General features: G+C 39.7%; 3 protein-coding genes across 5 annotated transcripts; 2 read left to right on the plus strand and 1 right to left on the minus strand.

Moving 5' to 3' along the window:
* The first annotated feature begins 5,109 nt into the window (after positions 1-5,109).
* Positions 5,110-10,201, plus strand: LOC135584227 (transcription factor BHLH089-like). Of its 2 annotated transcripts, XM_065146523.1 has the most exons (6): positions 5,110-5,566; positions 8,114-8,317; positions 8,614-8,679; positions 8,824-8,892; positions 8,975-9,046; positions 9,843-10,201. In XM_065146523.1, exons 1-6 carry the CDS (start codon positions 5,318-5,320, stop codon positions 9,972-9,974), a joined length of 792 nt encoding a protein of 263 aa, XP_065002595.1. In that variant the 5' UTR covers positions 5,110-5,317; the 3' UTR covers positions 9,975-10,201. The 2 variants fall into 2 exon arrangements, with proteins under 2 accessions (XP_065002595.1, XP_009396940.1); XM_009398665.3 differs by lacking the exon at positions 8,975-9,046 and having other exon boundaries at positions 5,157-5,566.
* A 4,222-nt stretch (positions 10,202-14,423) lies between these two features.
* On the plus strand, positions 14,424-34,670 carry LOC103981907 (DDT domain-containing protein DDR4). The gene is made up of 12 exons (XM_009398666.3): positions 14,424-14,944; positions 15,046-15,156; positions 21,065-21,151; positions 21,241-21,278; positions 21,358-21,439; positions 23,600-23,706; positions 23,843-23,999; positions 26,984-27,076; positions 27,200-27,323; positions 33,002-33,044; positions 33,165-33,350; positions 33,434-34,670. The coding sequence occupies exons 1-12, from the start codon at positions 14,609-14,611 to the stop codon at positions 34,167-34,169; spliced, it is 2,100 nt and encodes a 699-aa protein (XP_009396941.2). The 5' UTR covers positions 14,424-14,608; the 3' UTR covers positions 34,170-34,670.
* An 845-nt stretch (positions 34,671-35,515) lies between these two features.
* LOC135636678 (protein EARLY FLOWERING 5-like) lies at positions 35,516-48,129 on the minus strand. 2 transcript variants are annotated; one of them, XM_065148563.1, is made up of 9 exons: positions 47,922-48,129; positions 45,189-45,282; positions 41,740-41,825; positions 38,591-38,640; positions 38,430-38,499; positions 38,279-38,360; positions 37,839-38,200; positions 37,094-37,621; positions 35,516-36,046 (listed from the first exon to the last, which is right to left on the minus strand). In XM_065148563.1, the coding sequence occupies exons 1-9, from the start codon at positions 48,000-48,002 to the stop codon at positions 35,825-35,827; spliced, it is 1,575 nt and encodes a 524-aa protein (XP_065004635.1). In that variant the 5' UTR covers positions 48,003-48,129; the 3' UTR covers positions 35,516-35,824. The 2 variants fall into 2 exon arrangements, with proteins under 2 accessions (XP_065004635.1, XP_065004636.1); XM_065148564.1 differs by lacking the exons at positions 41,740-41,825; positions 45,189-45,282; positions 47,922-48,129 and adding an exon at positions 39,341-41,558.
* Positions 48,130-72,089: the final 23,960 nt, after the last annotated feature.

The raw sequence follows: 72,089 nt of genomic DNA on the forward strand, positions 1-72,089 counted from the left end.
TTGAACAAGTGTTTGTTAAATATGATTATAGTCAAGATGATGATGATGTTTTGTTAAATACATTAGTTCCTTTCACTGAAGATAATAATCTTTTTTTTTAAGTCAGGTATGATATTTGAATGTTGTTAAAATTATTTTATTATATATATTACTTTGTAACCCCAAATAATATCTTTGTACTGATATTTCGAGATAGGGATGAATTTTAAAAAACTTAAAAAAACTTTAACATCAAATATGTTGCGACTATAAGTTATAAGATAAAACTAAAATGTATAGTTTCGAATTGGTAATGAGTGATAATAGCTACTGGTGAAATTGATAGTTTTAGAATTATAAAATTTCATAAATGGAATTTGTCAAGATTATATAAAGAATGCAATAGTTCTTTCATTCATTGTAGATAAAATCAAATATCAAGTTATAACAAATATTGATTATATTTCCAAAAATGATTATTGTTAATATTTAAAAAAGATTTAGAATTGTTGTATTATATAAAAAACTTATCTTACATAGAGACTTTGACTGGTCATATACATTGATATAATTTTATTTCTAAGAGAGTCAAAATGGTATGATTATTATAATTTTATTAGAAAATTATTTTGATAGAATATTTTGGGCTTTAACCAATAGAATAAGTCTCTTTTTGCTTAAATCTCTAGATTCTCTCTCCAACTACTAGAATCTTCTCATAAATAAAAAAAAATAAACTGGTATTGCCCAATTAAACTTATTTAAAATTTTCAAAGGTGTCAACAGTTGATACTAATGACTATGATAATCTATAATAATCTATAGTTGCTTTGATAAAATAATATATACACAAATATATATATATATATATATATATATATATATATATATATATATATATATATATATATATATATATATATATATATATAACACATACATCCAGATTAAAGAATCAGTATGTGAAAAGGGATGTGAAATGGTTAACACAATAGCTTTGAACTAGCTTCATGATTATTATAAAAATTTCATGAAAATTTTAAATGATTTGGATTTCTCCTTGTATGTGATACATTATTTTTTATTGATCATAAAATTAGTATATCTTATATCAATACTTATGTTTTCTGGATCAAATTTTTATCATAAGTTGTCCATTTATTTAGAAGCTCAAATGTCAGAAAATAGTACATAGACCTATCATATATTGGTAAAATTAAAATAAAAAATGACACATTATTCAAATGCTGAATAAATAAAAAAAATAAAAAATAAAATAGAAAAAGTACCACAGATGTCCATCTAGATATAATTCAAAGCTTTCATAAAATTTTAAATGATTAGGACTAATATTTTACGTGATATACTATTTTTTATTTGACCTCAGAAACTACATGTCGTATAATAATATAATAATAGGAGTTGAGTTTTACTAAATTTTTACCACCTATTTAGAAGTTTAAATGTTAAAAAATATTACATGGATCCATCATATTTTGACATAAATAAAAAGAAAGAAAATAAGAAAATAATACACTGTTCAAATGTTGAATAAGTCAGAAAGATAATAAAAAATCTTTAAATTAGAAAAATTATGATAGATATCCATCATAGTTTTCTTTAAAATTTTAAAGTACTTTGATACATTATTTTTAATTTGAGGACTTGTGTTTTCTAGACCAAATTTTTACTATAAGTTGTCATCTCTTTAAAAGTTTTCTTGATAAAATTTTTACCGTCCATCTATTTAGGAGCTTAAAATATTAAAAAATATGATACGAATCTATCATGCTTTAATAAAAACAAAATAAATATGAAAAAATAACAAAAAATGATAGTAAATTATTTTAATCGATTCTCAAGCCTCAATCGATACAAGTTGTTATTAACCCTTGATAGAGTTGTATGGCAGAAGCATCTCCAACTTTCCGAATCTGATATTTGAAACTACACATTTTCTTCTTCTTTTGTTATTCTATCAAGATTGAAGCAAGAAAAATAGTTGTCAACCTCCCAAGTATGTCTATTAGGTTAGCTAAGTTCCATTGTAACTAGGAAACTTTGTAGAAACAATGTACGACTTGAAACTAGAAAAGGACCATCAGCTTTAAGATTCAACTAATATAAGTTGAGATCAAGGAGGAATTAAAAATAATAAAAACAATCTAATATGAATTTAAATGTTCCTCCAAGTACTTACTCTCAAACAATTAGTGTCTCTGATATAGGCTCTCCACCTCTATGTCAAATGTTTAAGTTTAGACAGAAATTTGGGAAACTCATCTAAGGTAGATCCTTCCAGTTTCATTGACAGTGTTTTCTTAGTTCAACACTGATTCTTTTTTTCTTTTTTCTCCAAAAATGCACACTTTCTATGTGTGTACATTTTCTTTACTGGTGGATCAGTCTTATTAGTCTTTTGTAGTTACAATTGATTAAGTTATTTTAGTCACATAACTCAGTGTGACTATTCGAGAGTAGTGTATTTGAGAAAATCATACAACTAAAATTATATATGACTATTTTGATAGTAAGTAATTATGGAGATTGAGTGATAGACTGAAAACTTTATTTGCATAAATGGAGAGATACTAGATTGTTGATGGCTTGGAAGGAACCCCACAGCAGAGAAGTTTGTAGTGCAGATGGATACTTTGACGATAATGCATTGAAACCCTACACGTCTCCTTACTGGAACTCAATGTTCCAAGTGAGAATATGGAATTTGACGGTGACAATATACTGAAACCCTACCAGCCTACTTGATGCTATTGGCAAGAATAGGAAACCTTCGTCACGATAACTCACTCGATATTGCTAGGCGATTTTCGACTAGAAAAAAGATCGAATACAGTGATAGAATAGAAAATAAAAATTCAGAAATAAAATGTCATGCACCGATCACATCTATTTGAAATAGAAAAGGTGAAAGCATACGATAAGAAATTACTTCGAGTAAAGCTGTTTTTTTCTTATGTTTAAGCCTATGTGAACTTAGTCGATTTTACAAGGATAATTTTATTTTATTTTTTAAATAAGGATTTTCTGTAGAAAAATTTAATGTAAAAAATGCTTTGTGAGAAATTCTTAAGAGTAAAGATTTTTCATGAAAATTCACCCAAAGAAAGAGTGATAATAGGAAAAAAAAGTAACAGGAAAGCGATGACTGTGATCTCTACGTGCATGTTAATGCATGCAACGTATGTAGATGTGACGTGGCCTCAGGGAAAGATCTATTCATCTACGGTCACTTGTAAGTAAATTGCACATTAATATACTTCATATGATGAGAAGGTCTACAGTCACTAATGACCAAATATGGAACATCAAAATCATTACTAAAATCAATTTAATTCTCTTTAAATATTAGAAAAAAAAAGATAGATGAGAGAATTACATCATATTGAACTTGTAACATTCAGTTCACTAGAGAGAGAGAGAGACAGGTGCTCAAATTGTAAATTTTTTTGAAGGAAATTCTATTTGGATGTTAAATATCCAAAATGAAAGTGTTAAATTTGTATCTTATGGTGATTCAACCACTACATTTGGTCAATACAGCTTATAATATTCATCAACATTTTTAGAATAATTAGTGTTGTTCATTAATGGTATGCTAGATTTCTAAGAAACAGTAATTTTTTTCCTTTTGTTTTTCTTTTTCTGTTGATCAGACTATGACTACGTTTTGTTGCAAAGTCCTTTATAGAATTAATTTTCGAATATAAAAAAATTGATTTTAGGATACTATATTTAAATGACTAAAATATTCAAAAATTCTACATCTAGGATCACGTTCTACAAAAATTATTCATGGCTCAATTTTTTTTTTTTGTCATAAATCATATTTTCTCTCTGATTAAATTATTTTTACCAAAAATCATAAGAGTTTTAACTTGTTAAACAGTCTTGTACTCAGGCTACATTTGAAATTATATTTATAACTTTTATGTATATTCAGAGAGAGGGATTTGAATGAATGTGTAGTTGTCAAATATTTTGAGTGTTTGATAAATAATAAATAAAAACTGTATTTTAAATGTGCATTGACATAAGTGTTACTTGGTAAAATTATATTTAAAAATATATTAATTATTATATGATAAATCTATCTTTCTAATTAAACATATTTTTAATTTAAATTAATAAGTAAATAAATAAAATATATAATCTTACAAAAAAATTTATATGGTTTAGATATACAATAAATATAAATTATAATCATATAAATAAATATAAAATAATTTTTAGAAATAAATAAATAAAATTTTATCTTATAGAAGATATAAATTGTTTTGGTTTCTCACCAAATCACATAGCTAGTCTTATGATTTTATAATCATATGATATTTTAAAATAAAAAAAATTATATTATCATTTCATGAATTCTGAAATACTAATACAATAAATATATATATATATATATTAAACATCAATTCATATTTGAAATATGCATTGGACCTTAATACACATTTCATTTTCAAACATACCCTTACTATCACTTATATCCTCATTTAATTATTTGGTCCCTTACATCCACTCTCATCAGTTGCTTCTGCGGTCTGACCTGACCCAAGTCAATTTCACCTAATTGCAACCCTTATTACATTTACACGAACCCAAATCTAACTCAACGATTGGGTCTATTTGCGAACCCAAATCTCGCCTCGGATACCACCCGTTTTAATCTTTCGCTATGTTAAGAACACTCCTAATTGAAGCACAAAAGTATACAGCATTTACGCTACCAAGTGTGCCCCCTCCCCACCCTTGACGTTGTTTTCCTGTCATTTTCAAGACAGGAAACTTATTTCCTACAAATCACATGGATACAGTTCGACGTAGTTCTTGGGTCGGGAACATCTATTTGACGGAAAAATCGTGTTTCCTACTCTTCGAGAAACAGCACATCTATAACCCCCTTTTTATCGCTCGACTGCTTCCCTGGACGATTTTCCTGTATTTCTCGACCCAGAGAAAAGAGATTTCATCCAATCAGATAGATAGAACCCGACCGAAATAGTGGGGTCCATCTGCTCTTCGCGTAGAGCATGAGTGTTTCCTACAATAGAAGATGCAGGCAATCTGAAACTAGTGGTCGCTCGTTCGCCTCTTCACCCACCACTCTCGCGGGGCCACATATTTAATGCGCTTCCCCCTTCTCGCTTTATAAACAATTGTAAGAAAAAGGCAAGAAGGAACGCGAAAGCGAGAAGCAAACGCAGTCACTCAGCCCCCATCCTCCCCCAAAACACAAAATCCACACTGCCTACAGATTCGATCCCTTCGCTCCGGAGTCGGGATCCGTCGTCATTGTCGTCGATGTGAGCTCCCTCATATGGATCCGCCGCCATTGATGCCGCAGCTGCCGGAGATGTGGCGGTTCCCGATGGTCGCGGCGCCGCCGCCCTCGGCATCGGGGCCCAGGGCTGGGCGGACGGGCGGCGACGCCTCTGTGGCGGGGTCCACGGTCACGGAGCAGAGCGGGCGGAGTAGGGGGCGGCGGCGACGGGGGGACCCTCCCCCCGGTCGCGCCGCCGAGGACGAGTCCTCCAAGCTTGAGTCTACCAGCAGCGGGGACGACCTGGTAGTTTCTTGGGAACCTTGTTGATGTGGTTATCTTTTCGTGATTGGTAGCTCAATGCGGTCGTGATCTGTGCTTTAACGGTTCGAATTGTGGCCTGGATTTACGTGACATTATGACGCGATGGGTCAAAGTCGTGACTTTTAGTTGTTAGTTGTTTCGAAAAGTTGATATTTTGATTGTGTTAGTTGGTATTTCCATAAGGCAGGTCTATTTGGTTGTATTTGATGCTGATGGCGTCATAATTGTTGTATTTGGTTTTTCTTGTTTGCTTAAATTAGCTATTAGGAGCTTTCCCGTCTTTCAAGTCCTTATTTCATTTTTGTTTATCACCTGCTGCTATTCTAACCATTGAAATAGCAAAAAACACTAAGGTGACAAATTCTTTTACTCACTTCAAGTAAATGAGGTTGTTTCTGAGTACAGCGCAGTAAGCTTTTAAATTAAGCTTGTAAATCAAGCTTTTAAAGACTATAGAATTACATGAAGGATTCACTTGTAAGTCCTTTATCTTTTCACAATTGTAATAAATGACCTGATGGGCATATTCACAATACACTTGCTTGATTTTTGTTATGCGCTAATGATATCGTTTAAATGAGGATAGTTCAATTGAAGCTAATTGTAATCTTGTGATGATGTCAAAATTGGAAGCTAAAACTGAATATACGAAGTGCATTTTAGCAATAATAAGAGAAGAATAGAGGATATGCTGACATTGATGGATAAGAAGTTCTAAGAACATGAATATACCGGACACGAAACTAAACAGGATGATATCAAATGGAGATGGATCCTGACTTTTGTGTGGTCGTTATGTGCTTTTTAAGTTAAAAGGAATATTTTCATATTGTGGAGATAAAGATGTTGAGATGGATATGTGGTGTTACTAGGAGAGAAAACAAGAAATGTCTACATTCATGATCAATTGAGTGTACTTTTCATAGAAGATAAGATGAGTAAAATCCATTTACAAGTGTATGAACATTTCCAAAGGAGACTTAATATGTATTGGTCATATAGTGTATATTAATTATGATCACCGGTGTGAGAAAAGGTATAGGAGTAACTAAGAAAAAATTATCATAAACCATAAAGATGGTCTGACTGTCCTTAGTAATTGCAAAAAAGAAAAAAAAAACCCATATAGTTGGCCCAAATAGGATGGACACTATGGCTTGTCACTGTTGTTATGTACTAGATGTGTTTATAAAAGTACAGAAAGTCATAGTAATCATATTTGTTTTGATATGTTATGAAAAATGACATGGTTTCTTGAAACCATATTTCAACCCACTTTATTGACTAAAAATTACAAGTTTTATAAGTTAGAGGATGTCTTTTGTAACTTGTAGTCATTTTTGGGGCTCAACATGCAATTTTAATTATTCCATTTTCACATAAATGTTTTATGCCAACTGTAATTTTCTAGAAAATCACTGATATCAATGTTTATAAAAATTATCCCTGTTTGTAGAATCTTATTTTGTAAAGCTTTTAGATAGGTTTTTCTTCTAGCAACAACTCAATTGAAAATGTCATAGGTTCCTTTATAATGTTAGTTATATTAGGCTATAATCATATAGATTGAGGATGTCCTGCACGTAGATTCTGTTGATGGGCAAGATCATTATATTGAGCAATTAGAGATGTTAATGCATAGTTATGCTTGTCAATTATTACCCTCGTAAAATCTTTTACTGTTTACTCGATTCCTTTTATAGGCAGCTTGTAGTCTCCTTACAACCCGAAGTATGTTAAGTTTGAGCTACTGAGCTGATTGTTAGCATTTTTTTTCTCTTAAGACATAGCTGGAATTTTGACTATAGTTAGCCTTTCTAACTGCTCCAGTTTTAGTTTGAAGTAGACAACTTACCTCACATGCTGTAGTTACATTAAAAAGAGAGCTGCCAAAATCAGACATAACACCTTTCACTACTAGCTCAACAACAATAGGAGAATGTCAAAAAGCATCTGAAACAATCTCTTTGATGGATGTCCCATCTTTAATGAGTATCCATACCAATATTCTTTTATGTAAACATGGGTTACCATTTTGAAGCATCTGTTCATGGTACACTTACTGCTGCAAACAACTAAGTTATTTATACATGTATTTTTCAACATTGCCTTGTCCTTTATTGTTTCTTTCCTTTTGAAGGATTTATTGCATAAGTATGCCATGCAAACACCCCATGTCAATCTGCTGCACCTTAGCTGCTAAATTATTCTGCTCATATTTCTATATTGTGACCTTTTTTGTACTTGCACCTGCCAAATTCTTTTTCTCTAGTCAACTTTTGCCCCCCTTAAAAAGTTTATCAGTTTTAGATGGTTCTTTTTGTATGGCAAGTCAAAATATTATGCAGTACCTGTTTTCAAGATTAAATGTATCATGCCTTTTTACTTCAATTTACCAATTGGAGAGATATTTATGAGAAAGTATCAGCATGAATATGATTATACATATTCCAAGATAATTTTTTAAAAATAATATTATTAATTTGTTCGGATTTTCTTTATATTTGATTGGTTTGTATATTTGTCCAGACTGATACTGAGGCTAAACGTCTAAAGACCTTTAAGTCTACTGATGAAAATGACGATATAAAAACTGAGGCTGAGGCAAGTTTGGGCATCTCTAGCAAGCTAGCTGACCAAAATCCTCAACCTCCTGAGGCACCAAAGCAAGATTATATCCATGTGAGAGCCAGAAGAGGTCAAGCGACGGATAGTCACAGCCTGGCAGAAAGAGTAAGCATGATTGCTATTTGCATGATCGTAACCAATACATTGGTATCACCAATTTTTTATCAAAGTTTTCAACATGAACATTAAATGCCATTTTTGAGTTAAACTTTGATATTTTGGAAATAGTAAAATTCATGGATGATAAAACATGGAAGCATTGCATAGACAAAAAGTAATAAAACATGCTTAAGCACTTTCTGGATTATTGGTTGCTGAAACTATAGACCAAAAATTCGTTGGTATTATTTTCCATCATGAAACATTGAGCCATTATAATGATGTGTATGATTTATCTGTAGGCAAGGAGAGAAAAGATAAGCGAGAGAATGAAGATTCTCCAGGATCTGGTGCCTGGTTGTAACAAGGTACATAGCTAATTCTTCAGTTCGCGTTATTCTTCTGCAGAATATATGAAGGGAAATATTTTTTATGATTTATTTACTTATGATAGTTATGTTAGTCAGGTTTATGTTTGGTTGAGCATTTCTAACAGTATTCTTTCTGATCAGGTAATTGGTAAAGCATCGGTTCTTGATGAGATAATAAACTATATTCAGGCTCTACAGCGTCAGGTTGAGGTATGTGATTTTCAAGCATTTCACATTATTTTTTCCTATACCTCAATGATTCTGCAGTTAATTGGCAATCTTGATGTTGTAGTTTTTATCTATGAAGCTAGAAGCTGTTAATTCCCATATGGACACTGCCATTGAGGCATTTCCTCCCAAAGATGTAAGTCTAACATCACACAAACACCAAATGTTCACTTTATTCATGTGCCTAAATATTGATTAAGTAACCTTAAACTCTTTATTGACACTTTATTTGGTCTGAAGTAACATTAAATATGCACTTTTTATGGTCTGTCAATAGGGTGTTGGAATTTTTTTTTTAATCTCAAACACCTATGTTTATTGATTCTAACGAGTATTATTCTATTTCAGTTGCATCTAGCTGGCCAAATATGCTTCTTGAATAATTTGTCACTGAAGCAATGATTGCTATTATATTTCGTACCACTCCTAGCCTGAATGCTTCATATTTGTGAACATTTGCTCTGTAGCTATAAATGTATACGTGATTTAGTCAAGCACATTTCCACATGGTAGTGAGGCTTGACCTGACTCAACTTTTTTCCTCTAGAAGATTATTGAAATGCCACTTAGACCTTTAAATCCTTCCAGTAACAACCAAAGTTTCCTGACCGCTTGTTATGCAGGTAGGTTTTAGATTAGGGAACCTTTACCTGCATCTGGGTGTAGGTCAAGTTCAGATTGTACTGATCTTGTGAAGTATACTCAGATCACGTCATTCAAGATGGTTTTGTGCTGCACATTTACAATTGCATGTCTGTATTGTACATTCACCCACCATGTGGGTTAAACTAACCAAGATATATAAAGCAAAATTGTTGAACTGGTGATGTATGCTTCTTTGACTCAATGGGCCATAGCTTTTTCTACAATTTGTGTGCTTTTTTAAATTTAGTTTACAAAAATCAGCCTAATGTTTCTTTTTGTTTTTTCAGTTTAATGCTCAGCCATATGATACTACCTCTAGTTTGGCATTCAGCTCGCAAGCAACAAGGGAATATGAGCAAGTTTCAGGAACAGAATGGCTTCATATGCAGGTCGGGAGTGCCTTCAAAAGGGTGACATGATTGCAACAGACTACTCTCTCATGGATAATAAGGGCATGTAGAAGGATGAGGTTTAGGTTACTTGTCTTCTCTTTCCTAGGTTAATTATCTTCATGATTTGATTATGCTTAAAGATGTTATGCGGTAATGTCTTGCCATAAAAGAAACATCAAGTAGATCCACTTTGTAGAACTGGATAAGCTAATTTTTGACTTATTTCCATCAATTCTACATGATTTCCTTATTCAGTGGAGTAGCACCCAGATATTAGAAACTTTGGAATAATGTAAATTAGCCAATGGATCAATCCAATATCAAGCTCCTCCAGGTACTCCTTGCAGCCACTTTCTCTAATTTCATATCAGGTACACAATTATGGACATGAGTCCTCAGTGCAGTGCACTAGTGCTTTGCTGGTACCTAGAACTGCTAGTTTTGAATTAAAAGTACTGTTGTTTTTTCCTTTTTTCCTTATCTTTCTTGTCTCGTTGATTTTATTTATGAGCAATATTCTATTCTTGGTTTGATGCTATGGCACTATTAGTTAAGATGTGTGCATTACATTCTTGCCTATGTGGATCTTATGAGCGTAAATTTATCATATTAGTATGATTTGGAATTGTTACATTAACTATCCAGTTATAACCAGTGATTTAAAAGTGCTAAGCACCAAAAGACGCCAAGGTCAAAAAATACTTGAGGCGCTAGACGCTCGCCCGATCGAAGTGAGATGCTAAAATATAAAAATATATAATATAATTAATAAATATAATTATTTAAATAAAAATATGATATTAAATTAAGAAAATCTTATAAAATCACAATATCACATTAACAAAAAGTCTCAAAATTCAAAACAATAACAATAATATCAAATAAATAAAAATTAATAGTATTAAAATCAAAATAATATATTATTAATCTAATAAATAAAAATACTATTACTAGTATACAGTTAGTAGGATACTGTTAATATACTGTTAACAGTATACTATCGAAGTGAGAAGAGTGTGAGTAAGAGGAAGATCGAGGTTGTTGACTAAGAGCAGTGGCAGCGACAGCGGCGAGCGACGATAGTGGTAGCGACAGCGGTAAGAGTGAGCAGCGACAACAACGAACAGCGGGAGCGGTGAGCGACAACAGTGGCAGTGGGAGCCGGAGTATCGTGCAGGGTTAGGGTTGGGAAGTCACGAGAAGAAGGCTGATATCAATACTTTAGTTGGTTCGATTGAACCAACTAAAGTACCGAAGACCGAATCAGACCCAAAATGTTGGTTCGGTCGCTTGGTTTAACCCAGGCGCTCGCCCGAAGCACCCGACGCCTAGGCTTGGGCGAGTGCCTAGACGGCGCCTCTTTGAAGTGTCACCGCCTGGAAACGAAGCGAGGCACTTGGGCCTCGCCTCGCCCGAGCGCCTAGACGAGCGCCCAAGCACCTATTGAAATCACTGGTTATAAGTTCTCTTTCTATACACTTTGGCTCACTAGCCTAAGATTCCTTATCCAAGTTAACTTGAGATAAAACACCAACAGCAATAGTTCTTTATTTTTTTCTCTCCACATAGTTTGATCTGCTGTGATATTATGCTGTTTTTCTTGCTAAAGATCTTCTGCTTATGGTGGAGGCCTGAAGACTGTAAGTCCTTTTAGTGCGAGTCCTTTTTGCTTCTAGCGACAGTGTATGGAGAGTTAACTGGATAATAACTTGGACCTTCGTGAAACCTGTGGTACCATTTATCATTCATTGTCTGACAAATTGTACGTACCTCAATATGTTTCTTGTACATGCTAAATTAGGTTACTAAAGCTCTTCGATATCCAATAGTTTTCTTTTAATAATCTGTTATGACATGTATAATATCTATCCTAGGAGCACTTTAAAATCTCTCGCCAATTATGAGCTCCATATTTAGATTTAAACCATGTAGTGTTTTCATAAATATGTGCTTGATGTTGAAACTAGATAATAGTCTATTTTTTAGCTTAGTCGGTGCATAGTAGTACTTCATAAATATGTGCTTAATGTTGAAACTCGATAATAGTTTATTTTATTGGAACAGTAATTACATTACCAAACTGGGCTTGAAAGTAGTTTCTTTTCCTCAAATCCATAATAAGATTGCTACAAGGGTTAGAACTTGTTAGGAATCATGAGGAAATTTTGAAGATGAATTTCATAGGAAATTTACCTTAGAAGAAAGTAAATTTCCTATGAAATTCGTCTTTAGATCCATCCCCAGTGTTTCTAGCATTTACTTTCATTCTGTTGTTCGCTGCTAATGGTTAGCACAGCCAGAAGAACAGCAACTATTAGAGACTACAGTTATTTTTGAAGGTACCAAAGACTCCCTGTTAGTTATTGAAAATAATATTTTGCATGAGGTGGGCAATATTTTTTGCTCATATTTTGAGACCCAAAAGCTTCTTAAAACAAACTCTGGATTCATAGAATTCTTTCCTTTCCATCAAACTCTTCGTGCCACTACTGAAAATATACACAAATTGAGTTCTGGGATGCTTCTACTCGTGCTATTGTTATGCTTTTTTCTCTTTCTTTTTTGTTTTCTGATCAGAAAACTTGTAATATAAATTGTACGTGCTGGGATTAAGTTTGATGGAGAAATATTCATCTATTAATCGTTCTCTCAACCCACTTTTCATTTAAATCTTTGCATGGACATATAGGCTAATGGATCTGCTCAATTTAGTAGAGTTGATAACATTCATTGGTATGTTTGGGTGCTATTAAACAAAAAAATACATTACACAACAGTAATAATGGAATGTGCATTTTTTTTGGTTTTTCTGATAGGGGAATGCATAACCAAAAAGTAGTGCGTTCGGTGTAGATAAGCTAATTTATGACTTACATTAGTCGAATGTTGAGCAGTCGATATTTGATTTGTACTATCACTAGAAAGCTAGTGCATAAGGTGAATGAGGGTAATATAATGTGGTGAGAGCATCGGAGCATGAGTTTTTTTTTTTCTTCGCCAGTGAAATAAATTTTGTGATGCTTTGATCCAATTCAAAGGTTACCTAAGAAGGGTTCTCATGAATCTTGACCATTTTTTTGCATGATTTCTATGCTTTAGATGATTTTTTTGGTTACACAAGATGTTTTCACATGGTAAATGTGGTTTCATATTTGAAATCCATCCTATATAATTAATCAAATATCACAGGACTATTTATCAAAAAAAAATTAAGTTTTAGAATTTTAATTCGTAGCATCTTTTTGGAATTTTTTTTTTGAACTTTTGGATCGGTAGTTATTAAATTAGGTAAAAAAATGCTAATAAAGATTAATGAAATTTATAAATTAAGAAAATACATCTACTATTTAAAATATTAAATAAAGATAATGTTTTGGATAAATTGACTAGATTTATTGATAAAGATTTTGGCTGTTGTTTGAAACTTGTTGCTTAGAGGACATTGCAAGAAATAGTGAAACAACTTTTAATATTGAAAAAATATAACCTGTGGTACATTTGTTGTTTATATGAATGTTGAATTCTCGTTATAGAGAGAAAAACAAAGGCTTATATTTTACTGTTAAAACTGCTATTATATTTTTATTGCTACCTTGTCATATTTCATACTTATTTAATTATAAAAAATATTGGTTTATTATTGTCATGTCATCCAATGTCATAGATTTTGTGGATTTAGTTATATTTTCTATTAACATTAATTATTATCAAATATATAAAGTATTTAGTTACCTTAAACCAGTCCAAGAAATACCCCAAAAGAAATATGAACGTCTAAATTGGTGAAAGTAGAAAAACTAAGTCACTGTAAAAAGAAGGAATATCTTTTAAACGTATTTTAGGTATTTGGAAAAGGGTTAAATATTCTCCGTTGATTGATATCTTATTCCCAATATATATATATATATATATATATATATATATATATATATATATATTATCAACATCACTCGTAATTTATGTTATTCGATCTCACTCATTGTATCCTTGATTTCATCCAACAAGGATTAAGGGAAGAAAAAAAAGCTAAGGAAGAAGAAGTTGAGGAGGGAGAAAAGAAAAATATTTATATATATTTTATAAAAGTAAATTTATAAATATTAATAAAAAAAAATGGACTATAAATAGAAATATTTAAAAAATAAAAATTACGTTCTAATATCCCCATAATTACCACTTGTGACCTCATAAAAAATGAGAGTAAGAGATAAAATAAATATAAAAAAGATTAGTTTAATAGATCTGAAATCCTCTGATGCCCTCTTCTCATCCTCCCTCCCCTGATAACAACGAGAAAAAGATCAAATTTATAGGAAATTACCATAATACCGTCAACTACCTCCTAAAGAATAAATAATGAAAAAAGAGAGAAGTACTCGAGGAAAAAAGAGTAAAATGTCTATATTACCCTCCGGCGTCGTCCAAAATGAGAGAGGAAGAAAAACAGAAGTTAAATTGATCCGAAATCCCCATAATACCCTCCTCCAAGCTCGCCCCAATGCCTCTTCCCTCCCCTCTCTTATGGCCTCCGCTTCTTCCCCATGCCGTCGCTTCCTCCCCGCCTGCTCTTCCTCCTCACTCGAACCCTTTCCCGCCTCCGCACCCGCTTCCTCGCTGCTCCCGCTTTCCCGATCTCTACCCTTTAACCCCTCCCTTCCCCTATGTCCGACGATTCCCCTACCGCGCCGGCCCCGCCAGCGGACGGATCCTCCCAACCCGAGGACGACTTGCGGCCCCTTCCGCCTGAGCCTTCCCCACCCGCCGAACCCTCCCCCCGCAAGACCCGCTTCCCTCGTGCCTGCAACACCCGCCCCGCCGCTGCCGCCGCGCTGCCGCCGCTGCCGGAGCGCCGTCCCGTCACCCGGAGGGAGAAGGAGGAGCGGCAGAAGGCTGGGAGGGTGATCACCCCGCTTGTCCGGCCTCCGCCGCCGTCGCAGCTGCTCCGGTGGGAGCTCCGCTCGATGTGGGAGCTCGCCGCCGTCCTCGACTTCTTCCATGTGAGCGCCTCCTGTCGTAAAGGTGTCTCCCTTTTCAGGGATCTTTCTTTGTTCCCTAGGGTTTCTGAGGGTTGCTCCTGTTCTCGTTTTTGCTTCCCTAGACTTTCAGGCCACTGTTGAACATCGCGGTGGAGTTCTCAGCGGAGGAGCTTGAGACGGCGTTGATCACGCCCAACAATACGCTGGATGATGTGCACATGCCTCTGCTAAAGGTTCGTTCTTTTTTTGTTTGGATTTAAAGGTTGTAGCTTTTTCGTCACAGCTGCTTGTCCTGCTCTCAGTTACATTGCATATTGGCTTTCAAGAACTGTGAAGTTTTTGGCTAGGAAAATAGTTGCAAGTTCTGATAGGTTTTGCCTTTCTGAGAAATCGTTCTGTTCGAGTAGAATTGTAGCATGAGTTATCCTAAAAAAGCATTCAACTTCTTTTCTTTAATTTCACCTGGTGATTCTTAGCTAACAAAAATATTCTTTGATGCAACTTAGCTAGCTTACTCGGTCAATGCTTGTTCTTACAACCATAAGCATGATCTTTATATCATTCAGTCAGTGATATTTTGATTCGTTAACATGTTATTCTTGTTTCACTAGATTGCATATGTTCCATCCATCCATAGATTGCATCTCTTTTTATGTGGAGAACTGCACTTAATTGTGCTTTCTTTAAGTACCAGGTTTTGGCTTTTAGTATTTTGTTCTAGGACATTGGTTGTGAGATAGAGTGTCAGTAATATGACATTGCAGATTTAAGTAAGTAATATGTTTTTCTTGCTATCAGTTTAACGGAATTGCATATATTGATTGTTTTATTAATGATTTTTGGGTTGTTTACAGGATCCAATGGCTTGAAATGTGACATGATTCTCACTTATTAGTATGACTAGTCTATAGTCCTGCTCTCTATTGTGTCTGATGTTAATTGTTTACACAATTTTCTCCCTCATTGGATATTGTGCCTATTTGATGGAAGGAGCAACATCATATATGTATGATTCATACTTAGAATTGATGGTCATGATACTTAGAATTGATGGTCATGATACTAGGTTCCAGAATCGAGCCCTGGTCAAGTGCAAAGCTATTGATATAGGTCCGTGTAGAAGATACAAAGATATATGCATGTGAACCTGCTCAAAAGCATAAACATTGAATATAATAAAATGGCAGTGAGATGAATTTAGTTGCTCTAGTATTATTTGCGTTCATAATCATTCTATTCTTGTGAAACTTCTAGGAAATATTATAAGTCAAAATTGGCATATTAGTGTACTCCTTGAAGTTTTGCAAATTTAAAAGGTCCTGTCTTTCCAAGGACATGAAGTTTATAACCAAGTGGGTCACCATGCCATGTTAATTAACATGTCATAGTACTAGGCCCATGTTTAAACCCACCATTATTTTTTTGCTTCCTACCTCTCTTACCTAGTCAGTTTTTGGTGTCCGAGCATCCTTACAGAACTTATAATAACATTATCTGACAAATGTTTCTGCACTGTAAAAAATGTTGAAAATGGGTAGCTAGTTTTGTATAATTACATTGATGTCAATACCAGGAGTGTCTGTTTTCAAATGTTGCAATTAATGCTGAATTGCAAAGACGACTAATGGGTTTGACATATCATGTCAATGGTTTTGATGCTTTATTAATCATTAGTTGGTTTGTGGATTCAACCATGGCCAAGAAAGTTTGTCCTGCTTTCTGCTTATTTGGGCCAAAAGTTCCATTTTGATTGGCATTAGACTGTTTTCTGCAATTCAATTTCACGATTGGAGATGCTACTAAGAATCCATGGAAGATCTATGTAAAAAGAAAATGACAGTAGTTGAATAATTTATGCAGATATGTGCCTTGCCATTAAAGAGACTACTGCATATTTCTTGAATTTAATTTAAAATAATTTTAGTCATTTTTTATTTATATAGTAGCTGTTAGGTTATTATCTTAAATAAATAAAAAAGAATTTTGAAAGAAAGAAGGAGAGCACAATTTATTAAGAGATTAAAATTAGGAGCACTAGTTTTTAATGGTACACTTGTGAGGTCTTATTTGTTGATGATTTGCATTCATGTGAAATACAAAACTTTTGCTTTTGGACATCCTTGCTTATCTTGTTTTCCTTGATGCTTCATGGAATTTAAGAAAGGTCAATGAGTCCATATTCAGTACAAAATCTAAAACAAATAACACATTCAGAAAATGGATGTCAACCATTTTATGGTGATTCTAAATCAACTAAGGGTATTTTAGTTTAAGATTCTTCTTGGGATAATATGCGTTTAGTACTACCAAAAGCAATACTAATACTATGATATTGAGAAATTATTCTGAAGCACAGGTATCTTAGTTCAGATGCTATTGATCAGTCCTGATGGCAACAAGTGAACTACCAAAATTAGTGACTTGGAAGAACTGTCATATCTATTGAAGCTTAGGTCAGTTTAAATTTGTCCCTTCACCAATTTAAATCTTGTTACATTGTGTCTGACATAAAGATAGCTTAGCTCCTTAGAACAGGAACTTTTTGTTTTTTCTAGTTATCCAAGTCCAACAGTTTTTCTCTTGGTGGGTGTGTACGTGTTTCATGGTTGCATAACCTAACAATACAATTAATCCCCTTTTTCTTGGTGCCCCCAATTAGCACTCATATAAGCCCCTCTTTTGCCCCAATATATGAGTAATCAGCATTTGCTCCAGTTTCTCCAGGATCAGTTGATCATGTGTTCATTGTAAAAAATGTTTCGTAATTTAGAGATTGCTCTTAAGATGTGAAGCTTAGTTAGAGATTGCTTCTAAGACGGCAAGCTTAGTGTTCTAATAAGGTTGCTCCTGTTTGGCCTAGGTGACCAGGGTTTGAGACATGAAAGTAACATCCCTATTTATAGGAGTAAGATTGTATGCATTGACTCTCCCTAAACCCCATCTTGGTTGCTGCCTCATCCAATAAGTTCTTTTTTTAAACTCAAAGTGTTGCTTAATCTTAGAACTCAGGTTGATTGTAGACTTGTCGTTCAATGATGGCACACCTTTGTCTCTGAGTTTTGGGAGTTAAAATATTTGAATGAAGTGCCTTAACTTGTTATTCAGTGCCTTCTATAAGACGATATGAGTTTTTAAAGGTGATTTAAAAAGTGTTAGGTGCTAAGCTCCAAAAACGCCCGAGGCACTAGGCGCTTGCCCAAGCAGAATGAGGTGCTAAAATATACAAAATATATAATATAATTAATAGATATAATTATTTAAATAAAAATATGATATTAAATGTTGAAAATATGATATAATTATTGTGATTCTTGCAAGCTGCTACATCCGTGAAATTTCCTACTAGATATTTTTTTTTATATCATTGGAGAATCTATTGAGTTGCTCTGTACATTTGTCATTTATTTTGAAACCCTAACAATAATTTCAAATAAATAAAAATTAACAGTATTAAAATCAAATAATATATTATTAATCTAATAAATAAAAAATACTGTTATTAGTATACAATTAACAGTATACTATTAATATACTGTTAACAGTATACTAAGTCGAGTTGATGTGAGAAGAGAGTAAGAGTAAGGCCGAGGCTGCTGATTGAGAGCAGCGGTAGCGATAGTGGCGAGCAGCAATAGTGGCGAGCGGCGACAGTGGTGAGCAGCGATAGCCGCGGCGAGTAGCGATAGTGGCAGCGGCGAGCAGCGACAGTGGCAGCGACAGCGGAGAGAGGCAATGACAGCGAAGAGAGATAGCGGCAGCAGAGAGGAAATGTTGGCGGTGGAATCGCGAGCAGGGTTAGGGCTGGGGAAGTCATGAGAGGGATGCTGGGAGGCTGATATCGGTGCTTTAGTTGGTTCGATTGAATCAACTAATGCAAATGCTACCTAACCATACCTAAAACGCTGTTTCAGTTACTTGGTTTAACCCGGGCGCTCGCCCGAAGCACCCAGTGCCTGGGCTCGAGTGATTGCCCAGGCGGCGCCTCTTTAAAGCGTGTTGCCTGGACATTAAACGAGGCGCCTCGCCTCGTCTTGCCTCGCCTCGCTCGAGCGCCTAGGTGAGCGCTCAAGCGCCTATTGAAATTGTTGGTTTTCAGAAGCTATAAAAATTGCTTTCTATGTCTGAGTGTACAAGCTTGTTGTACAATTAATCTCTTGTTGAAAGTTGAGGACATGAGATTTTTCAATTTCGTCCTCCTAATAATGATCTTGTGTAAAATGACCAGAAAATTAATCTGACAGCATTGCCTATGGCAAACTGTTAAAAACAGTGAATGATTCATCCGATTTGTCCTCCTAGAAGTACTTTGAATATGTTTTGTACTTTTTGACTTCCGAATCTTGTATACCAGTTGTAACACATGAAGAACATTGTTTTTGATATAATGCCATCTAGGAAAACAGTTTTTCAATTGAAGATAATTAATTTTTAGCAATATGTTATTGTTTCTTTTATTGAGAATGTTACTTTCCTGTTATTTTCAATTGAAGCTACATTTGATTGCCAGAATTTGAGTGCCTGTAAAAGGACAGATGTACCATAACACTTTTGGCATTTTAGTTATTAGCAAGAAGGCTATTTCCATCTCTATGGTACTAAATGAATGACTGTTTTCTGACACTTGTGTAACACTGACATGAAATTTGGGAATTTTTATGATAAAAAAGTACATAAGTGATCGTGCTAAATGTTTTTATCACAGTAGGTATTAGTCATGTCAAAAGCACTGCCAATTCCATTTATGGAAATTCTTGTTCGTAGGTCCATCCAGAGATTCATATAGCTCAAAGTCATGACGGTTTGCAGATGGCCAATAATTTTTGGGAAATTTGTGGTTAGTTATTTAAGTTAGTACAAGATCATTGAGGAATTACTGATGCAGTATCGTATGAGGTATATCCTTCTGATATTCTCTAAATAATAACGTCTAGCTGGTTTGTGAAAATTAAGCTCGACTGCCTAATCAATCATGGCTGAGCTTGTAATCATGTAGGGAGCTGCTTGTTGTTTGAGATGTATTGGGACTTTTATCAGTTGATTAAATTTCTTTAAAGAACAATATGTAGATTTATTAACAGGCATGTTGACATGGTGTTGGCTGCTATATAAATTATTCGATCCTGTCGATCGCCAACAACAAGCCTTTGTCTGTACTGTTGCCCAACCATTTAGTTCAAAGTTGGAAATGCCACTTGTTATTACCTCTAACCTACTTGTATAAGATATTATTTTTTCTAACGCTCCATCTGGAGGCTGTTTCAATTACATGAAGAGGCTGTTGATTAGGTTAATTACTAAATTGTCATTCTGTAGTATTGATATATTCAATTGAGTCTTTTATGTGTTTTGTCCATAAAAATGGAACCGTTCTAACTTTTTCTTTCACACCTGAGTTTATCCAATATAGGGTTACAGTTTGGTTTGGATGTGGTAGAAATAAATGCACTCTGGTTATTGTTTTTAGCATAATTCATTGCATTACAGTTTATTTCTGGTGAGCTGGAGATTCATACTTGCTAGTTAGGAAGGTGTCTAAGCATCCATATAATATCTTTCAGTGTCTTATATGTGATATAAAGAGTTACATCTTATCAAGTAAACTCCATTATTTTGCTTTTCATATTAGTTTACTGTGTGGTAGAGATTATCTTGCTTAGGGTTTTGGCCTTGGTTTTTCTTTCTGTTTGTGCTTAAGCCATGAATTGCATTTAAAATTTGTTTTAGATTATTACTGTGTTGTTTATTTTTTCCTGTAATGTAACCTGATAACCATCCTGGCTTAGGAGCATGGATCGTCTTACCGGTCCATACCGATGTCTTAACCAGCTGTCGGTATGGTATGTATCGAGCTATATCAAGCCATATCGACATACGATATATGGGGTTGTACCTATTTACTGCCCATATCAGTCTCCTATCGAATCAATATGTACCGCCCATACCAAGTGGTACGCTGTGGTATGGCGAACCTTGCTTAGGAGATGATCTCTCACCCAGTAGCATTATTAGGGTATCATTGTGTCATTCCTTGTTGTTACTTACATGATTGTAACCTGAGGGAATCTGGATTTGAATAAGTTTGATTATTAAAATTTCAATAATGCATTGTAGTAATTATCGCTCCTATTGACATGTTGACAGGCAATTCCTCCTGTTACTCGCATGGCACTAGGGCGTGCAACCTGGGTTACAGTTCTCTGTAGGAAGTTAAGAGATTGGTGGCACTGGGTATGCTGTTTGTTCAATTTCTTTGCTGAGAATATTACAGGAAAGAGATGATATCATGGAATAACTAAGCTGATGATCGATTACTGCAGGTTGCTGATGGGGAGATACCGATTGTTGCATCCCATGGGTAAGTTCTTCAATTATATGGAGGCTCAAGTACTTAAAACATATTCACCTGATACCATTCTGAATGTAAACTTTTTCAGGACGGAGATTGAGACGTATAAGACTCTTGATCCTAGGACACGGATACTGATTTTGAAAGCACTATGTGACATCCGTGTTGAGGTGCCTTATTGTAGTAAATGCTAATTCTCTAATTACAAAGTCTTAACATTTTTTCTTCCAACTGACAAACTTCACCAGTTGTGTATGTGTTCACATTTCTTGGACCTTGTCTTCTACATTGCACATAAACATAAAGAATGTATTGCTAACACTTGCCTTGCAAATGAAGTTCATTAATATTTAGACCAAGGTTTTTAATTTCGAATAATACCGCTCGTACCGAGCGGTACCATCGATTGGAGTTGTTTCCGCTCCATTACCACCTTAAATCGGTTGATGACGGTCGATTTTGACCGTCGCTGCCCGCTATTGGGTAGTATTAGCCGAGGGAGAAGAAAGAAGAGAGAGAAGAAAAGGGAAACCTAGAGATCCGGCATTGCTTTTCCTCGACGATCCCGATCCGTCGCTGCCCTCCCTTGCCGGACACCGCAGATGATGTCTCCTCCTCGTCTGAGGCGACGAGGCCTCGGTATCGTCGGTGACTTCTCATTCGCATGGAGAGAGAAGAAGCCTCGGCAACGTTGCGGGGAGAAGAAACCGAGCGTCGTCAAGGCAACATTTCTTCTCCCCACGCTGGCAAAAGAAATGGGGCGACAAGGCAGCGTCGTCGCTTCATCACCCTTTTTTGCGTGGGGAGAAGGAAACCTCGGTTTCTTCTCCCCACGCGGGCAGAAACCGAGCGACGTCGCCTCTTTTTTTCGCGCGAGGAGAAGGAAATGTCGGTTTCTTCTCCCCACGCAGGCAGAAACCGAGCGACGTCGCCTTTTTATTGTTTGCACGATGTCGCTGAGGTGATGTCGCCTTTTCCTTTTTTTTCTTTTTTTTTTGCGCAAGGAACCCACACGAGCAGAAACTGAGCGCAGGGAGTATCGAGGCGACGTCGGTTTTTTTTTACTTTATATATATATATATATATATATACCGAATGGTATATCGAAATGTACCACTCGGTATACTGTACCGAGCTGAGCTCGATACTTCGGTATGGTACGAAATTACAATCATTGATTTAGACCCTCTTTTGTGTTGTTTCTTTTCTTTTTGGGTTGTTTTAAAAATATGATTTTTTTTTTAGTTCTTGGTACTTCCCTTATCTGTCATCATTTTCATTGAAGAGGAACTTTGCTCAAGCAAGAAGAGGACTCAGTCATGTTCCGGAAATCTTTTCCTCCAAGATCTCAAAGATAATGGAGATGTTTCCACAACAAAATAGAAAGAGACAATGTTGCCAAACATGTTATGTTGTGTCTTGCTTTTCAAGCTTTTAAGCATTAATCATGCCATAAGCAGTTTTGGTTTTTGAAATCAACATGAAAGAATTTCATTATCCATAAAAAGACTCTATATGCCTTGAAAATTGTGGTGTTTGTAGTTTTTAATAAAAGTCATCTGGGTACTTAAGAGTCTGTTAAGAGCAACTTTTCTTTAAAAGCATGTGGCCTGGTTGTTTGCTTATATACCACTTTTAGCTTTAGGTAGTAGCAAAATTTGTTCCCTTTTTAATTTGGTTTCTGACTGTGAATTTAATTTTTCCATATTTAATCATGTTGTCCAGACTTTTGTATCAAAGGATCATGAGTTATGTAAATGAAAAAGATAACTATCAAGGTATTTGACTATACACTGGTAGTCCATGATAACGTTATAACCTTCAATCTCGACTACTTAGAGTTGGCTGCATGGCTTCTTCCTGCCTTTATACTCTATTAATTAATGAAGGTTCTCAGGTACTGTTTGCTGCTTTTATCACAATTTTGTTAAATGATACATCTCCTTTCTAATAATGCTTATTATTGCTAGATAAATCAGATGGTTCTTTTCATTTATCATTGTAGTTCTCTTCGGTGTACTACATTAATCAATACTATCTCCTAGGAAACGGTTTTGGCTTGTGTGCCGTATAGACCATCTGATAATCTTTAACTTATAAATTAGTTTAAGCTTTTCTGCAGACTTTTTGTATCATATGCTGCAGCTGTTACATATGATATAATTGTCAATTCTGGATGTAAGATTTCCAACTTCTTGATGAATCAACAAATGATGACTTTACTAATTGAGTTATGAAAATGTAGCCTTAACTTCATTGATGCTGCTTTAAATTACTTTCAGATGGGTCCATGTTGTACTAGATGTTAACTTCATTTTTCTATTTTGCAGCAAGAAGACATTCGAAATTTTATTGATGATTCTTTGAAACGAGGCATTCAACTGTCAGCTTTTCGCAAAGAAAGGATCGGTGGTGATTCACATGGGATTTCTTATTGGTATCCTGACTAACTTCATGGTTATCTTTAGAAGTGACCCAAATCACATTCATAGTTATTTCCAACTGCTTTTCACATAGACATATTGCATGTATCATGATCATTTCCATCATAATTTCATTTTTTTATTACTTAGGTATGAAGATGATCCAATTATTGGCCATCGATTGTACCGTGAAATTAGACAGGTTGAGGTAAAGAAGGTCAAGGGAAAGGGATCATCATCTGTTCCACTTATATCCATCCAGTGGGAAGCTGTTGCGACCAACTTGGATGAATTTCGAGAAGTTTCAGTGAGTTTCCCCACTGTAGTTGCTGCTAATTTTATCTGTAATTTAGCACTTTAAACTAATGCTATTGGTGATGCAGCTGAATCTGTACTCTATTTAATTGTTATGAATAAAAATGAACTATAGAAAATCAGCACATAACATTATGAGGGAAAATTCTGTTGTATCTTAGGAAAGTAAACTCCATCTTCCTTTTTCTTTCGTTTATATTGATAGTTATTGTTATGCTTTGCTTGTTAGGGGGATAATAGACACAGCTGGTTACTTTTAGTGAAGTTGGTGAGAATTGGGAACATAACTAAGCACATCATGTACAATACAAACAGTGAGAGACCAAAGGATCCATTTTTAGAACTTTATATTGCCCTTGTCCATTTATGATTTTGGCTCAATCATGAGAATTCTGGTTACTCTTTTATTATTCTTTTCTAATTCTTACATGTGTACTATGATCTTGGGAAGTTGTTGAATCTTTTCTTGATTATTAACGGTTGTGCTAAGGAACAGGCAAGTAGGATAAAAGGAAAATGAGGATTTGACACAACCGTTGTCTCAGAGAGAGTAAAGGAAATGCACCTGGGAGAACATGTTTCCGTCAAAACTTTCTTTTTCACTGAGAAAGACAATATAACGGTAGAACGACAATGACTGCTCAGCAATGATAAATTTGTGAGTGGCTAGCTCAAAGGTAATGCGGCGTCATGTGTGGTCCATGACCAGAAAAAGCAGAGCCATCCTCTCTCCGGAGCCTGTGACTGGAAATGTGATGATTATGATGATTGTGGTACATCAGTGGTGATGCACGTGTCGTGTGGCAGCATTAATTAGCCCATGGCCAATGATGCTGGTGCACCGGGGTGACAATTGCAGCCCATGGGCAACATAGCTTGTGTGCCACAATGAGACTCGTGGTCCATGGCCAGTGGTATTCAGGTGTGGTGGTGGTGGTGACGTAGCACACAGTTGCAAGTTTTCTTAATAAGGACCAGCAGCTTGTGGTCAATACAGATTTAGCAGCTTGCATTCATTACAGATTTGTGGCTTAGCCTTTGGTCTATTATTGTAATCCCTTGGGTTACTATATATTTTGCTGGAAACTCTTACATTCCAAACTCCCTACTTCTGTGACTTGCTAATTTAGGGATTGGGACCTCTCATTCTTGCTACTTGTGTCGTGATAATTTTGATGACGCTGGCCATCTCTTCTTTAATTGCCCTTTCTCACGAATCTGCTTAAATCAAAATTACATATCAACTTCTCTTTCTTGGATGAGTGGAAATTTGGTACTTGGCTTCTAGAGGGACCAGGAATGACCAAAGCTAGCAACCTAACACTGAGGGGTCTTGTGACTTACAGCCTTTGGATGATTTGGAAGGCCTGGAATGAGTTCCCCTTTAAAGGGTTAAAACCTCCCCTAATTGCTTTTTTGATGAACTCTAAATTTGTAAAACTGTCTTAAGGCAACAGTGGGAATTGGGTTTCTAGATCTGTCAAATGGTCCAAAACCCAACATGGTTGGGTAAAATTGAATTCTGATGATGCTGTTAACTCTTCCACAGGCAGAGGTGGTATTGGCTATTTAATGTGTTCGAGTAATGGGTACTGTATCTTGGCAGGCTGTAAACCCGTCCATGAACCAGTATTGGGATTGAACCAGGCTCAAATAAAAGGTGTATCAAAGCTTGAGGTTGAAGTGGATGACCTCACTCTTATCAACATCATGAATATGAAGGAAACTCCACCTCGTATAAATTTCCCATGTATATCGTCAAGGAAATAGATCGGCCCAGTGTTTATCTGTTCATGCTAAAATTTTTTATGCTGGTCAGATTTGGAAGTCTAACTGGCCTCCTTTTCTGAGTCCGATGTTGTGCGCTGAAGAGTATAGTAATTGTTGTACTCATACTTTGATTTAATTTTACTTCCTTTGAAAAAAAAAGAAGGGGGAGTGAAGAGAAAAGGTAGGAAAAGAGGGATAGAGAGAATGAAAAGAAAGAGAGGAATAAGTGTCTCCCCTTAGTTTATCTTTTAATTATAAAAGTACCTAGCACTTTCCAAGTTCGGTATATAGCAGGAGACGAATTACAAAAGTAGACAATGCCATCTAATTTGTTCTTTCTTCTCTCTAGGAGTGAGCATTGTATAAAGTAAATGTGTATTTACATGATATCACAGATTAACTATTTTATATATCTGAGCCACAGTTCTTTTTTATTTATGGAGAATTTTATGACTTTCAAGAAACTCTAGGGACTTAAGAGCTGTGATGAAAAATTCAAAATGAGTATGTTTGCTGCATCAACGTTTCTCTGCAACATATTCTGTTTATATATGAATGTTATTTTAGATGTACTTCATCAGTTCAATAAGTTTGGGTTCTTTTCGTTCGTGAATTAAACTCGTGACATTTCTTTTGAGTGCTTTATTCAATTAGCTACTAGATTTTGAAATTTTAGGGCCACTAGAGTCAACCTCATCATACAGTAACTGTTTGTGTTACTTATTTTAATAGTTTAAATTATATACTCTACCATAATATTCAATACTATGGTCATATTGTGTTGTCTTATGTGTGTGGCTGCTTATTGCATCTATCTTCATATTAAGGTTGTCTCATAGCATACTGCATCATGCTGGCATGATCTTTGCCTATCAGTAGGAATTGGCAATGAAATATGGATGATCATAAGTGATGCTATGCCATCCCATACTGCGGTAGCATGCTTTTTATGCCGATGTCCTGTTGCATAGTACTTATGGCTGAAACATGCAAGCATGTGAAACTAACTTTTCTTGTTCTTTATCCTCACTAGACATATCATGAATTGATTTCTGTTGGTAATGATCTCAAATTTGTTCTCGTGCTATTTCTTTGCCCCCATATAGTGTTAAGGAATATCTTGTAAAATTTCATTGGTGGTTGTTCAGTCTCTCTTTTGTATCTTTCAGGTTTTCTTTCTTATTAATTTTGAATCCTTGTTTTTAGGAAAAGCTTCTTTCAAGTACAAACAGAACGGAAGCCTCGCTTGGGAAGAAATTAAAGTTTGACTTCCTGCCGGAGATCGAGAAAATTCACAAAGTATGGATTCTTTCCACCCTAATGTTTTTGGTTGCAGTTTACATGAGCATGGATATACTGCAAATTGGTTTCAGGGATCTTAAAGTAATTTTCTCAATGGTGTGTCTTTTGGTCATTGAACAGAAAAAAGAGAGGCTGTTGAAAAAGCAACACAGAGAAGCCCTCCTCCTTGACACCTTTGTGACTGCAGATGGGCTTTGCTCTGGTCGCTCCCTCCGTGACAGAAAACCTGTCACATATACTTTTGGTATGACTGTTTTTTCTACTATTTCAAGTTTAATGATTTTCTACTATGATGTTCTAAGATATAATTAATAATATGTTATACATAATATTCTGGTCCACTGTTTTCTTATCTCATTTTTATCATTTTTATTTGATATTAAGTGCATAAACTACCTGTTTCTCCAACATATCTATTTTTCTTTCTTGTTGGTTAGAGGAGCCCTAGAATCTCCAGAAATTCTGGGATCAAGAATATAATGTATCATAAACTTATTGTACTTTTATAGATTTCGAATTGGCTGATGCTATACTCATTCCCTCTTCTGTACAGTATTGGGCTACCAGTGTGGTTGGCAAAATCTATATATATGCCATATGCCTTTTTCCTGGAAAACCCATAGATCCACAAGTTCATTGGAATAAATACAGGTTCATAAAAGCACTTACAGAACATTTTTTGTCCTTTACAAAATGATCCAAGGAACTCTGCGTCCAATGGAATTGGATATAGAATATTAAAGTAGATTTCGTTGCAATCAAGATGACTGGTATAGTGAAATAATTTGACAAACATTATGATGACATACATGATCTGTAATTGGGATGTTCCGATTGTGATAAGCTTGTGGTAGAAGTTTCTAAACTGTCTACTGTGAAATATTTATTTTGGATAAATTTCTAGCTTGTGCTAGAAATTCTAAAACTCACTATAAAGGGCTTAAAGAAGTGAGATTTAGAGGAAAAATATGGGAGGCTTAAGATTTAAAAAGCCCCTATGTCTCTTCAATCAAAGGAGCAAAGATTCATGATGAAGATGCATGCCGTCCTGAGCCAAGCCACTACACATCACAAGATCAACAAATCTAAAGGAACCTTGAGATGTCATAAGGATGGAGAGATGCTGGAAGAAGTACCAGTTTGCACAGTTGAGCAGTATGGTCTTGCATCTACTGGTAAGTTCTATTGTAGCAAAGAAATTTGAGCTTTCTGGCTTTCCTATTCAATCTGACATCCACAGACAGACTCTTTGCTCACTTGGTTAATAGGAAAAAGAAACGGTTTGCTTGTCTCAGTGATTATCAAACTGAAGAAACTTTTATGCTGGCCTTTGACCGATGAGGATAAGAAATCAGAAATCTATCTTTTCATATAATTCCTTGATCGATATTGGATGGTTTGCATATTGGATAGTGAATTGCTACCTAGTCACAAAGGATAAAATATGCACCACTTTGGTGCCTTCGTCGGGCACATGGTACATCAAAGTTTCCCAGTTGTGTGATACCTTAAGCTTAGGAAGTATTTACAATAGTCATGGTCTAAATTATGCATTGATTAGGAGGTTTTGTAGGAAAAGTGATTGCTAAATATGAGTACTGTTTGACATAATCTCATTGTTTGGAGACTACAGCTATAGGAGATTGGCCCAAACCTGATCATTGTGGATTTAATTTTGAGTGAAATAAGTGGGTGTCAAGTTGCTAAGATTCATGGCAGAATATACCAAGAAAAAATAAAAGTAGATGACAATAAAGACAGGCGCAAGGGTTGTCATGATATGGGTCTGTTGATTATTTCAGCATCACACAATGTTGCATCAGTTGGGACACCCCCTAGCACAAGTCAAAAATTGGCTGAGCCATATGTCAACACGACTGTGTTTTCCTGTACCAGGGAATGCCTAGCAAGACAAGAATACAAGTATACTTCCATTGGTATGGTCAGTATACCACCGGTAGTCAAAATTGTGAATCTTGCGCAAAACTATGCATATTATCTCTTGTCATAATTAGGCCTGATGGTGTAACAAATGCATTATTTAAACCATTTACTTTAAAATGATTAAACCCAAATTAATGATTGTAGACCCATTTTAGTCTTATAAACTAGTTTAATTGATCTCCCACATCTAATGTGGGACTAAACTTGCGATGCAACAATCTCTTCGATATAAGATTTGATATCCTTGTTAAGGTCTAATATAGCACGCATTATCCAAGTACAGTGCATGTGAGTCCTAGCATAGGGTGGCTCCATACTATAATGAGCTATAGTGCCTTCAGCACCATCCACAAGTGGTCATTTCATATTGGGAACCCTCGTCATGCTCAATATTGGGTATGCTTTAATGTCAATTGTCAACCTAATGAGATAATTCACTTCAGTGATTTAAAAAGCGTTAGGCGCCAATAGGCGCCAAGGTCCAAAAACGCCCGAGGCGCTAGGCGCTCGCCCGAGCAAAGCGAGGCGCTAAAATATAAAAATATATAATATAATTAATAAATATAATTATTTAAAATTTTAAATAAAAATATGCTATTAAATTAAGAAAATCTAAGATATAAAATTAACAGTATTAAGAAACTTAGCAATAATTTCAAATAAATAAAAATTAACAGTATTAAAATCAAAATAATATATTATTAATCTATTAACAGTATTGAAAATTAATTATTTTAAATAAACTTAATAATATTAACAGTATACAGTATACGTATACTGTTAAAAGGAAGTGTAAAGGGGTGCTGAGCCTGTTGATTGAGAAAAGAGGAAGCGGCGACAGCGGCAGTGGCAAGCGGAGAGCAGCGGCAGCGGGAGGCACGAGCAACGACAGCGGTAGCGGGAGCAGGAGCGGCGACAGTGGTAGCGTTTGCGAGCAGCGAGAGGCACGAGCGACGACAGAGGCAGTGTTTGCGAGCAGCGACAGCGGCGAGCAGCGGGAGGCGACAAAGGCAGCGACAGCGACGAGCAGCGGGAGGCGCGAGCGGCGACAGAGGCAGCGTTTGCGAGCAGCGACAGCGGCGAGCAGCGAGATCGGGAGCAATAGCGACAACGGTGAGGGTTAGGGTTGGGTTCTCACTTATATCGATTTTAGTTGGTTTGATTGAACCAACTAACTATCAGAGACCGAACCAGACCTAAAATCTTGGTTCGATCGCCTTGGTTAACCCAGGCGCTCGCCCGAAGCGCATAGCGCTTGGGCTCGGGCGAGCGCCCAGGTGGCACCTGTTTAAAGCGCGCCGCCTGGGAGATTAGCGAGGTGCTCGGGCCTCGCCTCGCCTCGCCTCGCTTGAGCGCCTAGGCGAGCGCCCGAGCGCCTTTTTAAATCACTGATTCACTTATTAACTTGATATGCCTGAATCAGTGATCCAAAGTGCTTAACCCCAAGTTAGTAGTAGCTAACCAACTGTAGCCCTACAAACCAACTTAATTGGCTTTCCACATTCGATATCGGAGTAAACTTGGGGTGTCACATCTTTTGTCGTGAATTGACAACCTTCTATGTATAAGATCATTTCTAGATATTATATTTAATTTGGACTATGTATTACAAATAAGAAAGTTAGAAAACTATGATTCTTACATCCACACTCTTGTCAAGGTTTTTGTATATAATATTTTTTGGATAAATTATAATCGCTATTTTTCCAAACATGAAACACTTTGTCACTAATTGATATGAAAGTTTGTTTGGTACCCAAAATTAATGTCATAAACCAATTGATATGCCCTTGACTTAAACTTGATCTGCCTGACCATTAACACTTGCTGGACTTGGCATTGCAGCAATTGTTTATGTTGCAACTCATCGTGCCACTCTTGTGTTCGATGATCATATATGCTACTCATCATGCCTTCATGATACATATGATGAATATATGCATTCATCATATGGCTACGTGTACGAGATTTGTTAATTAGATACATGAGAGGTGTCCTTTTGATCGAAACTTTGATCAATGCCTCTTATGAGGATGACATGCAACTGAAAAGACTGAACAAGTTTGATTGTGGAATGCTCAATGCTGAATTGTATCATAATTGATTCTTTCAGCTTGATTGATAAAATATTTGCAGCAATAGGTATCTTAGTCGATGTTCTTCTGGTTGAGTATGTTTGGTATTTATTAATTAATATTAAGGAGGGTTCAACCTGAGTTATGTCTAGATCTACTTTAGGATCTAGCTCTATCCTGCTCTCCAACCTTAACCGCCTCACCCCACAAAAGGAACAAAAAGGACTGAAAAAGAAACAAAAGCATTAAAACTTGTTAAAGAAGAAATTCCTACCGAACAGATGATGGGAAGAGATCCATTGGCTACAATTTGGTGAGGAGTCCATATCTGATACAAACAGTGATAGGATAGATTTTGTATAGCTGCAAGTATGTACAATTGGTTGGTCAGAAAGATATATGTGATTCTTTTTTTGTGAGATTCAAGAATACTACCTATAATGCTCTCTATCCCTGATTCTATCTCTCATGCTTTTCTCTCATTCTCTGTTATCTTTTTATTCTTGCATTGGAAGTAAGTTTAATAGTCCTTTTTGACCCGATTCTGGTCTAGCTATATTGTAAAAAAAATTTAGTCTTGCCATATTGGTGGGCAACTGCACACGGTTGCATCTTGAATAATATCAGGGCTGATTGATCGGTTGAGGCAATCAAGACCTTTTCGTGTTTCTGTGCTGGATGTATGATGAAACATATAAATATGAGACTTGTTTGTATTTAGAGAAACTGCAATTTTTCATGAAAATGAAAATGCCATCACTTGATAATAATTTGGGCGATCTATCCAGATTGTCTGACCTAATTTCCATTTTCTTTTAGTTTGTTAATAATATTTTCTTTTCATAAAAAAAAGATTAGCCATTTGAGGCTGCGTAACTGTAGATTCAGAAGAAACTTTGAAACATTAGAATCCATCATGCTATAGAAAAATAGACTAGGTCACTACGATGAGTGAATAGTTGAGTAGCTAAAGATCTATCTATACTCACAAGCTTAGATGCTGACAGTCAACTACCTCTTAGTATGTGCTTCATACCATGGATTATAGGTTTGCATGATTTTGCTCAATATTGGGTGGAACCTTCTTGTAAATGGGTACCTGGCTTGAGAGACAAGGGTCTTGTTCTATTGATGGACAAAAGGGTATAAGGCCAGTCTCTACCATTTCTCAGACTCAGAGGGAGTCTTTGTGGCTCCATTTTAAGATATTCCTAAAACTTTACTCTTAAACAGAGACCAAATTGGTCTTAACTTTTACTAGTCTTTTATAAGTTAAGATCTGTTGAGGCTTTGTTCCTAAAGGACGAAGAGCACTTTGTTCGGGCTAGGGTTTAGGAAGCACAGAGTTTGCTTTATGCAGAAACTATATGTGCCACTACCCATTGAGCTTGATGTTTGATGTGAAATTGGAGTTAGCAGCAGAATAGGCATATCCAGGTTAGCATGCTTACTATTTGCACTTTTAATTCATTTTTTTGTGAACCTTTGTTATCTTTTTTCTTTTGAGCTTGCTGCTTTATGGGCATACCACCCATGCCAAAACATGGCACAACACTGACGTGCCATTCTAGCGTCTGGATGGCACTTGGTGTATTGTCAAGACTTGAAACCTTCATACCAGTCAATATAAAATTTCAGTCAGTCTTAAAAGAGGTTGCCTCAGCTCAAACTAATTGCTTTAGTTGGTCCAATCTGAAGAGTCCCATTCAATTTCATATGAACTTGGTATCTTTGTCAGTTTCAGCTAATTTTGCCAGTTTTGGAATGTTTGCATAAATAATAGTTTGAATCCTAAAATCTGGATATTGGTTATAAATTATTGTTTTAATTGTAGGTTTTTAGCTTCTCTTTTCTTATTTTTGACCAAACTTAATAGTAGTTTGATGTTACAACAAATTTTCAGATGACTATGACCGCTCCATCAATGAAGCGATCAAAATAACCAAGTATGTATGCAGTCATCTTCATTTTGTTTCATTTATCTCCTGCATTAATTAACTTTTTGAAGAGTATGTGTTTCTACTTTACCGCTTTGTAATGCTTCAGTGCTACGTCATATGTTTTAGGAGAAGACAAAGTTCACCTGAGACTGTTATTAGAAGAGAAGTTGTTGGGAGGCCTGAGGTATTGACTAATGGTAAATGGAATGGCTCTTCGCAAGTAGAGCTAGTTAACCATGATGCAGGGTCCCCAAAGTCCGATGACTATGAAGAAACTGATATGGAACAGCAGGACGAGCTTCTTGACCGCAGGTTTCTTCCTTTCATGTTTGTCTCTTGATGTGTAGTTTGTTTGTAATTTGATTCATCTTACTGTTTTATTATTTGGAACTCAGCAATAGGCGGAGGAAAAGGCCTCAGAGATATATGGAGAAAGATTTTGTTGATACTGTTTCAGATATCGATGCAGATTTTGACAGTGATGATGACATAGTAGGAGAAGCAGTGTATGATGAGGAATATTTGAGAAGTAGAAAGCAGAGAAAGGTGTCAAGTGGCTCGGAGGGGGATGAGGAGTATCATTGGGAGGAAGAAAATGCAGAGGATGACGAGGAAGAGGATGAATTCTCCTTGAGTACTAGTGAAGATATAGTGGAGCAACAACGTCATAAGAAGTTTCCAGGTCGAACTAGGCAGGAAACGAAACTGAGATCAGTCGATGGACTCCAGACAGGCCTAAGACGTAGCAAGAGAGCTACACGACGAAGTGTAAATTACCAACAGTATGAGCTATCAGATACAGACACAGAATTGGCGAAGCCTGGCAAGTCAAATGCAACATATGCAAATTCTGATGCATCAGATGATCTACAACTTTCAACATCTAGTCAAGATTCTCAGGATCAAGAAGACAATGGAGATATAGCTGATAACAAAGTGACTGAGGACCAAAGTAACAATACCAAGGCTGCAGATAAAGAGCAGCAACCAGCTACTCAAAAAGCAGATGTCAATGGGCATGAACCAGATGGTGCCCAAAGAATTAGGTTCCTAGACTTAAATGAGCTCGCCCCAGGGACGAGTTTTGATGATGGCCCAATCATTAAAGATGAAGACAGGGACAACTTTTAGGCAGTCTGTTTTCATTCATGGCGCTGTGCGAGTATTCGCTTGCAGTATTATCTGGTGTGTGGAACTGAAAGGCTTCTAGTTCATGGAAGCTATCAGCTTCACGAGGCCGGTGACAAGATTTGTTAGCAAACAGGGACTGCATCCAACTTGTGGCTTGGAGGTGAGACCTGTAGATGGGTGCTCAACCTCCTCAAACTTTGAGATCCCAACTTTGTTCAGTACCTGATGGAAATTTTGAGGAAGAAATTCATTGCATCCTGTGCTACGTGTTCCGTGTACAATACGCCTTTTGTGCTGATGATTTGCCAGATTTCTGGATTTACTTGTTGCCTTTCTTTTCATGCAGAGGCACAATGTTCAATTTAGCTGAGAGGACATCAATCCATGTATCAATTTTAACCGAAAAATTAGTCGTATTCTAAATTTAACATGTACTTCAGGGACAAAATTCAAGGTTCTTTTAGTGCCTTTAAAATCTAGTGTCTTTATCTCAGTTCTTTACCCTTTCTCATTGCCGACTTGATGTGGCTCATGATGGTTTTAACTGACTGCTGCATCTCAAGGTAAAATACATTTTTTGTTGGCCACAAATTTATCATTTGGTCCTCACCAGCTGCTTATCCAATTAAATTGTGATTAGAATTCTTGTGTGCTGCCAGCTAAAATTAGCACCTACAGCTGATTATCCTAATGTGTGGTCATGTTATTGTTAGAATTGGTTTAAACTGCTGCAATTTTGATGACTTGTCGTAAACGAGGGTCGATAGAGATGTGTGTGCTCATTTGTTAGCAAATTATTCTGAAACCTCAAAACATACAGATCATGGAGGAATGATTGACCACCAGACTTGTCTCTATATATATATAAAAAAGTTGGCAATGCACAATAATTCAAAGCACCTAAAAACATTCAAGTGCTTTGATATTATCACCTCCTTGGGCATAAATATGATTCTATGAATCTAATTACTTGATTCTACATCACTGAGATTGACAAAAGCACGATCAAACAGTATGATCGTCACACCCGGCGAAGCTGCACTCATTAACATAATTGTCGCATGGCACGATTTAGTACGAATAATATTTATAAATCAGACAACCTATCAAATAGACTCTACTGAAATTCGTATATATATCATATATCAGTATATCAACATATATCAATATGATTATAGTGTAGTGTCCCCTGATTCCGATAACATCTTGTATTATATAATGACTTCAATCCATTTCCAAGATCAGATGTAAAATGACTCCTGACGATATGATTATGATCATTAAATGATCTATTGGCTTAAATGATCTGATCATGATCGAATCCACGCAATAGTAACTCAAAAATATGACAGCTAAATGATCCGCACAGCAGTAACAATTTAGTGTAGTTGCCATACACGTTTCTGTTGAAAACATGCGAGAATTCAACCTGATCACAATTTGTTTATAGGCCAAGCCAGAAACCAATGGTGGGCGCAATCAGGTTACATGACTCGTCTCGGGAAAAAGCCAGGAAAGATGATTCCAGGTCGAACAATAATGGGATGGGGGCAACAGCTGCCTTTACAATTAATTGACAATGTTCTTTTTTTCTGTTGAGTATATCGACAAGGGAAAATACCAGTTTTGCCTCATCTCCCTGGTAACAGTAAGCCCTACTCATCGAGGGCACCGAGGGCCTTCATGTCCTCCAGGAAGGCCATGTATGAGTCATCCATACTCTGCAACTTGGGGGCTGATGTGGTTGCTGTATCTGGTTTCCCAGTAGATGTTAGAGCCGAAGGTTTTGTAGCCGGGCCCATTGCGGCAGAGGGCTGCAGCTTTGGTTTGACTTTCGGAGCAGCAGTCTCTCGCCTCACGCGCACTGATGCAGGAACCTGCTCCAAAGCATCCAAAGGAAGATGTTCATAAAAGAAAGGATCAATAAAGCCTAAGAAATTCTATGATTAAATTGCAAGCACATGACATTGGCTTGTGTACAACAAAATTCCAAAATTGCTACCTAGTGCCTTATGGTTAAATTTTTTCATATTAAAGAATAATAGAAGATGCCACAGTGTTCGCCTGCTTAGTGTACTCAAAACCTATCAAGTTATTAAGAAGGGATACCTCAACAGGCCATGCTAATCTTAACTGGTCAACATGTACCTGGATCGAAAGCTAGAGGGATATACCTTGCTACACCGTACCATATCAGGGAAGTAACTAACACACCCTCATGCCATGACATGGCATGACAATCCATCAAAATATTCATTAGATCTATATTTGGGTGCTTAGAAGGGTCCTGTTTTCAATACAATAAAATGACTGGGGATACTTGGTCAATACTACCTCGGAAGACTTTGTTTCTCTCGATGCCACTCTCTTGATGATGTTCCAAATCAATATGGCAGCAAATCTGTTGAATGGTGTGATTCATGTTGAACATCACACTAATCTTCAAAGGATTCTTGTTCCCTCTAATCATTTACATAAACACTATGTAGCTACTAAAAAATTTCTGCAAGCTGAATAATCTGGGGGTGCTCATTAACTACCTGTTATGAATTATACACTATGTTTCTCAGTATCTCCAAGTAAATGACAATGTTCTTAATACCATGTCCCCAACGATGATGTTTATGGTCAAAAAATTGAAGTTATTGTGTTCAAAATGTGAAACCAAACCATTTTTGTTGTCAAGACTGGCATCTGCCAACTTCAAAGAACATAGATCAGATCATAGGGACTGTACGAACCAGAAGACAGTGATCTTGGGTTACCTAAGGTGCCAGCACCATGAAGATATATCATATATATAATGCAAAGTAAAACAATCATAAAAATGCCTGTAAGTTTGAGGTCTAGCCCAGTGCATAAAAAGGTTCCATACAGTTTAGTGCAATGCTAATACAATGACAATTAAAAGGAAAAACACATACCATAGCTGTTAGTTCTGGATTGTGCTGTGCTAATGGTCTCTTGACAACAGTTGATGCTGCTGACTTGACAAACGATGGCTTCTGAGGCACTGAAGGCCTCAAGGCATCAAAATCATCTTCATGTTGGATCAGGGGACCTGGCTGAAATGGGGGCCTCGGATAAGGTGGTGGTCCTGGAGGTGCAGCAAACATTGGCCTAGCAATTGTTGGTGGAATAATTCCTGGAGGAGGAGGCGGCAGAGGTCTCCCAGAAATACCAGGAACTACCAGTGGCGGTCTCAAATCAGGAGGAAAGTGTGCAATGCCATGAGGCGTCATATCAGGTTGCAAAGGATTTATCAGAGGAATCCTATGAGTCATAGGTGGTGGCTGTCTTGGAGGTGGTGGCAGCAATGGAGCCATATTTGAACTATCATTTGAGCTTGGAGCATTGTTGGGGACAGATTCAGATGACGTGGAATCAGTTTGGTGGTTTGCTGATTTTGGTGGCAGTCCAGGGGGCGGTGGCGGAGGAAGTACGGCTGTAATCTACAAAAGAAAAAAAAAACATTAAAGATCTCTAAAAAAGACAATGACAGCTCAATAATAAATCGACATGCATAGTGAACAAAAGGAAAGGGAAAAAATACAGACACAAAAAAGACTCATGCATCATGTCAGGATGGTAGAACTTCAAAAACAAGAATGACAAATTAAGATTCCAAAGAAGCATGACAAGACATGGCAAATATAATCTCAAACATACCATATTAGAATCTTTTAATACTGGCCTATCTGATGAGTCTGCAACTTTATCAGCTTCCTTCGCTGTGGTGCCCGGTGGAGGTGGTTGTAAAGGCTGTTGGGGTGGTGGTGGTGGGGTAGGCAGCAAAGTTGAAGCTGGAGCTGGTTCTTTGGGCAGGGGTCCTGGAGGAGGCGGTGGTGGTAATGATGCACTTAAATTGTCAACAGCCTTCAGTTGAGCTGGTGGTGGGGGAGGCAAAGGTACGGATGGGGGTATGGTAGTGTCATCACGAGAAGTCAGTTCATCAACACTTGGTAAAGGTGGTGGAGGTGGAGGTGGCGGTGGTGGCACAGATGAAGAAGCAGGCAATGGGATCCTGGGTCCTGGAGTACGATAGAATGAATTAGATAGAAAAAAAACACTAATGAGAAAACACAGGCAAAGGAGAACACAATAATGACCTATAGATGATTTGTACATTGGAGGTTTTCCAGGAGGCGGTGCCCCTGTTGGGTTTAATGTAGGATGATAGTAAACAGAGTCCTGCATCCACAAGCTAGTTAGTTTGATCAAAATTGCATTTCAATTACACAACTTGATCCAGACACATACCTCAGGCTTTGGATGTCTAACCCTTTCCTCTTCCTCTGCATTTGTTCTTCTTCGAGGGGGCCCCAAGTGGCTGGTAACAGCAAAGATGATGAGTGTAAGATTAAAAATATGAAGCTAGAAAAATAAGTTAGTACACAAAGAACTCATGACATAACCCTCACCTAAACATCACTGGTGCTTCACCTTTTTCCCTCATTTTCTCTTCATACTCCTGTTCAGAAGCTACATGTAAGCACATTTACATATATTGACATACAATATTAACACATCCATACAGCAATGGTACAGACATCAAAATGAATCACCTAATTTCATCATGAGCCTAATAACAGTTTGTTTGCATTCAACTTCATAAGTCACTTAACTGAATTCAACATTGCATAATAATTTTCATCTTCTCACTTCCATTCAAACTTCCATTCTGAATATGTTCCTAGTTTTTCCAGTGAATTAGAATTCCTCTGGCTTCTTATCACATCATAACATTCAACGTACAGCATACCAAGATAAATTATAATATGATGTTGGTCCTAATTGTACATGAGAACCATTCTAAGTTCCAGAAATGCAACCATTAACATTATACAATGGATAAGCAAAACATACAAACAGATCATTGCTACGGAGGCTCAAATTTTGAGTAATCATTTGACCAATCTACCAAGAAACAATTATTCACGCATAAGAAAGCAATCCTATATGTTCTCTTCAAAAAAACTGTCTGCAAGAGGGAAAACATGAAGCTTAACTAACTGGGAACCTTATCATTTCATAAAAGAAGTAGAATTTTGCATTTCTTCAATAATGGAAGACAGATACCATCAGCAAATATGCAAACTGTTCCTTGGAGTACCGACATTCTAAATCAATCCACATTCAACTTCAAGACTCTAGTGAAGGATAAAAAGTACCTCTTATTCACACTTCCATTTTCTCATTTTCTATGACAGTGCTGTAAAAGGTTTTCCATCTGTATGACCAAAAAGTAGCAAGGGAGCTATGAATCACTGATTCTCTTTGAGATTAAAATAGCTGAGATGATTTTTTGGACAACTAAAAGATCACAGTCCAGGATTCTATTTGATTAATATGAAACTTCTTATTGTAGTGCATGGTGTACATGACCAATACAACTATGTACATGCTTACAACAGGATATCCCTAGATAAGCTGGCAACTGGCTGATACATAGCTTTCATCATGGAGAAGACACTAAACAGCATGAACCCTGTATAATAAAACATAAAACTCATGTTATCAGAGTCCTCATGATCCACAGGCTGAGACAAATAAATATGGGTCAAATCTAATTAGTTTGTGATTAATAAGACTTAAAAGAAGAGAGGAAAATTGAAGGCCAACCCTAATACAAAGCAACAGACATCTTATGACCTTGACCCAACACAAACTATATTCAAATGGGAATTTTCAATCATGACCAACCTGAGATCAGGTTGATGACTAGTTGGATTAAGTTGATTCTGTTGGGGATGGTTCATTAAGAAAGCACATACCCTAAAATAAATGAGGATAGGAATCTATCTTAATGTTTACACAAGATAGTAGGAAAAAAATTACATTTAGTAAAAGCAAAAGAAGAACAACAGGTAATTAAAACCTTGATTCTTCCAAATCAAGTTGGACCTTTTAATCTCAGTGTGGTCATTGTTTTCCACAAAAGAAAATGAAATGGGCATAAAAAACCTTAGTATTAAAATAAAATAATTTACAACAAAAGGTATGGATATGAAAAAAATTATTTACTTTAATCTCGATCCATATTTTCTCTGTGCTTGCTGATGTCTATACAGTGATTTCATGCTTCACTGTAAAAGCAAAAAAGAAAATATCTATATGATCATTGTTTCCCACAAAAGAAAATGAAATGAGCATCATAAACCTTAATATTATAAATTCCAACAAAATATAAGGATATGAAAATAATTTATTTATTCAAGTAATTGCTGTAGTAATGATATCATTACTGTATTAAAATCTACATTTGCATATAAATATTATACAACATTTTCTTTTTTCTAATATCTAAAACTTCTAAATTCTAGCGCTTATACGGCTGAAACAAACTCAGACTTAGAACTGTCAGACCAAGCACAACATTATACACCCACCAGTGACTGAATCCAAATCATGATTGGAACCATGTTTTTAGTCTCTCATTATTACTTTTCTTTTCCCATTTGATGGATTTAAAGATAATTCTTAATCATATATCTTAAGATATTATCCAATATATAAAATCATTATTGCAGGTATATAATCAACAATGAACACTCATATTCGCTTATCTTAAATATCTTATGGACTTTATCTAATTCATATCATTGTATTTGGTGCAATCGAGGTCTGAGTCCTAGATAAGTTTAAGTCTAATAAGCATCAAATTAATTCTAATATAATTTAAATTTATATAATATAATTAAGACAAGTTTTTGTTCCATCGGGGGAGTCTTTGGATTAATATTTCATGATGGATTTTCATTTTCAACAGGTATTTTGGGTACACTGAGTTGAAAAAGTATATAGGCCATAAGGATATTACGGAATTTACTAATTTTTTGGATAGTTTCTATATTAAAAAATTAGAAGCCTTTTAAGAATATGGCAAGGCTAAACATATCAATCTCTATTGGTGATTGAAACAATACTTTGCTAAAACAAACAAGTTTTCTAAAGGCCAGTTGTCCTAGGGTCATTTTTGCTATATATCATGCGATCCCTCTGGCTTCCACCGCCATTTCCATGTCCATGACTTTTGTCACCATCAATACTGATCTCTCCGTTTATATTTATATTGTTGCAGTACTATGAAAAGTCAGGAAGGAAGATAGAATTTGATTGTTACAACATGTCACACTAATATGTCAAAGGCCCACCAGAGAGCTCTAGATCCCTATCAATATGAGACTTGGGGTCCATGTTTTAGTACCCGTTTCAGCACACGTGCATATTTCTTTCCATAACCATTCTCTAATTGTATGTAAATGTATATTTATAAAAAAAGCAGATACAGATGTGAAAATTCCAAATTTGATCAATGTATTTAGAGAATGAGAACTAGGGTAACATTCATCTACGAAAGGGAAGCAACAAATAAGCAGAGCTTTAAGTTATCTTCTTTTTACAAAAACATCTGTATGTACTAAAATAATACAACACAAAAATGGGAGATTCAAGATTTTATTTTATTTTTTAAAAAGTAACCTGACAGCTGCTTCTAAGACTATCGGAGAGTGTAATCAGCATTAAGGCAAAACAATAACGAAATTGCAAAAGAAATAAATAAAAGAACCTTTCGTTTCTTCAACACTAGGTTCAAGGTATCCTCGAGTTGTCTTTTCTTATGCTTCCTTGCCTTGTCAAGAGCACCATCTGCCTCTGCACCATGACAGAATCAGAGAACAATTTACAGACCCTGAGATAATTCCATCTAATTTCAGTGCAAGGGATATGACATTCTCTTAAAGATATCCAAAATCCTTAGCACTTAGTTCTCTGGTATCTAGTTAACACACAACATTTATCCAATTTAATCACCCCACAGAAAAAAGGCTTCTTGATGACTCAGATATCTTATTAGTAATAATGTTCATGAACGAGTTCATGTTCAATATTAAATCTTGAACTAGAGTTATTTCATAAAGTCCAATATGAGTTAAATTACGTTCAGTCCATTATACTTGGATTGTATCATAGTAATGTATAGAAGATTGTTCTCGTTCTTTAAACTAAAGTTCATTAGCTAAATTCCATATACAATCTAATAATTGTGTTAGAAGTCATAAAATGACGTCAGATTAAATAGGCTTCTTCCAATATCTTGCCTAAAATTGTTCTAATTAGCAGCACTTGGTAGCACATTATCCCTAAAACACAAGGCACGGAAGAAAATTTTCACCAAAAGACAGTGGGATAGAAATGTTTGGTAAAGTGATTCATTCTGAGGATCCCTACCATATTAAAAATTTTAGTCTTTATTTAAACAGAGATGACTGAGCTGTGGTTAATGAGTTAGTATGCACAATAAATACCAAAAAAGAATATCCATGTGCCAGTTAAGCCTCATCTATATTTTTTTTCTGTTCTCTATTCTCCTAAATATTTACCTATATCTTATTGCTTTTCTAGTGTTGGAATCTATGCAGCAGCATCCACAGAGAAAAAGTCTAGTGCACCAACATGATTCTTTAATCATAAACCCGTTAACTTGATGTCAAAGCTATCACCTTATCCTCCAAATACAAATGCACAAAACAGCACACACTTTTGTTCAAAAAAATAATCTGTTGAGTGTAATTTTCAGGGTAACCATCAACTCAATGTACAAGCACATAGTCGGTCAAGCGCAGTGATTTAAAAAGCGCTAGGCGCCAAAAGGCGCCAAGGTCCAAAAACGCCCGAGGCGCTAGGCGCTCGCCCAGGCGCTCGCCCGAGCGAAGCGAGGTGCTAAAATATAAAAATATAAAATATAATTAATAAATATAATTATTTAAAATTTTAAATAAAAATATAAAAATATATAATATAATTAATAAATATAATCACATTAACAGTATAAATCTGCTGACGGAGAAACGAGGAAGCGGCGGCGGCGAGCGGCGGCAGCGGCAGCAGCGGCGAGCGGCAGCAGCGGCGAGCGACGGCGGCAGCGGCAGCGGGAAAGGGAGCCGAAGGCGCGAGCAGCGGGAGGCCTCGAGGGAGGCGCGAGCAGCGGGAAGGCTCGCGGGAGGGCTCGCAGGAGGCGAGAGGGCTCGCGGGAGGCGTGAGCAACGGGAGGGCTCGAGGGAGGCGCGAGCAGCGGGAGGGCTCGAGGGAGGCGCGAGCAGCGGGAAGGCTCGCGGGAGGGCTCGCAGGAGACGCGAGCAGCGAGAGGGCTCGCGGGAGGCGTGAGCAGCGACAGCGGCGAGCAGCGGCAGCGGGAGCAGCGACAGCGAGCGACGAGATCGCGATCGGGATCGGCAGCGGCAGCAGGTTAGGGTTGGGGTTATATCGGTTTAGTTGGTTCGATTGAACCAACTAACAACCGAACCAGGACCGAACCAGACCTAAAATTCTGGTTCGGTTTACCCAGGCGCTCGCCCGAAGCGCCCAGCGCCTGGGCTCGGGCGAGCACCCAGGCGACGCCTGATTGAAGCGCGCCGCCTGGGACATTAGCGAGGCGCTCGGGCCTCGCCTCGCCTCGCCCGAGCGCCTAGGCGAGCGCCCGAGCGCCTTTTGCAATCACTGGTCAAGCGCATAGAAGGAAAATAGCTTCCTTATGAGGCAAATGAAACATTGGCTGGCCATTAACGACCTCAAAAATGAATGGAAAAACCTTTGATCGTTATATATAAATGAGGGACCACTTGACCCCCATTGGTCGTGACAGATAATAAGAAGATGAAGGAAAGCAAAGGAACAAGAAGGGTACAGTCCTCTGACCCACTCTGCAGCTATCTCAGACAGCTGTTTCTTAATCTCAGCCAATTATTCAAAGAGTGTCAATAACATTTCTTATGACTGACATCCTTAAGGATGCCCCTCGTCATCACGGTAAGGTTGCACCTTTGCAATTGAATGATCAGGGTTCAAGCCACAGAAACAACATCTGCTTGCACACAAAAGAGCCTGTATTGGTGGGACCTGGTGCACTAGCAACTATTTTTACTTATATATGAGACTACTTGAGAAAAAAAATTAGCTACTTAATTTCTGAAGAATAATGAAAGAGAAGTTCTACCTAGATTCCTTTTGTCCCCTTCTCTATATGTTCCATATCCTATCCCACTGGAGTGAGAAGTCTTTCAAAACAAGTACATCATCAAAACAAGAAAATTGATTCGTTCTCTCATGCATCTCTGTTTTTAGTTATTTATAAATGATTTCAAACTTTTTTATACAGTTGATGTAAACTTTATTCATATTGAACAAGCACATGGATGAGCCCTTTCCAAGACTTTCCAACTCACAAAAATACTATAATGTTTGTCCATTTTATTTAAAAAATCACCGCAATAAACACTATCATAACAATATCTATTTCATGTCATTTCCCATAGCTGTTTTATATATTCCACTAAATAGTTACCCACGTCTATAGAAAGGTCATCTGTTTTCTCACGTCACAAATTTGGGGACATATTACTATCATGGTTCCAAAAGAATTAGCGTAAAAACAAATGGCTGGCTTTGTTATGCCACCAATAAAGTATCCTTCTGGAAGTAAGCATAATATGCCAACTCTAACCAATAGAAAAGAGTTTCTTAGAAAACCTGAACATAATTTAATATTTTGATTAGCACGAATATCATATGTCACCTATCATGCGTCCCTTCTCTAGGCTCTCTCTACAACTGAATTAAAGATCTAGCAATACTGAATAACTAGGAAGTGTGATCATAAAGAAAAAAATTGAGATCAACGAAGAGCAAGTGGAACGGATACACTTGGGTCAACACACACAGTAGGCTTATGAGTTGACTATTTACATTAGACAGACTTTGTGATTCCTAACTCAAACTTCCATGAGAACATGAAAGAGGCACCTAAATTACCAGTGTGGAACTCATTAAACACTTAACCATAGAGAAAAAGGTTATTTTTAAAAAAATAAAATGACAGTTGGAGCTTGCCTGCTGTATGAATAATGCACGTACATAATAGGCTGTGTGAAATTCTAATATATTGGAAAGCATAGAAAATCATCCACAGTAATTTCTCTAGAAAAACCTAAAATTTGAGCATCCTGGTTGAATACTTACTCATTTTTTCCAACTTCTCAATTTGCTCCCTAATAGCTTCAGGGTCCTTCTTCAAGATCCCAACCTCGCGCACCTTCTTTCTTTCCTTTTTGTTCTGTGAAAGAAGTTGTATTAAAAAGAATCGAGTAGCATAACCATAACTAACTGATTTTGTTGGCCGAATCATGGTTCAAATATGGCTGTAAGCAGGAAAGCTGATACAGGAGTCAACAAAACAGAAGCTGAGATTTCAGAAGTTTTTCAAATAAATATAAAGAAAAGAGACGATCATAGCTTGTATGTGTATGTATCTGTGTAGATGTGCATATATACATACATACGTAAATATACAAATACATAAATGTTTCATAACACATGCTTCATAAAAGTTTAACATGTTAGGTAATCTGTTATTTTCTTTTAAGAAAAATAAAATTATAAATAATAATGATATCAAACAGAGTCTAAAAAGAGAGGCACTTCATTTGGATATGTGAAGCCAGATACAAAATAAATATCTAACAAAGTTCATTTCATGTCAATTTTCCAATGAAATGCAAGACATCTCTTGTCCATGCCAAAAAAGAAAGCAAAAGGAGAACTAACCAAATTTATTATTATCTGTGGTGCCAGCAAGGCAGATGCATAATTACCAATCAGCAAGGAAAGGTTATGACATGGATCATTAATAAACCAGAACTTCTTAAACCAGCAAAAGGATGATCACATGAATATAAAATTAAAACAGTAAAACCTGGCCCTTTAAAAACACAACCATATGAGGCACAAAACAATATAATCGGGGAGCTTAACGGATGGCTATATCCTCACGAGCAGCTACAAAACAAAGGATCTTAACATTTGGCCATTCTAAGCACTGTATTTAATATTAGCACTAAATTATCAAGGAATGATTTTAACTTAACGGTCAGGTACACGGCATGCACCACCCTGTACTAGGTGTGCCAGATGGTACAAGTCCTGTATCAGGCATGCCGGATGGTTTCCCTTAGTCCGTGTACCAGTAGGCTGGTGAACCAGTAAATACTGCCCAAATCAAACCTTGAAATGAACTGACAGCTATTCACATATAAAAATTTGCAGCCCCAAGTAATTCCAATATGCTTATGGAGTTAGTTAGCTTTTCTTGCCATGGTGATATAACATGACTATACTTTGAGATTTCTTAGGATCTATAACATGGAGGCTCAACATTAGACTGATATAAATTCTTCTAAGGTCGAGAAGAATGTGCATAGGTTCTCAATTACAATTTAAGTGGTTGATGAGTATGCATGATTCATGAAAGCCCTCAAAAAGAACAGGTCAAGGTTGACAACTGATACAAACTTTTATAATTCCTTCCTGACCTCTTTTCTTGTTCTGTATCTTCAATGTTCAATGTTCTTTTTTTTATAGAGTTTCTCTTCACTGTTATGATTTTCCTCATATCTAAGGTTTTGTCGTTTCTTCATAGAAGTTTTTATCTTCACTAACACTATTGAGTTTATTCAATATTTCAGTATTTTCTCAAAAATGTCAAAGTCAAATCACATCTCAAACTAACAACATAGAATAGGTCTTTCTCTTTCTACAGAGTAACTCCAGATTTAAACTAACCTGGACCAGACACAACTTTGATTGGGTTGGGGCCAAATCCATTCAAACCGAAGGTTTAGAATCTCAATCCGGCAACTGGTATAGTTGCCGTCGGACCCATAAGGTGCCAATAGAGATTGCCATAATGATACTCAATACAGGTCAGTATTGCTCAGACCAGAGAGAAAATGAGAGAGAAGGGAAGAGGAGGAGGAGGGAAGGAGGAGAGGAAGATGAGGACAAAGAATCACAGGACAAGTAATCTTATCACTGCAAGCAAAGAGAGTTTCCCCGATTTCAAACCTGATCGCCTATGTTGTAAAGAAGAAAAACCTAATGGGGCCCATTAAACACAATGGAGAACAGCAACCAAATCCTAGTTTCATATGAAATCAGATAAATTCAGTCGAATACAAATGCTTCCTACTCATTGTAATTGCAATAACTGCCTTTTCTTACCTTGCCGGGAAGGGATGAATTGATCAAGTTTGTCATTATAAAGTTTAAAAAAAAGTTTTTTTGTGATTTTTCATCAATAGGTTCAGAAGACCAGTCAAGAGTATGCAACAAATTTGCTATTCTAAGCAAAAGATATGATGAAAGACAGTCATGTGATACATTGATTCCTACTGGTTGTAAATACACTTCCACCAATCGAGAATTAAAAAACAAAGTTGCGATGCTATTAAGACGAACTATGATCAGATTTCATCAACAACAGCTTGACATTGATTCTTGACATTGACACTGATTTCAAGAATTATTTCGAAGATAAAGAATTAAATTTCACATATAATCATCGGATATCCTCCATTTAGGAAGGGAAGAAAACAGGCAGACTAGGTTATAGCAGAAATCCTAATGATTTCTTGACACTGATTCCAAGAATTATTTCGAAGATGAATAATTAAATTTCCCAGTTTTACCAAAAATTCGATATTTCTTAGTCGAAATTCGTAGAAACTCCAAAATATATAAAATCATTGGATATCCTCCATTTAGCAGGGAAAAGAAAAAACAAGCAGACTAGGTTATAGCATAATGATCGAGAAGAAGGGAAAAGAACAGGGGGGGGTGGCCCGAAACAATTCTGGCATCATAAGAAAAGGAAACCCTAAGGGCAAGATCGAATCGAGGGAAATTGGTCTTTCGTACCCGCTTGAGCTCCTTCTTGCGGAGCTCCTTCCGGTAAGCGTCGGTAGGGTTCATCACCTTCCCTCCCTTGGTCGTCTTCATCTTGCCCTCCCTCCTGCCGCTTCTCCTTCCGAGAGATCAACCGGATGAGGAAACCCTACAGCAAATCCGTCTCCTCTTCCCCCTCTGCTTCTTCGCTTTCCTTTATCCTTGGCGCTCCGTGTTCTCGGACCCTAAACCCGGCCTCGACACCTCCTGATATTTATAGAGGTGGCCTGGTTATCATGGACCGGGTTGGGCTACGTTGGGTTGGGGCCTTCCTAATCTGGGTCTGATTCGGGTCGGTGAGATTGGGTCCGGTATTTATCTACCCGAATCCGCTTTTGTTTGGCATGGTGTCTCGGTTTGAATCCTTTTGTGGCGTTGTATTTTATAGTATTTTGTGGCGTTATATATATATATATATATATATATATATATATATATATATAAAGTAATTTTATAGTATTTTGATACCCTCGTAAAATATTATAACTCTATTCATCAAAATTTTACATATTATTATTCATAAATCAATAAGAAAACCTATCTGAAATTCAACAAAGGTTGATGAATTAATTTGCATTTGCTTACCTTATAAATATGTCAAAAACACTTTAATTTTATTTAAAAATATTGTAATTTATTAGTAAATAAAATGAATCAGAATCAAAAGTGTGAACAAATTGAATTGATCTTATCTATGATTATAACTCAATTTAAAGTCAACATAATTAAATATATATACTTTCTAATGACAAAACCATATACTTCTTTTAGGGATTCCAACATTAAAACAAAATTGATAGTTTGTATCACCTTATCATTTATAAGAAAGCATTGGATTGATAATAGACTATTTATTTTCTTAAAATTTTAGGATCCTTGAATCTGATCGATCGGATCAATTAAGACATATGTGTTCCAAAGTATGATTTGGTGAAGTTGTATTGATTGGAGTGATTAGTTTGTGCCTTAAAGCAACCATTATAAGTACATTTGTAAATATGGTCATAAATTTATTGCAAACAAAAACATGCTAATTGTTAGAGATAAAACAAAAATAGAATTCTGCATATTATATATGTATAAATTATCTTTCCCAACGCTCAATGGAGTCATGTCATCCATATTCTGACCTCTATTTTCAAGATTTCAAGCTAAATGATATCGCTTACTTTCATTTTGCGAAAACAAACATAATTATTATGTTTCACATATTTGGTAAAATTAGGTCAAATTAAATCAAGCTAAGGATACATACATACTCTCACACACACACACACACACACACACACACACACACACATATATATATATATATATATATATATATATACCTTGTATTGTTTATATATTAAAGGATGACTTGACGTTGACTTGATTTCTAGATTATATATTATATAATACAAATATTAAAAAATATCATTCCATAACTGTCTATTATTTACATGTGATACTTGTATTGTTCATAGACTATTCAATTTGATTAACTAGAAAATTAATACTTTTACTTTTACATGTCTTACAAAATATGGATTTTCCTCAGTTGAAGTGATTATTTTATGAGGATTGTCTAATCCTAAAAAATTTTATGGTACAAGCTTTGTGTTTGGTGGGTTTTGCATATTTCTTGGTTGAACTATATATATAAACTCTGTACTATGCTATGTTGTAAGGATAATGAAAATATTTCAATAATATCATATGTATTTGTATAGATTATCCACATCAAGATAAGTTGATAATAAAGAATTTTTTTTAAGTACATTCTATTAGAAATAGAGACGTAACGTGAAAATATTAACACAAATTTAACATATCTTAGATCTATGGAAAATGATATATATTTTTATTCGACATGCTTATGACGAATCAAAATATCTCTTACTGTTTTTTGAAACTAGTCCTTATTATCTCTCTCCTATTTCTCGCAAAGCCATCATTATTGATAGATTTATACTTTAAAAATATCACAAAAATATAAAAGTCTCTATCTATTATGAGCGAGATTATGGAGGGTCTAGAAACACGTCTCATATATTCCCTTCCATTAAGATCAATATTTAATTTTTGAATGTGTATAAATATTGATATTTAAATCTTTTATTAAAATATAATTATTATTCTTAATATACCTCATCAATTAGGTTAGGAGCCACGTGTATGAGTACATTCTCTCATTTAGCACATAAACGAAAAAAGGTATTAAATAAAACTTTTAATATCATAATAATAAAATAAAATTTATTTTTAAAATAATTTTGCTTGATTGGATTCTAAGTTTTGAAAATTAATTTATATGTTCATAATTTTAGAAAACATATTGATAAATCCAATAAATATCATAATACTATACTAAGTTAGACTCTCGATGCGAGATCGATTGTGTATCATAAGTGTCATACTTTTTCTATATACTACAATTAATCATTTTGAATGTAATTCATAATGATATCTATAATTTATCTTGTCAAGATAATCTAATTATCATGTGCAAATATAATATATATACATAAATTAAAAATATGAAAACATAAATAATAACTTTAATTATATAAGTAAAAATATTAATTATAATATTCATTCAAACATGCACAATCATATTTTTATATATTACTTATAAATCTAATCATAAAATATATTATTTAAATATAAATTTTAAGGCCTTAATGAATAGATAACAATCAATATAGTGTAACTCAAAATATTATTATTTGAAGCTAATCTAATATATTATATATGTGAGTATATAATCTTTCATTCATTACAAATATCTTATTTTTTTTATATCCTTCTAATATTTCATTCTTAGGTAACTTTAATATTTACTCACTATTATGATTATAAAACTAATATTTGGTTTGGTATAAATTTATGCATATAGTAGATTTTTAATTATGCATGCATATAGAATATCATTGATATGATTCCTTCCCAAACCATTTTTAGGACATTGGTTTAGATTGAATTTTTTAACAAAATTATATATTGAATATTTTCAAGATTTAATCAATACATTAATTGTGATATAGTTTTAGTAATCGTTCGGATCGATCTCTAAGGATCCTTATACTAATAACATAAATGATCTCATTTATATCAATAATTAAATTTTTTAATGAGAAAATTCTTGATTTCGTACCGTAAACCAAGATTATTATTAGCAAGTAAAATATTATCTACATATAAGACCAAAATAATAAATTTATTTTTATTAATCTTCAAATATATATCAATTAATAATATTTTTAATAAATTTAAAAAATATATAATAATATCACAAAACTTTATATATCATTGTTTGTAAACTTATTTAAGGTCATAAATAGATTTTTTAAATTCACAAACAATTTTTTTTCTTTTTCTACAAACCCTTTAGGTTGTTTCACATATATTCTTTATCTAAATTCTAAAGTCATTTTCATATCCATAACAAAATATTATAATGAGTAATTAAAGTTATGATGTTACGTAACGAGTCTTAAATAATATTATAGTCATTTTTTTAAAATAAAATATTTGATCATAAGTCTTGCTTTATATTATTAGATATTATCTTTTAAATAAAGTTTAGTCCTAAAGACTCAAATATAATCGACATTTTCAGAATTATTGTGTAACTTAATGATATCCTAAACACTATTCTGATTCATAGATTTTCTTTAATGTTATTGTTATCTAAGAATTTATTCAATAAAATAATATAATAATAATTGAGCATAAATTTCAATAAACATAATCGGGTAATAGCAACAATTAAGAATAAACATCATGCTCTCATGTGAAATCAAACCATATTTCATAATTTTTCTTCTATCCTCATGTATTTAGTAGCCACATAAATATCTAAAAATAATAATTAATTTTTTTGATAATATAAATAATTAAATTTGAATAATAATAAATCGTATCAACAATAAAATATATAATTTATATTAAATTAATAAAAAATAATTTATTATTTTTATGACAATTTCTGTTATTATGGTTGTTCAAATAATAATGCTAAATCTGAAGGGTATAAATGTAAATATATGATATCAGCCGAAATTAATTAATTTCATAAGGGTAAGATTAGAATTAAGGCTAATCCATTGGAATTAAATGATTGCAAGAGGGTAACAGCGTCCTTTAATCGGTGAAAACACCCTAATCCCTAACTCCTTTTCTCCGTTGCAGCTTCTATACTGCGTTTCACAATGGCATCTGCCAGCGCTCTTACCCGCCGTTGGCCACGCAAGCTCTCCGCGGCCGACCGGCAACCTCTCGGCGCATCCTTACAGGGGTCGTCATCCGTCGCCACCGCTGCCGCGCAGCGATCTCCTTATCATGGTCATTTCTGCCATGCATGGCTTCCCGGCGGCTATCCCTAGCACCAACAGTGGTACAATCGCCTCCATTGTCGTCGGCTTCACAGGCGACCCTCCACTGATCCGGCGATCGACTTCATGGAGTCGCACTGACTGTCGCCCAGCACCGCAACATCAAGCCGACCGCCAACGAAGCATCCGAGAACGCACCAATGGCCGCCGCACTTCAACGGCGACAGTGCAGAGTTCCCCCTTCTGCTTCAATCATCAACACAGCAGCACTACCGCCCCTGCCTATGGCAGAATCGGCAGCCACAGTAGGCCGCCGCGACCGCTGGCCCGTCGTCGCACTCAGCAACGCCGCCACCTGTGCAGTAGCTGAGGTCGGAGAACAACCGAGGCCACCACACCCATCGCCGCTTCAGCCGTTTTACGCAGCCCGACAGGGCCGATGACCAAGGTAGGCCGTTGCCCGTCACAGTGCGCGACGACGTCCGTCGATCAAAACAAGCAGCACGCTTTCCAACACACTTTCATCGGTGTTGATCTCCTGCTAGCAGGCCACGAAGGATAGTCTCACGGAACGAACATAATACATCACATTAATTCGAAAATAATATTTATTTGATAGTAAAATAATAATTAAACAAATTTAATCTCTCTCTCTCTCATATATATATATATATATATATATATATATATATATATAATGATCTTAGATAATTAGATTTCATTAACATATTATTCTCATATCAATTGTTAGAAATAGATATGTAATTTGAAAACATTAACACAATTGATTAAAATCTAATATATCATAGATATGTGAAAAGGGTGCCTATCTTTATTTGACATGCTTATGTCAATTTTCAATACATCTTCGATTATTGTAATAAGTTAGCCCTCTTCGTTTCTTTCTTTTAATTTTGTATTTGCATAGATTATCCACATCAGTATGAAATCGAAAAAACTAATATCAGTATATGTATAAATATATCTCTTGTGAGAGCCTATAATAAAGTACTTTTATAGAAAATATGAAGAATGACAATGAATAATATTTTTGGTCTGAGAACTTCGTAGGAGAGGACAATTGCCAATTATTCTATATATATCTTCCACAGATTAACTGATTAAATTTGATCCACTATCATTCATAAAATAAATAGGGATGATTATAATAGGACTCTGTTGAGGAACTGATGCGTCGTGGCTGATGAGTCAACATGGCCTGGTCCACGGGTTGATGTCGGGAGTCTTTAGTTGGCTGAGTTGATTGCTGAGGTCGGTCAAGCCCTCGAAATAGCGTGTTGACATCGGAATATTGATTGGTGTCTCTCAGTCCGAACACCCATTAGCGGCTCGCCGTCGGGATGCTGGTTGACTACTCCAAGGTCGGAATGCTCATGGCTCGAGGGTGGTCGCTCTCCTGCAAGGATGGCCCTCATCGAGTGAATGTTGACTTTAGCCCCTCCGACGAGCAAGTCAGTGGTGGGTTGATTTGTTTCTTTGCCTCCCCTTGGGTCGGATACCGACCAGGGGCTTTTATACTACTGTACGAGGGTCGGTCGTACACGGGTTTGGCATGACGACCGATCCTCGAGGGGTGAGATGGTACTTTTATGCGGTCGCCGCATGGTACCGTCCTGAGCTTTCTGGGATGAGACGTACCGAGCAACGCTTTGGTACGGATTCTGGCTCAGCACGTGGGGGTGCTCCTCTTGCTGATTTGGCTATAGCGTGATGTGGCATTGATCATGATGTGGCCTGGACCCAAAATATACCTTATCACTTCTCCCCCCGCACCCGCCTCCCCCCCCCCTCCCCCTCCCCCCCCCCCCCCCCCCACCGAGGCATGCTATAGGGTCCTTGCAAGAGGGTGAGGGGTGCGCTTGGGTCGGAGTGTCACGAATGTATTGATTACTTATGAGGGAAAGTTGGATTCGTTCGTCGTGAGGCAATTCGGGGGGCGGCGTCCTGTGCTTTGGGAAGGGTTGGCACCATTCGTTGGGCAACCGGGCCCAGGCAGGATGATATTGGTGAGTCACTGGTCAGGGGACCGAGTTGTGTGACTCGGGAAGAGACTGGATCTGTTGGCCGAGTAATTGATCTCGGGCTCAGGTTTGAGACTGGCAAGTCGCAAGTCGGGGGACCAATATGACGCAACTCGGATAAAGATTGGTGAGTCACAAGTCGGGGGACCGATCTGGCGCGACTCGAAAAAAAATTGGCGAGTCGCAAGTTAGGGGACCGATCTGGCGTGACTCGGAAAAAGACTAGCGAGTCGCAAGTTGGGAGACCGATCTAGTGCGACTCGGAAAAAGATTGGCGAGCCGTAAGTCGGGGGGCCGATCTGGCACAACTCGGATAAAGACTAGCGAATCGCAAGTCGGGGGACCGATTTGGCGCGACTCGGATGAAGACTGGACCTATGGGCTGAGGGTCTACACTCGGGCTCAAGCATGAGGACTGACGAGTCATAAGTCGGGGGACCGATCTGGCATGACTCGGATGAAGATTGGGCCTGTGGGCCGAGGGTCTGCACTCAGGCTCAGGCATGAGGACTGATGAGTCGTAAGTCGGGGGACCGATCTAGCGCGACTCGGATAGAGACTAGCGAGTTGCAAGTCGAGGAACCGATCTGGCGCGACTCGGATGAAGACTGGACTTGTGGGCCGAGGGTCTGCACTCAGGCTCAAGCATAAAGACTGATGAGTCGCAAGTCGGGGGACCGATCTGGCGTGACTCAGAAGAAGACTAGGCCTGTAGGCTGAGGGTCTGCACTCGGGCTCAAGCATGAAGACTAATGAGTCGCAAGTCAGGAGATCGATCTGGTGCGACTCGGATAAAGACTAGGCCTGTGGGCCAAGGGTCTGCCCTCGGGCTTAGGCATGAGGACTGACGAGTCATAAGTTGGGGGATCGATCTGGCGCTACTCGGATAAAGACTGAACCTATGGGCCGAGGGTCTACACTCGGGGTTCAGGCATGAGGACTGACGAGTCGCAAGTCGAGGGACCGATTTGGTGCGACTCGGATGAAGACTGGGCCTATGGGTCGAGGGTCGGCACTCGGGCTCAGGCATGAGGATTGAAGAGTCGTAAGTGGGGGGATCGATCTGGCGCAACTTGGATAAAGACTAGTGAGCATCGTTGGGTGGCACGTTAGGGTTTGCCCGGGTGCCACCACGCTGTTGAATCTCAGATTTTGATGATGAAGTCAATTGTCATTTGGTTATCTAATTCGTATGTTGAGATAAGTGTGCAGGATTAACTACGATGGCAGTAAGACATGCAGCAGGTATTGAGCCAGAATTAAGACCAAGATCACGTTGGGTGTTTGAGAGTTCGTCGGAAGTCCTGATGGTCATCGTAGGTTCTACGGGAACAATCCAAGAAGTCCAGGAAATTGCCAAAGAAGCTCGTCGGAACTCGCCAAGAGGATTGTCGCAAGTTCAAGAGTTTGTCGGGAGTCCGCCGGAGCATCGCCGAGGGTTCGTCGGATGTTCTCCGGAAAAAGCGATTGACGCACCGGAACATGATTTGCAGCATTAATGTCTTAAGTGTCGTGGTTAGTAGGTAGATTAAGTTAAAATTGGGAGGTGATCCCATTAACTTAATCTAGGGCCAACTAGGCCCTGATAGACCCAAATTGGGTCGAATGGATCAGCCCATTCGGACCCAGAATTCCTGGCTGGCGGTGGCACCGCCCAGGAGACTTGGTCTCCCAGGAATTCTAGGCGGTAGTACCGCCCCTGTCAGGCAGTGGTACCGCCAGAGCTCAGTCTCCGAGCTCTACCAAGCAGTGGTACCGCCCAGACTGAGCGGTAGTACCACCCAGTGTCAGATGCCAAGCGATAGTACCGTCAGGACCCCGGAAATCCGGGAGATGACACTTTTGAGCTCAAAATTCAAACTGATTGGGGCCTATATAAACCCTACCCTTTCTGTATGAAAAGGCAACCAAAAGCTTGCTTTTATTCTGAGTATTTGAGAGCTTAAAAGTGTTGTAAAAGGCTAGAAGTTATTCTCCCTCTTTCTTTCTAAGTGTTGATCATTCAAGAGAGGAGTGAAAATCTGTAAGGGTTGTCTCCTAAGCCCGTCAAAAGGAGAAAAGTTATAAAAGAGTGGTTGGCCTTCGCATATTGAAGGAAGGCCTCTAGTGGACGTCGGTGACCTCGTCGGAGGAGGAAGCCAAAAGTGGATGTAGGTCAAGATTGACCGAACCACTCTAAATCTCGGTTTGCATTTACATTCTGCTCTTTATCTTAACTGCAAACTGCCTCCGTTGCTTTACATCATCTATACTTATGTTTGCTTTTAAGTTAAAGTTCTTTCCGAAACGGTTCTCGTACGAAAGTTTTTTTAACCGACGAAAGTTTTTCGCTGCACTAATTCACCCCCCCTCTTAGTGCTCTTGATCCTAACAATAGGTATCAGAGCGGGTTCACTCTCAGTTGGATTAAAACCCAAGAGAGATGACATATGCTGGAAACCAAGAGGGTCACTCTATTACACGTCCGCCCATATTCAATGAGACGGACTACACCTATTGGAAGACCCGAATGAGGATCTTTCTTATTTCCATGGATTTTGAACTTTGGAATATTGTTGAAAATGGATTTTCAAAGTCTTCCCTTCCAATGATCAATTGGAATGAATTAGAGAAGAAGACTTTCGCTCTTAATGCAAAGGCTATGAATGCCTTATTTTGTGCACTTGATAAAAACGAGTTCAATCGTGTTTCGATTTGTGAAACTGCATTTGATATTTGGCATATACTCGAAGTGACTCACGAAGGCACACGTAGAGTGAAAGAGACAAAAATCAATCTTTTAGTATATTTTTATGAACTTTTTCAAATGAAATCGAGCGAGACCATAGGTAACATGTACACCCGTTTCACGGATGTCGTCAATGGTCTAAAAGGACTCGGTAAAAGTTTTTCAGATTTCGAGCTCGTTAATAAAATTCTAAGATCCCTTAAAGAGTTGGGACCCTAAAGTCACTGCTATTTAAGAGGCTAAAGATTTAAACAACTTCCTTCTTGAAGAATTAATCGGGTCATTAATGACCTACGAAATGACTTGCAAAGCTCATGAAAAGTATGAAGACACCCTTCCAAAGAACAGGAAGGATATGACACTTAGAACTCAAGAAGACCACTTGAGAGAAAACTCAAGTGATGAGGACTTTGACGATGACTTGGCACTTCTAACAAGGAAATTTAAAAAATGTATTAAAAGAAACAAATTTAAAAATTACACTAAAAATAAATTTGAACCCAAAAAGGACCAAGTTATTTGCTACGAATGCAAGAAGCTGGGACACTATAAAAGTGATTGTCCCCAAGCCAAGAAGAGAACACCAAAGAAGAAGGCGCTTAAAGCAACATGGGATGACTCAAGCGCATCCGAAGAAGGAGTCCAATACCGAGCAAGTTGCTCATTATGCACTCATGGCAATCGGAGAGGAGGTATCAAATTTAATTGATGCAGATTTATCTTTTGATGAATTATTAAATGCTTTCTGTTGCGAGGGGCAACTGTATGCCGTGGGCTCAGGGTCGACGCGGCTTGGTTCGGGTCCGAATGTACGAGGATCTGGCGCGGTGCTCCTTGGGCCAGCTGGGGTGGTCGGTCGAAGCTGTTCGGATGGGATGTAGTGTGAGGGGTGGAGCCTTGGCGCGTCGTCAGAAAGGTGTGACCTCGCCCTGGTTCCTGCACACAGGTCGGGTCGGGAGCTCAGCCCGACCCCTCCGACGATCAAGTTAGGAGATGCGGTAGAGAGTTGTCTTTTTTTTTCCCCTTGCCTGTTTAGAGTGCATGGGTATTTATAGGGAAGCTTACCGTTACCTGACGTACCCGCTTGTGTGAGGTCGGGTCGCACTTTTGATGGCGTCTGACATCGTTACTGATGTTGCGTGGAGAACCGGATCGTCGCAGGGTATGGGCGAGGGTCAGTAGTCGTCCTGCCCTGCCATGGTCAAGCGTGAGGGGCTGGAAGTCGTTGCCTGATAGCGGGTGACGCCAGCACGAGTCGAGTCAGCGTTATTGCCTTCTGCATTGGGCAGGGTGGCGCCCAGGTGGGGCCATCGTCATGACACGTCATGCCGCCATTATTTCCCCTATCATATTCCCCCCCGGAAGGAGCCATGCGTCGGTTGTGGCAATCGGGGGAGGGAGTCTGAGGCATGGCTTTCATTGTTGGTGCCGCAGCAGTCTCCAATGGCGTGTGGTCGAGCTCGTCTTATGCAGGCGGGGTCCCGGGCAGTATGCGTCCGAGGAGCATGACGCAAGCGGGCTGACCGCGCTGGTGTATCTCGGGCGTTATGCGTCCGAGGAGGTGGCCTCGGGCCTTATGCGGCCGAGGATGTGGTCTCGGGCGTTACGCGACCAAGGAGGTGGCCTCGGGCATTATGCAGCCGAGGATGTGGTCTCAGGCGTTACGCGACCGAGGAGGTAGCCTCGGGCATTATGCGGCCGAGGATGTGGTCTCGGGCATTACGCGATCGAGGAGGTGGCCTCGGGCATTATGCAGCCGAGGAGCATGACGCAGGCGGGCTGACTGCGCTGGTGTATCTCGGGCGTTATGCGTCCGAGGAGCATGATGCTGTACCTCGGGCGTTATGCGACCGAGGAGGTAGCCTCGGGCATTATGCGGCCGAGGATGTGGTCTCGGGCGTTATGCGACCGAGGAGGTGACCTCCGGCATTATGCGGCCGAGGATGTGGTCTCGGGCGTTATGCGATCGAGGAGGTAGCCTCGGGCATTATGCGGCCGAGGATGTGGTCTCGGGCGTTACGCGACCGAGGAGGTGACCTCGGGCATTATGCGGCCGAAGATGTGGTCTCGGGCATTACGCGACCGAGGAGGTGGCCTCGAGCAACATGCGGCCAAGGCGTGGCCTTGGGCGACACGCCGCCGAGGGGGTGGCCTCGGGCAACATGTGGCCAGGGCGTGGCCTCGGGCGACACGACGCCGAGGGGGTGGCCACGGGCAACATGCAGCCGAGGCGTGGCCTCGGGCAACATGCAGCCGAGGCGTGGCCTCGGGCGACATGCCGCCGAGGGGGTGGCCTCGGGCAACATGCAACTGAGGAATGACCTTGTTCTGGCCAGCGATTGATCGTTCAATCGTGCGCAGGCGCGGGCGGCCGGTTGCTTTTTCCTGGGGAAGGTCAAGGGGCCGCCCCTTTTGGGTGTCGCCGGCTTTCGAGGCCGATATGATTAGTGTTTTAAGGCGGAAATGATTGGCGCTTTTAAGGTTGATTGGATAGCGCTTCCGAGGCTGATGTGATTAGCGCCTCCGTACTTTGCACCGCGCTACAGCTGGCTGCCACGTCAGGCTGCATTTATGGCAAGGTGACGTGCTCGGTCTTCGCAGCGCATTTTGGGAGAGGAAGGGTTGCCATTTTGGCGGGATGCGGCTTGCTTATAAGTAGCATGAGGCTAGCCGCTGGGGGGCCTCTTCATCTGTTTCGTCGTGCCACTTCGTGCTCCATCGTTTTACTCGCACCGGTCGTTCCTCATTTTCTTGCTAAAGGTTAGTAAGAATGGTGTCTCCCTCTTCCCATTCATCTTCTTCTTCGCCAAAAGCCGGGGAGGCAACGACTTCGTTGAGTCCTACCTCGTCATCCGACGAGAAGGCGGCCCGGGCCCTCGAGGCCCTGATGTGGCCGCACGACCACGACTCCACTGTGGGTGAATCGACACTGAGCCTCCTCCAGGATCGCTATGGCATCCCGGAGGAGTTCGTCCTTCTTGCTCCTGAGCCCGGTCAACGGGCGTACGACCCGATTCCTAGAGGCTTCGCCCTCACCCTTGATGCTTTCGAGGCCGGGCTGCGCCTCCCTCTACACCCCGTCATAGTCTCCTGTCTCTCCTGGTGGCGTATCTCTCCGTCCCAAATGGCGCCGAATTCATGGCGCTATCTGGTGGCGTTTTTGGGGGAGTGCCATTATGCCGACATAACCCCGACCCGTGCCCTCTTCCTTTCCTGCTTCCGTCTTTGTAAGGGGTCGGGGGGCTACCATCTGTCCGCCCGAGCGGGTTTTCGAGTGGGCGGGGCTCCTTCCAGTAATAAGGGGTGGAAGGAGCGTTTCTTTTTTGTCAGCCGCTCGGGAGATTGGGGGTTCGGGGTCCGCTGGGCGGTGCGTGCGATAGACAACACCGCCCTAGTTTTGGGCGACAAGGGGCGCCGAGAGTTCCGAAGGCTTAGAGAGATCCTCCCGGCCTCCAGCGCCATCCGGAATATGTCCGAACGGTGGTTGGTGGAGGCGGGTCTTAGCCCGGTGCCTCTAGGTACGCTCCAGGGGGCGGTTCTTTTAGGGGTTCTTCTCTTTTTCCTCGTGGTCTATTTGCTTAACTGACCGTCGTTATGGCCTTTCTTCGTAGAGATGGTGCTTCTCGAAGCCCTGCATGGAGGAAAAACTTCTTCGGCTGTGTCGGGCCGTTCGCCTTCTGTCGCCAGGGCGGGCACGAGGGAGGCTCCCGTGGACGTCGAGGCCGGTCAACCTCGGAAGAGGCCGTGGGTGCTTGCGGGTGAGGGTCTTGAGGCGGTCGCAACTTCTTCGGCGGCGGAAGGCGTCGTAGCACCGGCGGCTAACGCCGCGGGGAGCCTTGGGGAGGGCGAGGCTGGCACGAGTGGGGATGCGGCGGTGGAAGCGCCGCGTCAACCCTCCATACGCGAGCTTCTCCGTCTTCCGCTCGGGAGGGAGGATGAGCCTTACTTGGTGCGGGAGGTGGGCGCTCTCTCACGCGGCGCGGTCACTGATCCGTTAGTGGGCTGGTGGGACGGTCTCACCCGGGGCAGCCGGGTGTGGGCCGACGGAGACTATGCGGCCAGATTCGTCCGCGGAGGGCTTCATCCCGACATAGCTCGGGATTTGTATACCCTGTCTTTCGAGGTCTTGCTTAGGAAAGCCGCTAAGTCGCTGTTGTGGGTAAGTGTTGTTTCATCCTCCCGCTTGTAGGTGGGCAAACTTTGTTTTGACCTCGCCCTTTTCGTAGGGCAACCACTATGTTGCCGCGTTGATGGACCGCGTTCGTGACGCGGGACGAGTTATCGCCGCTCTGAACAGCCGCAATGTCGAGCTCCGGAGGCAGGCGGACGAAGCTCGGGCCGGAGCGGGTCCTAAGGCGGTCGCAGCGGCCGAGCAGCGCGCCTCGGATTTGGAGGTGGAGGTGTCGCGCCTTCGATCCGAGCTCCAGGCGTCCGCGGAGTAGCTCGCGGAATTCCAGATGCGGCTTGAGGTGTCTGAGGAGCGTAATGCGGAGCTCCAGACGCATTTGAGGGCATCGGTGGCCGAGGCTCGCTCGGCGAGGACTGACTCTCTTGAACTGATCCGGCGCCTCGAAGAGTCGTGAGCCGAGGCGTGGGGGGCCTCCAAGGCCCTTGATGCCGAGATCCACCAAAGGCCGGGGAGGGATAAGAGGCTGATCGAAGACTATAAGGGTTCCTCGGGCTTCCAACTCGGCCTTGTTCGGACCGGGCGGGTCTCGTATGAGTACGGGTATCGTGTTGCCTTTGCTCGTTTCAAGGCGCGCAATCCCGACTTGGAGGTCATAGAGGATCCCTTTGTTCCTTCCCCGAGGATCTGGGCGTCAACATGCCGACTGAAGTTCCCTTCGACGACAGCCCAGATTCCCCCGAGGAATAAAGACCTCTGTACTTTTTGCTTTGTTTTGTAACGCGCTTTTTGAATAGATATGGTCTCTCTCTTCTTCCCGATGGAGTGTCTGCGTCTTGGTACGGCTCTTTCTTTGGCCAAGTCTTTGCTTACGGAAAGAACCTTTTGAGATTTTGGGTGTTCCAAGTCCTTGGTATGGGGTGAGCTATCATTGTGGTGAGTCGGAATGTACCGTCTCCGATGACTTCGGTCACCCGGTAAGTGCCTTCCCAGTTGGGAGCCAACTTGCCTCGTGCCCGGGTCGGGCTGCTGACCTCGGTCCTCCGTAGGACTAGGTCGCCTAGTTTGATGGGTCGGGATCGTACCTTTCGGTTGTAAACCCTCGCGACCACTCTTTTATAAGAGAGGGCTCTTACGTGTGCGTCGGCGCGCCGCTCCTCCAGCAGATCGAGGGCGGCTCGAAGTCCTTCGCCCGAGGCTTCCTTAATGCGAGGCTGTAAGGGGACTCCCCCGTTGTAGTTTTGGGAGTGGTACGTAGCGCCCATAGTACGCTCGGGAGTTCGTCCGTCCAAGCTGATCAAGCCGCGGACACTCTTCTTTTGAGCCCGTCTAGGATGGACCAGTTTGTCACCTCCACTAGGCCGTTTGTCTGAGGGTGAGCCACCGAGCTGAACCTTAGCTGGATTCTGTGGTTCGCGCAGAACTCCCGAAACTTTCGACCAGCAAACTGGGGCCCGTTATCCGTGATGATGGTGTTCGGCAGGCCGAACCGAGTTACCAAGTTCTTCCACATGAACTTCTCTATTTGCCGTTCCGTGATTGTCACCAATGGCTCGGCCTCTACCCATTTTGTGAAATAATCTATGCCTACGATGATGTATCTCCGCTGTCCCGCAGCTGGGGGGAAGGGACCGAGGAGGTCCAAACCCCATTGCGCGAACGTCCACGCACAGTCGATGGGGGTTAACGAGACTGCGGGCAGCCGGGGTGTGCGGGCGTGTTCTTGGCATGAGCGACACCATTGCACATGGGCCTTTGCGTCCCGACACATGGTCGGCCAGTAGTAACCTTGGCGGAGTACTTTATGTGCCAGGGTCCGCCCGCCGATGTGTTCTCCACAGATCCCTTCGTGGACCTCAGCCAGGACGGTCCGAGCTTTGTCGGGCTCCAAGCACCGTAGGAGGGGGTACGAGAAGGACCGCTTGTAGAGCCGTCCACCCTCCTCGGTGTACCATGCATGCGTGCGACGTAGGCGCCGAGCTGTCGCTTTGTCGGGCGGGAGAGTTCCGTCTCATTTGAAACGGAGCAGCTCTTGTACCCAGGTAGTAGGCACACTACCCGAGGCTATGGCCGCGACTTCGATGGCGTGGGCAGGTAGCTCCTCGACCTCGGGCTTGACTTCGGGGGCTGGTTTCGATGCCAGCTTAGCCAGTGTGTCGGCGCACTCGTTTTCTCCCCTTGGGACGTTAGATAATGTAAAATGAAGGAACTTGGTGGTCAGGTTCTTTACCTGTGCCAGGTATTTCGCCATGGTCGGGTCACGGGCCTCGTATCCCCCGCTGTGTTGCTCGGCCACCAGCTGGGAGTCGGTGAGGACGAGGATGGCGACCACCTGCATCTCGAGGGCCAACTTGAGTCCTGCTAGAAGTGCCTCGTATTCCGCCTCATTATTGGTGGCCCGGAACCCGAAGCGGAGGGAGCGTTCGAACGACCTCCCGTTAGGAGCCTGCAACACCAGTCCCACGCCAGCACCTTTTGAGTTGGCTGATCCGTCGACGTGTAGGACCCAGGTCTCGGGGGGCTGTCCGAGGCTTTCATCCCCGATCTGGGTTAACTCCGCGATGAAGTCGGCCACGGACTGGGCTTTGATAGCTGTCCTGGGCATGTATTGAATGTCATGTTCGACGAGCTCCACCGCCCATTTGAGAAGCCGTCCTGCAACGTCGAACTTAGACAAGACCTGTCGAAGCGGCTGGTCCGTGACGACTTTCAACCAGGTGAGCCTGAAAATAGGGGCGTAGCTTCCGGGCGGACAATATGAGCACGAGCGCTAGCTTCTCGATCGGTGGGTATCGTTCCTCAGGACCGTTGAGGACGTGGCTGACATAGTAGACCGGGAGCTACTCGCCAGAATTTTCCTTAACCAGGACGGAGCTTACTGCGTGCGGGGAGGCAGCCAGGTAGACGCTCAGCTTCTCCCCGGGAGAGACTGAGGCAAGCCGAGGGAGGCTGGCCAAGTGTTGTTTCACTTGCTCGAGGGCTTCTTCGCATTCTGCCGTCCATTGGAAACCTTTTGGGTTCTTCAGCGCCCTGAAGAAGGGGAGGCAGTGATCACCTGATCGGGCGAGGAAGCGAGACATGGCGACGAGCTTTCCGTTGAGACGCTGCAGGTCTTTGATCGTCCGGGGTGATTGCGTATTGATGATGTTGGGAAATCTTGGGGGCGACATCACATGCGTAGCGGAAGAACAAGAAAACAAAATCCCCGATTCCCAAAAAGATGTTCGTCGTCCTACGAAGATTGGTGCGCAAAAATCCGCGAAACATGAAACTACGTATAGAGTAGATTGTGTTACATAGGGAGATCGTATATCCCGGTTTCCTTGCAGATCCTTAGGAGAGGGTAAAGGAGGTCAAGCGTCCTCCTCTCTAGCGGTGATCCACACAGTAGGGTTGCGACGACGCTCCTCAAAAACTCCAGGCCTGATCTGAGGTGGAGAGGAAGAGGAGAATAGGAAAGGCAAGCAAAGGCTCTGGCCTATGAGGCTCTGAATCCCTCCTATTTATAGAGGTCCCTTGTCAAACCCTAATGGGTCCTCCCCTAGTGGGTATTGGATCTGCATCCAATAAGACAAGGGCTCCGTCGGATATCTCATATCTCATATATGTGTGACCCTCTAGGCCCAATATCGAGCTGGCCGTGAGTCATACCTGTCAGAACTCCTTCTAACTCATTGAATTATTATCTCTGTAATAATTCACTCGACTCATCGACTACATACGTATTAGGCCACTACGCCGTAGTCCCCAGACGATACAGGGGAATCCAATCCATTGGACCTGTCTGTCCTCAGTTACCGTGTACCTATAATCCCTCATCCATCTAATATCCCAGAGACCGTATATCGAGCATGGTGCTGTCAGACCCATACGGTTTCTACTCGAGTCTCGCTCTAATCGGATTCTCCCGGAGAACTCTTTCTCTCTCAACCCGAATGACCCTGGCCAGGGATTTGTCTGAGCAAGAACACATGGGATATTCCTCTCATGACGCCGAGAGTGGATGATCCTTTATCGATACTCAATAGCCCTCGTAAGGTCGACTACCACTCCCAATGACCAGCTGTACTAGATCTGGGACAGCCAAACCTATAAGTCTGGTATCAAAGAGTGGAGCACTCATACAGGACATCCTTGGTGTCTCAAGTCTAAGGACCAGATACACCACTATGACTACGGAATCGCTGTCTGACAATAAGGCATCATTAACCATCCAGCATTCCGTAAGCGGATCAATCAGTGAACTCATTCTCCAATGAGCACCTGTACTGTATCCCTAGTGTCCCTACACGAGCAGCTATGAGACCAGCTGCATCCATCATATGGACAGTTATACAGCACACCAGTCTGTCCGATTATCACGATGTCCCTCTCGAGTAACCTATGACCGGGATTATTTAGGATATGTGTTTAAAGGTGAATCAATCTCATTATCGTGATCTCATCACGATCCGATTCCCATTGCACAAATCCAAGGACATCACAATATATATATGCACATATGCAATAGTTACAAAGTGATATACGCCAAAATATAATAAGCAAAAAGATTCTGTATCAAGTCACACGTGTCATCACTCACGTGATTGGCTTGCTGGGCACCTATGACTAGCAATCTCCCACTTGACCTAAAGCCAATCACCTATGTGTCTGATCCCCATCAGACCCCTGTGACGCTCAAAGACAAAATGAGACAATGGCTTTGTCAGTGGATCTACAATGTTATCTTCGGATGGAACTCTTTCCACTGCTAAATCTCCTCGGGTTACGATCTCTCTGATAAGCTGGAACCTCCTCAGAACACTTCTGATGAGACCCGGGTTCCCTTATTTGAGTAATCGCCCCATAGTTGTCGCAATATAAGGAAGTCGACTTCTCGCTATCCGGAACGACTCCCAAATCTGTGATAAACATCTTCAACCAAACTCCCTTCTTTGCTACATCTAATGCAGCAATGTACTCCGCCTCTATGGTCGAGTCATCAGTGGTATCTTGCTTGGAACTCTTCCAGCACACTGCTCCTCTATTCAAGGTGTACACATACCCTGAATTCGACTTGCTATCATCGACATCAGACTGAAAACTTGAGTCAGTGTAGCCTTCAACCTTAAGGCTATTACCTCCATATACTAGTAAAAGAATCTTAGTCCTTCTCAAGTACATAAGGATACACTTTACTGCTTTCCAGTGCTCCAAGCCTGTGTCCGCCTGATACCTGCTCGTGACACTCAGAGCATGCGCTATATCAGGCCTAGTACATAGCATGACATACATGATAGACCCTATTGCTGAGGCATAAGGTATCATATCCATGTTCGCCCTTTCTTGGAATTTTCAATGCCAAACATTTTGACAATGGTTTCTATGTACCTGGACTGGGACAAGCCAAGCATCCTTTTGGATCTATCTCTATAGATTCTAATCCTCAAGATATAGGATGCTTCCCCTAAATCCTTCATGGAGAAGTGTCTAGATAACCAAGCCTTTACTGTGGATAGCATTCCTACGTCATTCCCAATGATGAGGATGTCATCCACATATAACACCAAAAAGGTGATAGCGCTCCCACTTACCTTCCTGTACACACAAGGCTTATCTTCGTTCTTAACGAAGTCATAAGATCTGATTGTCTCATCAAATCTTATCTTCCAACTTCGAGAAGCTTGCTTTAGTCCATAAATGGATCTAAGCAACCTACACACCTTATCTGGGCAGTTCTTGGACACGAATCCCTCAGGTTGCATCATATACACCTCCTCCTCGAGGTTCCCATTGAGGAATGCGGTTTTCACATCCATCTGCCAGATCTCATAATCATAGTGTGCTGCAATAGCTAATAGAATTCTGATGGATTTTATCATTGCTACGGGTGAGAAGGTTTCGTCGTAATCAACACATTGCCTTTGACGATACCCCTTAGCCACTAGCTTTGCTTTATAAGTCTCTACCTTTCCATCTACTCTGATCTTTTTCTTAAAGATCCACTTGCAACCGATGGGTACAATACCTTCGGGCGCATCAACTAGGTTCCAAACCTTGTTGGAGTACATAGAATCCATCTCAGAATTCATGGCTTCTTGCCACTTCCCGGAGTCTATACTCATAATAGCCTCCTTGTAGGTCTGAGGATCAATATCCTCAACATCCTCTCCTCTAATATGTCCCACATATCTTTCAGGATGATGAGATACTCTATCAGACCTGCGTAAAGTTGAAAATTGTGTATTAGGTACCTGAACAGACTCGGGCTGTAGAGTGGTGCTTGAGCTTGGTTCTCCAACCTCGCTCAACTCTATCATTCTCCCACTGTCTCCGCCAAGAATGTGTTCCTTCTCAAGGAACACTGCTCTCTTAGCTACAAAGACCTTTTGGTCCTCGAGATGATAGAAATAATACCCACAAGTTTCCTTGGGGTATCCCACAAATTTGCATCGCTCTGTCCTTGATTCTAACTTATCGGGATTGTGTCTTTTAACATGGGCAGGGCAGCCCCAAATCTTAACAACCTTAAGATCAGGCTTCTTCCCTTTCTATATCTCATATGGTGTAGACACTACCGACTTAGTTGGAATTCTGTTCAGAAGGTAAGCTGCGGTTTCTAGGGCATATCCCCAGAATGAGATGGGTAGGTCAGCGAAACTCATCATGGACTGTACCATATCTAATAACGTACAATTTCTCCTTTCAGAGGCACCATTGAGCTGAGGTGTGTAAGGATGTGTCCATTGAGATAATATCCCATGGTCCTTGAGGAACTGAGTAAACTCTATACTTAAGTACTCACCTCCTCGATCTGATCGAAGAGTTTTGATACTCTTTCCAGTCTGGTTCTCCACCTCATTTTTATACTCTCTGAATTTCTCAAAGGCCTCGGACTTGTACTTCATTAAGTACAAGTATCCATACCTTGAGAAATCATCAGTAAATGTAATGAAGTAGGAGTAACCTCCAATGGCATGAGTTGACATGGGTCCACATACATCACTATGTATGAGTTCCAACAACTCAGTGGCTCTCTCTCCAGTTCCACTAAATGAAGAGTTGGTCAATTTTCCACGAATGCAAGGTTCACAAGTTGCATATGACACGTAGTCGAATGGATCTAGATATCCATCATTTAGTAACTTTTGAATCCTTCTTTCATGGATGTGACCTAGTCTACAATGCCACAGGTATGCACTGCTCACTTCATCTCGTTTCCTCTTAGACACATTTACATTCATGATATGTGGAGTAGTGTCTAACATAAATAAACCATTATGCAATGTTCCTTTCGTGATGATCTTATCATCTAATAATATCGAACAACCATTGTTCTCAAAAACAAATTTATATCCATTAACTGTTAAACATGAAACGGAGATAATGTTTTTGATAATAGAAGGAACAAAATAACATGCATCTAATGCAATAAAAGCTCCACTATGCAGATGTAGGGAGACCTCGCCAATAGCTAATACAGCAACTTTTGCTCCATTACCCATCTTGAGGTCCATCTCGTCTCTCTCTAGTCTCCTAGGCCTTGCCAGAACCTGCAACGAATTGCATATATGATAAGCACTACCGGTATCCAATACCCATGTGTTATCATAAGAGTCTGACAAATGGAGACTAATCATGAATGTACCTGAAGCTTCATCAAGCTTTTGTTTCGCCCTTTCTGCAAGGTACTCTTTGCAGTTCCTCTTCCGGTGCCCATCTTTACCATAGTGGAAGCATTGGCCTTTGTCCTTTACTGGGTCTTTCTTAGCAACTTTTGCTTTACCTGGTCTGCCCTTGCCCTTTCCCTTCTTAAGGGACCTTTCTGCTTTCCTTTTCTTTCTGGTCTCACCAGTGTAGAGAACTGGCTTCTCTTTCTTAATAGTACTCTCTACCTCCCTTAACATATTGAGGAGCTCTGGGAGAGTCACCTCAAGCTTGTTCATATTAAAATTCATTATGAACTGTGAAAAGGAATCTGGTAGGGACTGAAGCATAATGTCCACACACAAGTTATCCTCTAGGACCATTCCTAGACCTGTGAGTTTCTCTATCCACTCAATCATCTTTAGGACATGGTTCTGAACCGGTGTCCCCTCAGTCATCCTAGCACGGAAAAGGCTCTTGGATATCTCATATCGTTGAGTCCTTCCTTGTTCCTCAAACAATTTGCGAACATGTAGGAGAATGGATCTGGCATCCATCTTTTCATGTTGTCTCTGTAACTCAGGAGTCATAGAGCCCAACATATAGCACCGAGCAAGAGTGGAGTCATCAATGTACTTCACGTAGCGAGCGATCTCATCCTCGTTTGCCCCTTCTTCGGGCGTAGGCATCACTGAATCAAGGACGTACACGATTTTCTCCGCTGTGAGAACAATTCTCAAGTTACGGAGCCAATCCGTATAATTTGGACTAGTGAGGCAGTTGACATCAAGTATGCCACGTAAGGGATTTGAAAGCGACATTTTCTGAAAATAAAGATGCAACAGAAATGAATAACATGCAGATTTTGCAAGAAATAAACTATCAAGATATGTATTTCAATCTTAATATGCTCCCACTATTTTACTAACGTGTCACGCGACACCCTCAGCACGTGAAACGGAAGTCTCAAGCAGACTTCTAGTGGGGAGCAGGATCCAATCAGCGTCTTAGTGTAACCTCGAGGGACTCGACCAATCACACTAAGCCTAAAAGGTAGGCAACTCTTACCAATCACAACTCCTTGTGATTCCCGTCCTGTTCAGCCTTCGAATCACCATGGCCTCGAGGGACTCGACCAACCATGATGCTCGGTTAAGTCAACACCTTCGTTACAAGATGAGTCTGATTTGATGATATACCCTCGAGGGACTTGACCAAGTATACCATGCCCTCAGGTCACCGGTGACATCTCTATGTCGTAAGCAAGATAGCGAATCGCGATATAGGTGAGTCTCGAGGGACTCGACCAACTCAACCTACACCGGGAATCGGTTCCTACTCATAACGGTGGAAGGCCACGTGGGTCAATCTAATTGCCTCACATTTACCGACTTAATATTATCGAGAGATGTTTCTATGATTTGGTCTCCTAATATGACATGTCACACATATACATATTTAATATATATCTACATCGCATGCAAATATATATACATATCTAGTATGTGTATAAGTAATCACACCAGATGATCATGGACCACAACCTAATGTGATTAGGCCCGAGCTAGTAGGCCTAATCACTCACATTAAGATCTATGTGTGCAACGGTGCATCTCCATGCCCTGTGATCGTCTATCTCGTCCTCGTCGGTTCCGTTGACATCTTGATGCATCTCCATGCATCACGATCGTTCGTCTCGTGGGTCCTGCTATCGCATCCACGCTCCCGCAACGCCTCCTCATGTGATTACAACTTAATCATAGGCACGTAGGCCCGACAATAAACGAGAAATATAATGGAGGCTCACAAACCTCAATAATAATAATCACAAGTACACACATCACACGTTCCATGATCGTCCGTCCACACATCATACATCACATGTATAAATAATCATCATCATGTATGACTACTAGATAATAATAAAAATAATAATAAACTAAACCTTTTAATTAATTAATATTTTCCGAAATCAGGGACATGTAGGGAATTTCTGAATTTATAGGGGTATTTTTGTAATTTGGACAAAAGAGAGAAACTGGAATTTCTCAAATTCCGATGAGTAAAACTGTCTTTTTCCCAGAAAACCCTAATGCCCTACTATCCTTTGCTGCTGTCGCCGCCGCCGCCACCCTGCTAGCGGCGGCCTGTGCGGCGGGGTGAGGGCGCTGCCCTCGCCTGCAGGTGGCACACCCGCTGGCGGTGCTGCCGCTGCAGGTGGGCTCCCCCGCGGGCGCCGCCGGCTCCGCGGGCGCCGCCGGCTTCGCGGGCGGTTCTGCCAGCGGGGCAATGCCCGTAGGCGATGCTGTCCCGCCGGGCGGCCGCCCTTGTGGGGGGGAGGGTTTCGCCTGCGGGAGCAACGGCGGCAAGCGCCGCTGCCCTACGGCGCCTCACCCCGCGGGAGAAGCGGCCGTAGGCGCCTCTGCCCGCGGGCTGCCAGCCCCGCCGGACGCAAGCCTGCTGCAGGCACAGTGCTTGCGCATGCGCCGGCGCTGTGCTGCCTGCCTTCGGCTGCGCTGCACGCATGCAGATCGAGGGCAGCAACTATTGCTGCCCTTCCTTGCTTTTGCGTCAACGATTTTGACGTCAATATTCTTCCTAAACACAACACACGCAGATCAAAACCAATCATTCGCACGAACAACCTGGCTTTGATACCACTGTTGGGAAATCTTGGGGGCGACATCACATGCGCAGTGGAAGAACAAGAAAACAAAATCCCCGATTCCCAAAAAGATGTTCGTCGTCGTGCGAAGATTGGTGCGCAAAAATCCGCGAAACATGAAACTGCGTATAGAGTAGATTGTGTTACATAGGGAGATCGTATATCCCTGTTTCCTTGCAGATCCTTAGGAGAGGGTAAAGGAGGTCAAGCGTCCTCCTCTCTAGCGGTGATACACACAGCAGGGTTGCGACGACGCTCCTCAAAAACTCCAGGCCTGATCTGAGGTGGAGAGGAAGAGGAGAATAGGAAAGGCAAGCAAAGGCTCTGGCTTATGAGGCTCTGAATCCCTCCTATTTATAGAGGTCCCCTGTCAAACCCTAATGGGTCCTCCCCTAGTGGGTATTGGATCTGCATCCAATAAGACAAGGGCTCCGTCGGATATCTCATATCCGAACCTCTACTCATCGTAATACCTACCATATGTGTGTGACCCTCTAGGCCCAATATCGAGCTGGCCGTGAGTCATACCTGTCAGAACTCCTTCTAACTTAGTGAATTATTATCTCTGTAATAATTCACTCGACTCATCGACTACGGACGTACTAGGCCACTACGCCGTAGTCCCCAGACGATACAGG

This window comes from Musa acuminata, chromosome BXJ3-4 (assembly GCF_036884655.1).
Source record: "Musa acuminata AAA Group cultivar baxijiao chromosome BXJ3-4, Cavendish_Baxijiao_AAA, whole genome shotgun sequence".
Taxonomy (NCBI): Eukaryota; Viridiplantae; Streptophyta; class Magnoliopsida; order Zingiberales; family Musaceae; genus Musa; species Musa acuminata.

Coding starts and splice junctions, on each gene's coding strand:
- LOC135584227 (XM_065146523.1), top strand. CDS start 5,318: ATGGATCCGCCGCCATTGATGCCGCAGCTGCCGGAGATGTGGCGGTTC. Junction 5,567..8,113: donor CCAGCAGCGGGGACGACCTG/GTAGTTTCTTGG, acceptor ATATTTGTCCAG/ACTGATACTGAGGCTAAACG. Junction 8,318..8,613: donor GTCACAGCCTGGCAGAAAGA/GTAAGCATGATT, acceptor ATTTATCTGTAG/GCAAGGAGAGAAAAGATAAG.
- LOC103981907 (XM_009398666.3), top strand. CDS start 14,609: ATGTCCGACGATTCCCCTACCGCGCCGGCCCCGCCAGCGGACGGATCC. Junction 21,279..21,357: donor CCGATTGTTGCATCCCATGG/GTAAGTTCTTCA, acceptor AAACTTTTTCAG/GACGGAGATTGAGACGTATA. Junction 33,351..33,433: donor GACGAGCTTCTTGACCGCAG/GTTTCTTCCTTT, acceptor TTTGGAACTCAG/CAATAGGCGGAGGAAAAGGC.
- LOC135636678 (XM_065148563.1), bottom strand. CDS start 48,002: ATGAAGACGACCAAGGGAGGGAAGGTGATGAACCCTACCGACGCTTAC. Junction 45,283..47,921: donor GCAAGAAGGAGCTCAAGCGG/GTACGAAAGACC, acceptor CTTCTTTCACAG/AACAAAAAGGAAAGAAAGAA. Junction 38,641..41,739: donor TAGTGTTGAAGAAACGAAAG/GTTCTTTTATTT, acceptor GCTTCTGAACAG/GAGTATGAAGAGAAAATGAG.